The 72089-nt window shown below is 32.7% G+C and overlaps 7 protein-coding genes across 8 annotated transcripts; 1 reads left to right on the top strand and 6 right to left on the bottom strand.

Annotated features, from left to right (window-relative positions):
* Window positions 1-832: 832 nt before the first annotated feature.
* LOC108210011 (serine carboxypeptidase-like 20) lies at window positions 833-5797 on the bottom strand. 2 transcript variants are annotated; one of them, XM_017381243.2, is made up of 15 exons: window positions 5665-5797; window positions 5380-5553; window positions 5051-5196; window positions 3899-3969; window positions 3684-3806; window positions 3419-3521; window positions 3307-3344; window positions 3115-3216; window positions 2895-2975; window positions 2532-2780; window positions 2356-2421; window positions 2095-2210; window positions 1665-1778; window positions 1455-1500; window positions 833-1077 (listed from the first exon to the last, which is right to left on the bottom strand). In XM_017381243.2, exons 2-15 carry the CDS (start codon window positions 5517-5519, stop codon window positions 994-996), a joined length of 1479 nt encoding a protein of 492 aa, XP_017236732.1. In that variant the 5' UTR covers window positions 5520-5553; window positions 5665-5797; the 3' UTR covers window positions 833-993. The 2 variants fall into 2 exon arrangements, with proteins under 2 accessions (XP_017236732.1, XP_017236739.1); XM_017381250.2 differs by lacking the exon at window positions 5665-5797 and having other exon boundaries at window positions 5380-5658.
* Window positions 5798-14870: 9073 nt separating this feature from the next.
* On the bottom strand, window positions 14871-22987 carry LOC108201808 (aspartic proteinase 36). Its single transcript, XM_064079952.1, has 10 exons — window positions 22505-22987; window positions 21747-21876; window positions 21379-21626; window positions 20231-20455; window positions 19352-19514; window positions 19181-19254; window positions 18374-18464; window positions 16467-16539; window positions 15823-15894; window positions 14871-15120 (listed from the first exon to the last, which is right to left on the bottom strand). The coding sequence occupies exons 1-10, from the start codon at window positions 22720-22722 to the stop codon at window positions 14969-14971; spliced, it is 1446 nt and encodes a 481-aa protein (XP_063936022.1). The 5' UTR covers window positions 22723-22987; the 3' UTR covers window positions 14871-14968.
* A 2862-nt stretch (window positions 22988-25849) lies between these two features.
* LOC108201826 (protein TIC 20-II, chloroplastic) lies at window positions 25850-26670 on the top strand. Its single transcript, XM_017370136.2, has one exon. The coding sequence runs from the start codon at window positions 25898-25900 to the stop codon at window positions 26507-26509; it is 612 nt and encodes a 203-aa protein (XP_017225625.1). The 5' UTR covers window positions 25850-25897; the 3' UTR covers window positions 26510-26670.
* A 5116-nt stretch (window positions 26671-31786) lies between these two features.
* On the bottom strand, window positions 31787-34671 carry LOC108201818 (F-box/FBD/LRR-repeat protein At2g26030-like). Its single transcript, XM_017370127.2, has 3 exons — window positions 33633-34671; window positions 33353-33512; window positions 31787-32088 (listed from the first exon to the last, which is right to left on the bottom strand). Exons 1-3 carry the CDS (start codon window positions 34560-34562, stop codon window positions 32030-32032), a joined length of 1149 nt encoding a protein of 382 aa, XP_017225616.1. The 5' UTR covers window positions 34563-34671; the 3' UTR covers window positions 31787-32029.
* Window positions 34672-36563: 1892 nt separating this feature from the next.
* Window positions 36564-37268, bottom strand: LOC108221014 (protein TIC 20-II, chloroplastic). Its single transcript, XM_017394918.1, has one exon. The coding sequence runs from the start codon at window positions 37266-37268 to the stop codon at window positions 36564-36566; it is 705 nt and encodes a 234-aa protein (XP_017250407.1).
* Window positions 37269-37797: 529 nt separating this feature from the next.
* LOC108204673 (membrane-associated protein VIPP1, chloroplastic) lies at window positions 37798-43731 on the bottom strand. Its single transcript, XM_017374231.2, has 11 exons — window positions 43456-43731; window positions 41629-41753; window positions 41408-41518; window positions 41237-41301; window positions 41068-41149; window positions 40658-40732; window positions 40350-40420; window positions 40163-40245; window positions 39118-39182; window positions 38344-38418; window positions 37798-38211 (listed from the first exon to the last, which is right to left on the bottom strand). The coding sequence occupies exons 1-11, from the start codon at window positions 43586-43588 to the stop codon at window positions 38095-38097; spliced, it is 1002 nt and encodes a 333-aa protein (XP_017229720.1). The 5' UTR covers window positions 43589-43731; the 3' UTR covers window positions 37798-38094.
* A 1639-nt stretch (window positions 43732-45370) lies between these two features.
* LOC108204902 (calreticulin-3) lies at window positions 45371-51969 on the bottom strand. The gene is made up of 14 exons (XM_017374576.2): window positions 51808-51969; window positions 50978-51085; window positions 49945-50137; window positions 48819-49077; window positions 48572-48628; window positions 48442-48489; window positions 48212-48298; window positions 48060-48117; window positions 47898-47965; window positions 47704-47796; window positions 47557-47613; window positions 47355-47453; window positions 46150-46182; window positions 45371-45563 (listed from the first exon to the last, which is right to left on the bottom strand). Exons 1-14 carry the CDS (start codon window positions 51908-51910, stop codon window positions 45552-45554), a joined length of 1275 nt encoding a protein of 424 aa, XP_017230065.1. The 5' UTR covers window positions 51911-51969; the 3' UTR covers window positions 45371-45551.
* Between the last annotated feature and the right edge of the window lie 20120 nt (window positions 51970-72089).

The following is a 72089-nucleotide window of genomic DNA, read 5'->3' as shown; positions in this document are numbered from 1 at the left end:
GATGAGAGGGCCTTGGAAAAGCGGAAAAAATACAGGCAATTTCAATTTGCAAGATGATAAAAGATGAGGGGGCCTCGGAAAATTAAAGAGTTGTTAGACCATTTCAATTTTGTCTGATGAACTATAAATAATAGCGTGCAGAAAAGAAAAAATGGGAATCATAGCACAACAACGTATCGACAAACAGTAGCTAAATATGGTTTGACAACACTAGGATTTCGAACAAAAGAGTGGCAAGGCATCAAATAGAATGACAAGTTGTCACTTATCAAGAAAATTGGAGAGCAATAGTTAAGTGCACACCATCCAACTACCGGTCCTGACCACTGAGAATGAAGTGTACAGGACCACCTTGCATTCACTTCAGTCCACACTTTTACTTCATTTCATATTGCAGGATGATTCCCTAGAGAATGACTTTTCCGATCATCCAATTAATCTCTGATTAATTCTTGTTCCATTTCTTCGCTGATTAAGTCTGATTCCTGTTTTTTACGACACTGGCTGATAATGGAACAAATACTTACCAGAGCCTGGAAACCAGGCACTTTGTATACAGAGACACAGAGTCATTATTAGATGGTTGAAGATACTCGTAGAACATTTATCATTGTCTATCACACAATTGACCACTTGCAAAATTTAGTGGTGTAACTTCGACATTCCAGCACTGTCTCATAACTCACTACTAAAAGTTGCGAAAATATGCTTTAATTTCTGGAGAAACAGTTGTTCTATAATTGTAACTAGTTGATAATATGTATCATGTATGTGAACAGATTCGTATCTTGGATGTTAATAGATAACTGTCGAATTCTAAATTTGAAACTCATTGCATTAATAACATGGGATGATATTAGATATTGAAAATGATTCTTGATTCCATTATTGTTTCCTTTTCTCTTTTCCATTTTTTCTTTTTGGAATTTTCCAAGATTTTGGATTACATAAATTTGACAAGAATGAAGAATGTGATGTAACTGAGCACTATCGTTAGACTCGTTTACCCGCCAACCAACGGCTGTAGAAGTCCAAGGCCTCTTGTGGTTTATACTCCGGCACAGTGTGTCCTGACCCCTGCACAAGGTGATGAACAGAACACACATCAGATGGCGAAATGCATATGCAATTACATTAGGAGAAGGCTCTAAACAAGTAATTTTCTTGTCGGAATTCAAACATAAGGCTCTGCTTGAAACAAGTCTGGAAATCAGCTTTTTAGTTTTGAAAATCGCTTGTGTGTTCTTTATTAGGCGTGCAAGTGTGAAATTCATGTGTAAGATAGTGTAGCTTTTAGTTTCTTAAAGCTGAATTTTTATATTATAGTTTCAAGGATCACAGATCAGAAGGTTCAGGAAAATTTCTGATGAAAAAAATTGCAGATTTCTGTTCGCTGTAGCCTATATAGGATACCGTTGTTTTCTTTATAATAACAGGCCGAGAGTTCCATGTACCTTTACAGTTAGAAAAGTGAAATTGTTTGCGTATCCTTCTGTGTACCTGCAGAAACAAAACTTTTGTCAATCTTTAATTTCAAAACAGATTAATGAGTAATCGCAATGTAATTTGTTGCGTTCAAATTTTTTACTTCTGAAACAAAATGTTGCATACTGTCATGCCAAAATGATTCCAAATCTGTGCATTGTGAAAGATACATAACATACCCTGCGACTTGTCCTTTAGATATCCATGGCCTCCATCCATCTACAACCTTGTATCCAAGTGAACTGGTCCATGCTTTGCTGCCAGTAAATGGCACGCACATATCATGGTCTCCACTGGAATATGCATCGCCATTTGTCAGTATATACGTACATATTAGTTTGCATTGAAAACTTAACATTACACAATATCAGCGACAGACACTAGTATTTTGAAGAAAAAATTTGCACTTTACCAAAACTAAACAAATTTTCAATTGACAAGCAAGTTAAATAACACAGATTGTTGATGTTCTTCTACAATAACTTTAGCAGACTGAGAGTACTACATATATAGAATTCAAATTGAAGGCGGTCCAGGCGGATACCCTTTCCCCTCTGTTAAACCTGTTTAAACAGAGACAGACTGAATTTAAAGTGTTTATACGCGTACCTGTAGATGAGAGCACGATATCCCTGGCTCGTTAGGTTTTTATGGTAGGGAATCATGCTTCCAGCATCATGGTCGTAAAATATCTGACCAGTGCATAACTCCCATGGTCCAGCTTTCTACATTTATTTATTAGTAATCAATACGACTGGATCATGAAAACGTATACTCCTGAATTTGTGCATATCAAACTCTACTAGGGTGTCAATGTAATTAGTAAAAGTCTAATGCACAAAATAGAAGGCAAGCAAGTAGATAACATACTGGGCTGGCATGGATTGCTTTTCTAACTGCATCATTGTTGAGCCATGTAGTTGCCACCGCATCATTCTGCACAAGCAAATTTCAATTTTTCGACTCTGGTATACTTCATCTTTGTGTTTCTAACTATTGAAGTGAAATAAACTTTAATGTTGTTCTCAAGCTTAAGTATTACTAACAATGCATGGAACTCCAACTGCATTTGATTCCGCCATTATTTGGGGCCATAATGGAACAAGTCCATCCCTAACTGGTGCACGAAAAGGCCATGCTCGTCCATAAATTCTTTTCCTAACAGTTAATGGGCGACTTGTTTGCCCCAATTGTTGGAAGCTTACTGGGATGCTTGAATCTTTAGCTTTATCCATATTGGAGGGACTGTGGTAGCATGGCTCAAGGATGTCATAGATGTTTAAACCATCAATAGCCTACAAAACGCAAACAAAATAACATTAAACTAGCGCAGAAAAAAAAAATTACATGCCTGATAGAAGCCTGGTAAAAAAGTTCATAATTAAAGCTTGGAAGAAAGGAACACTGACAGCATCGATGTTCTGAATGGCTTTAGAGCAGTTTCTAGTGCTTGGATCGTAGAAATTATCTTTGCAGTAGGTCTTAGCTTGCTATGAGAAATGAAACAAGAATAAATCAAAAGGAGATGAAAAAATTGTTGCTTTTAATATATTAATTTGTACAGTTATCTATACATATCACGGACATTGAAATTTTACTTAGCATGGAATCCCAGGCATATGAACATACCTCGAACATATAGTCGGAGATGAGTCCCATTCCATGTGCAAATGGAACAAGAGCATTTCCATCAATTTGATGGTCTGTTACTCCATTTCCAACCATATAGCCCTGCATTTTTCAGGATGAATATAAATTGATAGCTTACTAATGCGGTTGATTACTGTCAGTATAATAAAACAAATAAAAGACGATACCTACCTGGAACTGAATCACAGGCTTTACACCTTTCTTAATTCCTGAAATATAACGCGATTAATTACTTCACTGTGAACACTCATGAATTCGAGGGAAGTATTACACAATGCCATACCTTGTACCACGTTTGAAGCAAGCGTTGGAACATAAACGCCAGCATATGACTCCCCAGCAATGTAAAATGGATTATTCACAAACTCCGGATATTGTTCAAACCACTGATTTGGACATATAATAACAGTATGACTCATTTAAGTTTCAAATCACTGATTTAGGAAGATGAATAACTCACTTCTTTCAAGACAGTTTTCTGTAGTCTAGCTAATACATTCTTGTTGCAATTACAGTCAAATAAAACGACATCAACATGTTGCACAAACCTTGAGTAAAAAATTATGAGTGTCTTCAGCAGTTTTTTTATCCCCTGTGACATAAGAAGACGTATCATTCGAGTAGGAGAAGCCAACGCCAACAGGTGAATCCAAATAGATGATATTAGAAACCTGTACATTTCGTCGACGTTTAGTGTGCAGTAAAATTATCATGTTGTTAAAATAAATTAAATAAAGTGATCATCAGATTAAAAGAGTGGTACCTTGGACCAGCTATATGGATTCAAGTGCAAAGTAGGCAGGCCTCCTTTTCCAGCCTCAAAATTGAAGGGACCTGCAAGTTGTAATGTAACATAATTAGCCACCTCCACATTCTTGAATTCAATAGCTTCTGTTATTGTCATACAGTACAAATAAGTTCTTCTCGATTCACGACTTCAGAAACGTATGATTAAACATATCAGAACCTTCTGTAAATTCTGCTCACGCGACAGTCTCGTGCATTATAAATTTCAGAGGACTAAATTTTAAAGTATATTCACAAAAACACAGAGTGTGTCAAGTTGTGTGTGCACTTGATCTTCCTTTTTGGCCAGCTTCCAGGGTGCAGCACATGACTAAATGACTTTTAATGGTGAAAACAACCATGTAGCGTAAAAGTGACATTTATTTATTACAAGGTCCTCTTTCCCCAAATGCTCTTCTCATAAATCATTTCCACTTATTTTTGCTTTTTTAGCATGTTAATATGAACATCAACAAGTCCCACCCCATGTGTACTTTACTCCCCTTGACTATCCCACCTCTTCTCCATTGACCACCACTCTCCAAGTTTCAAATTTTAGCAAAGTGGGATCAATGAAAGATACGAAACTGGTCCAGGGCTTTTGTTTTCTGTCTTACATTACATTCACCATTAATTCCAGTGGGGCGGAACCAAGATGGGCTAACCCGCCTTAAAGGCCTGACTAATCAACAAAAAGAAGGATCAGACCTTGGTTAAATTAACAATACATAATTTTAGGCACGGCTATTTCAGAATTCTAGTTCCGCCAAGACAGCGTGAGTGTAAGATCCCTAAATCAAGGGGAACTGTTCAACATGCTGTTATAACCGTCTACTTAGAAGTATCCTAAACAACCCAATTGGCCAAATGTACAATACTCCATGTTAAGACATCTTTTATTACTATTTCAACACATATCCTAATGTAAAAACTGGTTGGTTGACAGAATCTTCCCAGAGAATGTAAAGTAAAGAGTACAAAAGGGTAAGAAAACAAAACTGGAAAAATACAGAGAATCTGGAATAGAAACCCAGTATTCAAAGTTGATGATAAGGTTAGAATATACTCCCACAAATGCACATATTTAATTATAATTTTAAATACAGACATAAATATATAGATGCAGTACCATGTTCATAGACAAAGCCATCAAAGCTTGAGCAACCTGGTCCACCATTGAGCCACAGCACAACAGGATCCTTTGATGGATTCCCTTCTGAGGTAACAAAGTAATAGTAGAAATTCAACTCTGATTCCCCTTTCAGCGTCACATATCTGTTCATCATGATCCAACATACCAAAACAAGTTTTATTCAATACATAGATGAATATGTAACAATCTCATAATCACGAAAGTAACCGAGACGGTAGCCTAGACTGACCCCTCTTGTTCCTGTCAAACACGTCGTTGTTTACATGTATAACAATGTACATGGTTTGAATGATAATATAACATACCCTGCATAGTGATTTGATGGGAAGGAGCCGACGAAGCCGGGAAGACTTTTCACGAGCAAGGCTCTTGGAGCTGCTCTAACATGGTGAGAATCAAGAACTAAGAAAAGTGACAATACAGTAAAAAATATGAATTTCTTCATGGAAAAGCTCGACTGTACAAATCTTTTTTTCGTCCTGAAAATGAATATATGACCAGTATATATCACGAAAATTCAGCATGTAAATCGAGAAAATATCATACAAAATTGGAAAGAAATGTGCAAAATTTAATAAGAGAGTGAAAACCTTAGAAATGGAAAGAGGGAGAATATATCATCATATCATATCATATCTTGTTATATAGCAGTTTGGTATATAGTAGATGGGAAGGAAATAAATAGCGGGAAGACCAAAGAAAGTAGGGAATAATTAAGTTGCCAAAATATATTCAATTTGACAAAGATCTAAAAGACAATTCTAGCATCATATTGTAAATTTTTGTTAACTTTTTTTAGATAAATGTCTTAATTTTGATGCCGTGGGATACTATTTGAGATTTATGCGGTATATTCAATTGTGATTCTTTTTAAAAAAAGATTATTCAAAAAACCTGAGGATATTCAATTCGGATTTTAAAATTGAATCAGATTTTTGAGTATGTAATTAGGATTTTAAATTATACTACTAAATCTGCAGGTAGTATTCAATTAGAATTTTTAATTTTGTTTAAAAAATCGATGATATTCAATTGAGATTGTTTGAATTCCATTAAAATCTGATGTTATTTAAATTCTGATAGATTTTTTTGGATTTCATAAAATGATAGATTTTGTGAGATTGTTCAGTGTATTATAAATTTTTTGAAATATCATCAAAATCAATGAAATTCTAAAATATTATTCTTAAATCTTAAAAAAAAATTATCAACTCTACCGCATTTTATCAAAAATCTGTACAAAATCAATACTCCCAAATACAATCCCTTTGAATCTATAAATAGAAAACAATCTATTAAGTTATCAGTTGAACACATCCTCCAATTCTTTAGACTTATTATTCAATTATAGACTCAATATGATTATTATCGGTTCATTATAGAATTGAGTAAACAATTATAAATTTGAATCGGCGCTTACCTGGATATGAAATTGGATTAAGGACTAGTAGGCCGTAAACAAGAAAGTTTATAGTAATCATAGACAAGTATTAATTTGACTTGATACTGTCTTAGAGTGATATGTACGTATTATTGATGGGTTTAAATAGATAAGACATGACGTATCTTTCAAGAATATGAATTTGAATGTAATTTGGAAATTTAGGGAATCAAAGTGATTAATTATAAAGAAATTATTGGATGAGTCCACTCGTTCGGTCTACCGACCTACGGCTACTCATGATTAACTTTTTGTTTTTAAAGGAAGGAGAAACTCGACGATTGTTATGTTTTGGGGTCATTTTTTTTCCAATATCAGTGTAGGTAATTGAAAATTTTGAACACTAAGCTAATGTGAAGGTCGATTGTGATGCTATCATGTTCATAACAGATGTAGGTTGGATTGTTCGATATTTGATTGTAATTCTTTTTGTTTCAAAGAATTTAAATATTCTATTTGTTAAGCGATCTGAAAACAAAGCGGCTATATGTTTAGCTCGTTTTTTGTTTCTTAATCAGGTTGTAATTGACAGTTCGAGGGTTTGTCTCTGCTGGGTTTCAGTTATTTATTAAATTCTTCGCATTTCGTCAATAATAATAATAATAATAATAAATTAGGTTTTAAACATATTTTCGAGGAATGGATTCTAGGTATTTCGAATCTATGAGACATGTTTAAATTTTACAAGGTCATTTGGTTGCACTTAAAAACTCAGTTTCGATACTTTAAATCAGAACTAGTTTCTTCGTAGTATTCAATTTAAAATTTAATTTTTGACTTATAAGTCAAAATATGTGAAGTTAAGAATTCTAATTTTTTTAGTAATTTATTTTTATTTTTTTGAAATTTTATTTTACAAAAAAAAAATGCGAAGAAGCATTTTAAATGATAATTTATAATATATTATTATTATAATATAATTTTATACCCGATAAATCGTAAATACCAAAAAAAAAAATATCCAAACACATGAATTAAAAATTACTTCTCACTAATAAATTACATTTCACCTACAAATATTCCATCCGTCCCGGCAGGTTGTTTCTGTTTACACCCATTTTGAGGCGTTTATAAAGTATAGTTTCATAACGTTTTTTCAAACTTTTTTTAACAAAAGTTTAAACATCAAACCTTTATTCAGGGAAAAAAATTTAGAAACATATTATAAAATTATATTTTATAAAAGATTCAAAATACGTGTCAAAAAATGTCAAAAAATAACGTAAAAACCTACTTGGATAATAAATATTTGTGTTAAATTTATCTAAAAGACATTTACTTTTTTCATTCCTTTGATTCTCGGTACTTATAGCCTATAGGTGGTGTGTAGACTTAGAGTTAAAACCTTAATATTTTTTTTTAAATGATTTTTCTACGGTATCTCTGGGCACATGCTAAGTACAAAATTTAATGTATTTAACTCATTTTAATTAGCTATTATTTATTAATAATGGTGGAATCTCCTATATATACAAAAGCTTTACCAATCAAAATAAGTAAAATACATCAAATTCACTGCTTAGAATGTATCCATATGCACACACCACACATTAGCCAAATCCTTTTTTAAATTTTAGTAGAATCAAATAGCTAACATATTTTTTTTTGAAACAAATATAGCTAACATGTTAATTTCAAAAGAAAAATATTGATGAAAGATAATAATTTCTGTCAATGTGTCAAAAATACATATAACAAGAATGACGGACTCTCAATTTTTACTACCGCGCTATATAAGTCGAGTGATATAAGTGAAGATTAATCATTTTCTTTTATATGTATAAAAAAAATGTTATATTCTTTTCAGACCAAACAAGCGTGAAAATACAAAACTGACCCCATACAATACACAATAACAACAAAACAAAGGAAAAATGTGAAGGTAATTTCATCTTTTTATATTTTTCCGTTTTGGTTATAAAAATTTGTTATGAATATAATATTTTCCCGAAAAATAGTAAATCAGTTTCACATTAGCGCTGAAGTTGTTGCGGATCTGAGTATGTAAGAAATGTTATCCCACAAGACTAGGCATTTTATGTGGAGCACCTTTATTATGTCACGTTTATTATTGTGACTTTAACTTTGAGTTATTATTACTCGGGGAGTGTAGTTTGAGGCTTCCTATTTATTTCAAATATATATTGAAAAACGGTTTCTTATTTAAAACTTTTAATATATATATATATATATATATATATATATAATATCTTTATATTGTTTCATGTTTTTGTAAATACAAATTATTGAACAAATATTATGAAAAATACCTTCATAATATATTGTGTGTTCGAGAACTTCTGTTATTTTATTAAAGTATTAAATAATATAAAAAATTAATTTTATATAATATTAAGAAACTGAAGAATACATTCTACAGGAATTTTTTTTATACTTTTTATAGTTATATTTTAATTTTCTTCATATATAAATTTTAGTCAAATATAATTAACGAGAACAATAAAACAGATACTACATTTGTCCCTATTTTATGCCAGTTTGATTAGCACGAAGGTTAATATTTGATTTTAATTTAGACAACAGGAATTTCGGTTGTGGATATTAAAAAGGTATGCTATATAAAATGAAAGTTACATTTTAATATCGGTCTTTCTAATATGTGCCCAAGGGCACACAATAAACACTAAATTCTATAAAAATGGTCTATTTTGATTGGTGGAATAGATGTAAATGCAGGGAGACCATTATCATTTATTGTTCATCCACCAATCAAAAAGAGTTATTTTTATTGGAGTTACGGACTATTGTGTGCCTTTGAGCACACCATAGAAAATCCCATTTAATATCTACTACTATAAAAAAGGAGTTGCAAGTCAAGTCAATTTGGATAACACGGAAAGATGGTGAATGTTAAAGAAGTATACTAGTATACAAATAAAAATATATATGATTTGGGGTTTAATGTTTTTTCTTCAAAAAGATGTCGATTATGTATACCATTCACCATTGTGCAAATTTTGTAACTTTTGTTTCTTGTTCTGAAAAGTAGGTATGCCATGAAAAATGAAGTGATAAGGAGGCAAAGGGTTGGACTCAATCAAGATATGGGATTGGCAAATAGAAAGGTGTCGTTGATGCCAACTTGTGAGAATTTCTAACAATGCTTTGACGGAGGGCGTGATTGACGATGGAACTTGCGAGTTCTGAACGACCAGGGCCGTATTTTGGAGGGAAGGAGTGAGGGGATTATACAAGGTTGCCTTCACCTGTGTCTCGTGCTGCAGAAAATTCTGAAAATGAGCAATTAGTATAGAAATCGGAAAATCAAAATTAATAGATTATTTACCGATTTAGAGTTTATTGAATTTTTTTAATAAATTGAATATTTTTAGTCAAATCGGAATGTAACCGATTAATCGATTAAATATTTTTCAAAATCTAATCAGAGATCTATCAAGAAATTTTCAATAAATCAAAAATTTTAGAACACTCGTAAATTAACCTAACACAACTCTCTAAATTTTCAAGTCAACAAAAAACCAACCAATATGGCGAACAATTATCGGATTAAATGTTGATTATCAACATACTTATGGGACTTTAATATGTTTAACATTTTTATTTATGTTTATAAAAAACGTGACCAATATTTTAAAACATAAAAGTTTTGAACTGTTATAATGAATGACGAATTATCACTTCCTATTTTTCGTAAAAGATACCTTACTGATTTTCACAAAATTCATAATTTATAAAGAATATTATCTATTTTATGTTGTATAATCTTTTTTTTTCCGTCAGGATATATTGTATAATCTTCATTATAACCAAACAATAAAATTATCATGTTTGTATGTAATGCAATATGATGAGCAAAACAAATCAAAAGACAAGGAGACAAGAACAAGTATAAAAACTCAGAGTACACTGCGTGACTGTCTCTTTAAAGAGCTTACCGTAAGTGTAAAATGATAGCTTTCCAAGAGAAAACGGATTACGATGTGCAGAAAAACAATACCACCAAGAAGTTAGAAATCGAAATAATTAACCCTGACAATCTAGGAATATATATAGGTGAATAGAGATTTGTGCGCTACTTTTTTTTCATAATTAGATATTAATTGTTATGGAATCGGTGTGAAACTTGCAAGCTATTCTATTCCATATATAATCTGAAACGGAATCAAATTAATTTATGCTATAATTTTTTAGCTCAATCCTATAAAATAATAATTTTTATTTGGGAGTATCTTTTAATCATCGTATCTATCTCACATATCTTTTAGACATAATGATCAAAATATGACTTGTCAATATGAGACTAAAACCCATATTTTTCGACATTTTATTATATTTGAAAGATTTATTTTAAATAAACGTACTAAGTATTTCTAGTTTAAGAGTTTGGGCTAGACCAAGATCTACGCAGCCTTTCCCTCCTTCAATAAAATCAAGAGAATGTTTACGTCCCACTTAAAGGTGTATATGTGCAATTACGTAAAGTGAGAAAAGGGTATAGATCCCGAGCATATAAGTGCTGGGAGCCTTTATCCAACTTCCAATTTCTGCACCGTTGGATGCGTTCAAGGACAACTGGGATCTAAAAATTTTCTCGCATATATAGCGTACCCGCATATCGTACAACGCTTAAAAAGCATTGTAATTAAGCATAGAACAAGTATAGCCACATTCCAAGCCTCTTTTCCTCCAAACCAAATTCCACAAGAAGATAATCATAGCCAGCCACGAAAACCGCCACAACCATCACCAAAATCAAAGCTCTCTTCACAACAACCATCAAGAATACCCCACAACTAATCCCATCAACACCATCACCGAGAACACCCACATTGCCACCTTCAACACCTCAAAACCAAACTTCCCTTCTTCCGTCAAGCTAGTCACCGACGGTCCATACATCACCTTACCCGACTGCCTAGTCGGGTCGTGTTGACCCGGCCTCCAACCCATACTCGACCCAAACCTAACAATAAGTATACCAAATATCTTCCCCAGTTCGCGTCGTCCCCACCGATGTAAGGATCGGCACGAGACAACATAGTCGATGCGTGGTTTTTTAGTAGGCTGTTCGGGTCGACCCGAAACATTGAGGCCGTTGTTGAGCTGGTGAGATGAGAATCTAGTACCCATTAATGGAGTAACAATCAATAGGAAAAGAATGAGAAATAATGTAGATAGTAGAGAGAGAGGGGAGGTGCGTGTATGTGCGAGTGACAGTATAGAGAGAACGAGTGAAATGAAGAGACGGGTTTTAACTGAAAATCATGTTTTTACATTTGTTCTGTGCTTACAACGCTTTTTAAGTGTTGTATTATGTATAGTAGGCATATAGCGTTTTTTAACCGTTGTACAAGTTTTTTCTTAGCCGTCCGTGAATGTATCCAGCAACGCCGAAATTGGGAGTTTGATAAGAATTAAAGACTCCCCAGCACTTACATGCTAGAAACCTAGATCCATGAGAAAATTATAGTACAGACAAAACATATATTAAATACATGTATAAATATATATATATATATATATATATATATATATATATATATATATATATATATATATATATTTGATCATATAATTTATAAATTAATCACGATATCACTTGACCATGACTCTCTTCACATACAGGACTCATATGCAGTTTAAATTGAATAATCACTTGGTCTTTTTCATTTTTTTTTATTGCTGAAAGTGTTGCTCTTCATTCATATTTTGAAGTACTTCACTGTCTCTAATTTCATTTTTCTAATACCGAAAGAATCATCGAATAGCCAAAAGTAGTATACTGAAAATTGAGATAGCTAGTAAAAAGGTTTTTTGCAAGTCAATGTTTTATGAGGATGAATGGAAATGAAGCAAAGAAGCAAACAGTAGAGAAAACAAAAGGAATAAATTTGTGAATATTGTGGGGGTAATTTGAATCCTGAGAAAGACAAGTTGGAAATGAATCTTTTTATGGTGGAGAAGTTGATGTCAAACCGGACAACCACCCTTAGTGGTCCAACCAACAAGGGAAAAAAAGTAATTCTCCTAATACTAACCATCTTACAATGTTTAACTACATATTTAATCATTATAATTAGATTAATACGAGGCTTGGTGACATTTTCAAGAGCTCAAATACTAAGCATACAGGATAATCCGGCCACAATAGAGACCTGCCATCTGTTCATCTCATTGTTCTATAAGTCGATTAATCATCGATTAACTCACGTTTTCGATCATCCGATTTCTGATTAATTTTTGTTCTTAAATCCGATTCACGTTTTTTATAACACCGTTCCATCTTTTATATTCTTTAAATTTTCTGAAAATAATATCTTATTAGTTTCCAGTTTTCAGTAATGAAAACATATAATCTATCTATCATATCGTATAAATGTAATTACATATGAATTATGATGAGGCATAAAGTATTTTAACACTATAAGTAATTAAACTGCTTTAAGTAATGTAGTTGCCTACGTTTATATATATAAAAAACTTAGAATCTATAGTTCTATACCTCCAAACAGAAAAAGAAATAGCAGAATACATTTGCATCATGCCCGCGACCCTTTTATTTGATCTTATCTTTGTATTTCAAACTTACTAGAAAATGGTTGAATTGTGTAATCTATATTGGACTGCTTGAATTTATTTATTTTTGACAGGGACTACTTGAATTGGATTTTGACTTGTTGCTAACTTAATGATTATTTTGCATTAATGATTTGATTTGAGTCTCAAGGACCATCAATTAAAATCTTGATAGTATTGTTTTCTTATTTAAAAATATTGTAATACAAATAAATAGATAATAAATACAAATATTTTAATCATGTAACTTCACAACTTTCTTCGCAACTTCTTACCCGCTCCCTCCGTCCCTTTGATTTCTATACACTTTCTTTTTCGAGATGTCTCATTCAATTCTATATATTTCAAAACTTTCTCAAAATAGTAAATTTTTATAATATAAAAATCTCAACCACCCGCTAACTTCATCTACTTTTCCAAATCTATTTCATCTACTTTTCCAAATCTATCACTTAAATATTAATGAGTCCCACCACTTTACCTACTTTTTTTTCTCTTTCTCATTACTTTACATTATTTTATACACTATTCTTAGTCTCCGTGCCAATACAAATGTATATCTCAACAGGACGGAGGGGATATATTCTTTTTAGTAGGGGTGTGCATGGTGCGGTTTGGTGCGGTTCCGGACATTAACCGTTACCAAACCGATGAATGCGGTTCGGTTCGGTTAATCATCATTAACCGAATAACCGTAACCGCACCAATTAAAACGGTTTTTCGGTTGCGGTTAACCATTAGTCGGTTGCGGTTTTTTTTCGGTTTTTCCACTATTATTTGCTACTCTTGTGCATAATGAATTTTTTTTTAAAAATATAAAATTTTCATGAACATGTACAATATGTTCGGTTACTATTTACTATTGTTTCTATATAAGGATATAGGAAACATTACATACTTTCATCTAAAAAAACCTTAATACACAATAAAAACTAAAACATACGTATTTTGACAAGAAATTAGATGATGTCAAGTCAATAAAATTACCCAAAATCAACTAATCATGAAATTCAAATAAAAAAATGTTCAAAAAGTACATAAATAAAAAAAAGTAGAATAAGTTTCATAATAAAATTTGATCAGCAGATTAACAACAAAAATATTTCTACTTTGTGGCAAATCACAATAGCCCTAGTTTTCGATCAAGCGCTCCTCCAAATATTTGGATGCCCGGTTATTTAAGTGACTCAGCAAGTATGCAAGTACGAAGAAGAACCTCCATATAAAATTAGATGTGAAATTTTAAAATGACTAAAATGCTTTATTACTATTTATATATATATATATATATATATATATATATATATATATATATATATATCGGTTCGGTTAATTTCGGTGCGGTTTTAGTATAAAACCGAAAATAAAACCGCACCACTAATTTCGGTTTTTTATCTCGGTTATTTTCGGTTTTATTTGCGGTTTGGTTTTTTTCGGTGTGGTTTTTCGGTTTTTTTAGGGTTTTTTTGCGGTTTCGGTTTTTCCTGCTCACCCCTACTTTTTAGTATTATTTGAACAGATCCAGTATAGTCCTGAGAGAGAATAGAATGCAATAGAAATTATACTTATGCATGAGTTTCATCAACAAGGGTTAATTCATAAATGTATACAAAAAATTGTTCAAAAACGTAAAATGATATATTCATCCACTTTCTACACTCGAAAAGGTTAACAAGGTTAACATATCAACCAACACAAAGTTTCTCTCAAATGAAGTAAAATCAAACCTCTGACACTTTATAAACCATCTTTTGGGCTTCCAGATGTAAACTATACTTGTGTAAGTAAAGCAGAAACTGTTCAAAGAATCATGTAAACTCGATTATCATTAGATATTATAGTACAACAACAAATACAATCATGTTGATGAGATTCTGCTTTATCCGAATATGTCATCACATCAAGTTGCACAAGATGGCCATAAACAACAAGAGAGTCAAAATCTTTGACGTGACGAAACTGTTTATTGAAGCAGCAGATATATTATGGGCGCCAACAGAAAACACCTTTCCAGACTGTTCGTCCTTCACTTTGATGCTGGAAGAGCCTGATATCACCATGAAATATAGTTTTGGAATTTACTAATAATTCGTGGATATTGTTCATAGGATATCTTAGGATTCAGATATTATGAGGGTAGTCTAGCTGTAAACTTCTTACAATATTTGATAGGTTCAGTAATTTAACGTAGCTTGTTGAACAAAAGGGATAGGAGGCCTTACCCTCTATGGGCAAAAAAATATGAATTACTTGTAGAAATAATTATTACAGAAAAGTTGTACAACTCCCCTCATTAATTGTAAATATCTATTCTGGTTGACGACATAAAAAAGAAATTTAGCAACCGATGTTATTGACGTGGCCAAGAACTTCGGGATGACACAATAAGATATGCAACCAATATAATTGACCAAGGGAGTTAAACGATTGGTTCCACTCTCAAGGCACTTTAATAACAAATTAAAGCATAATTAGCAACTGGTACTGTTTACTTATTGATGTCGCCAAGAACTTAGGATGACGCAATAAGAAATGAAGCCAATATAGTTGACCAAGGGAGTTGAACGACTGGTTCCACTCTCAAGGAACTTTAATAATAAATCAAAGCATAAAAAACGGAACCATGAAAGACATTTTCTTCAGAAGAAGGTAAACAATCGCAGTAACTAAGCATTACCAAGGTCTAAATACATCCTACACCATTTAAACAAAAGATCAAGAGCAAAGGATAACAGCATATTGTACTTACAGTTGTAGTCGGTCCATCCAATGGACTGGTTTTCAAGGTCATACACAACAAGCCTATTTGATAGTGCAACATCTGCAATTAAAATATAATGTGAAATACTGCCCAAAAATTATTAGCTAGCATTGTAGGAGATGGGAAGGTAAAAAAAAATATATATAAAATTGGAAGATACAGCTTGTATTTCTATACCCCTAACTATACTCCTCATGCATAAAAGCACTTTGGTGTTATGAGTATCAACCTCTCTTTTCCAGAATTTCATATTGATTACTTTCAATCTATGTTTTGCTACAATATATTTCTGAAATTCGGTATTCAAAAAAAAAAACAAGGTTACATGCGATAGAGTGCGCATAAAGTTTGAGGTAACCCATAAAAACATGGTTTGGAGATAAATTACGACTAGAATGCAGATCAATTACATGGCTACAATCTGAAGTTCAACATAAATCCTTTTTAAATGAGCAAGTCACCTGTTCACTTTTTGGCCCTGCTTGAAAAAAGTGCAGGTAATACTCAATTTATTCAAACCTACATATCTTATTTTAAATAACCAGAAAGACTCATTTTAATCAACTAGAAACATATGCAGAACTAAGGTAAAAATAACTCAATGGAAACAAAACAAGTATATACAAGGTTACCTCCCAAGAGAGTTAATTCCTTGCCATCCTTTGTCTGCAGGCCACTGTTCATCCAACCAAAACATTGATCATCCTGCAAAATTCATATCTCATATGATTAATTATTGGATAAAAAAGATCTTAATATGTGCCATCAAAGATAGATAGAAATAGAACAATTACAACAATGATCCATAAGTGTGTGAGAACATGAAGCTAAGGTCGATAACGACTACCTGAGTGTAAAAACACTAAAAACATAATAGGAAAGTTCTAAACAACTAAACCTCTTATAGACACTAGAGAACAAAATGTAAACCTTCTTAAACATACATACACACATACATACATACATACATATATATATATATATATATATATATATATATATATAGGGTCTACTTCAATATAAACCACTAAAATACAAACCAATGCAATTAAGTAGAATGAGAAGGATTTTATGGCTGGGGATGGACACCCAGATAGGCCTATATGGGGCCTGGTAGGGTCGGAGTGGGGCCTAGCGGGACTGTGGTGGGGCCAAGTTTTGGCTCTTAGGGCTGTTTGGAGCCTTGGCAAGGCTCTAGGGGTCCCGGGGTAAAATGAGTAGAGGCGGGGGTGGGCCCTAGATGGGTGAAGTCATATAGGAGGTGGGTGATGCCATATAGAGGATGGGTGATGTCATTTAGGGGTGATTTCTCTTGGTTCATTTGAGCAATTGCCTACACACACATATAGGCTAGTGATCAAATACAAACCAAGAGAAACTATGACATCACCCACCCCTAGATGACATCACCCACCCGAGGACCCACCTCTGACAGGAGGGGCTCTAGACAAACTCAAGAGCCAACACTTGACCCCACCCCCGCCCACTAGACCCCACCTAGGCCTTGCCAAGGCCCAACTTGGGGTCCGTTCTTCAGGCCCAAAACCTCCCAATTCTCCTGAAAGCATGGGGCTGTATTTAGTTTCCATTTAGTAGTTTGTCCTAGAGTAAGACTATATATATAATATTTGTAGCCATGTTCATCATGTGCTCAATCAAGCTCTAAATATTATGTGCTTCATTCTCTTTCATAAGTCTGCTTTAAAATTGATAGGATATTTGCTTTGGACCCAGTACAGTAAAGTAATATATGAATATGAAAGAGCTAACTCTTCTATACTTGATTCACTTAAGCATGAAGATATTTTAGGCTATCTCATGGTATCAGCTTAAACTGATAGACCATTTCAGAATCAAGAATCACTTTAGAAGAAATTTTTCCACAACAAAGGTTTATGGCACTCATGGATCGGCATAAACTAGTATTGCCTCGATCATTTCAGAATCAAGGATCACCTTAGAACAATTATTTTCGCAACAAAGGTTTATGGCACTAGCTCAAAGTGTTCATGATCTGGTTTATCTATTAATAACCAGACAAGAAATCTCAAAGAACCACAGACATTGAAAACAAGTGAGGAGCTTGTTCTCAAAACCACATACTTGGAACAGCAACCTTGATGTAACTCGAAAAAAACATCTTATAATAGGAGCCTTTGTTCTTTAAGATGTGAGAAGAAATAGAAAATCAATCGAATAACCAACCAATAATATGTCTGAACACAACAAAAGAAGATTGTCACTCTGCATAATCATTATTAGGAAAGTGTCTTCATACATCTAAACTATTTCATTACTCCACTTGTCACAATTACTAACACAACTAAAGTAATCATTTTCTTTATTCCACTTCTCCCCATTACCCCGCTTGGGGGCATGATACCAATGTTATTACTATATCTGATTTATATAAATTCGTGGAACAACTCCAGATATCACATGCTTAAATATACAAAGATTAAATGATTGAAAAACATAATGATCTTTTTGTATCAAGACACTGTACACAAATGTCGTATGCTCATGACAAAATACTTACATCAACAGCAAAAAGGTAATCATGGGGATAAACTGACAAAGAAAGTGAATCTTCAAAATGAAAGGTGACAACTGGAAAACCATCATCAACGCTGCAAAAAATCATTAATGGAGAAGAAAATACAGGCAATGTTATCGAAGGCGAGAAGAAAACAATTAACAGTGAAAAATAAACAAGACTACAATGTACTCAACATATATTATTAGAAATATGGTGCTCTACTTAATACATTTATCACCCAAACAACCCTTAGCTCATGTTTTCTCTTTCTTCATCTTCATTTTGTATATCACAAAGCATAGCAAGAAAATCAGTGGCTAACTGCAATTAACAGCAAAACTATTTTTCTGCTTTTGATGTAACCTAAACTGCTAGTGTTAAGATCATTGAGGGAACACCACTTCTCAACTTAATAACATTACCCTCTAAAGAAACTTTATTGCATGTCAAGTGTCACTCCTTCCTTCAGTATCAACAGACAATGTAGTATATATATAAGAACACACACACGCGCGCGTATTTAACAAAAAGCAAGAACAAGGACTTTTGGAGAGTACAAGGTATTATTCATCAGATGATTACTAAGCAAGCAAACACCCATCCCCAGCCCTCAATTTTTACTCACATCCCAAGAAACATAAACTATACTGCTCCTGCTAAGCTTCTTGTAATAAAAGCATATGAAAAGTTATGAATACACAAATTATTTTATTATGATACAAAAATAAAATCCAACATCTGATTCATATGTCATTAACTCTTAGGTCGCATATGAGGTAAAAGAAAGCCTTCAGTAAGATGTCTTACTTTCCTTTGTACGGAAAGCACGTGAACTGCTCCTCCAGTGTGTGAAGTTTCACATCAGGTTGCCGTGCCATTATCTATTTTGAGAAGGCAGCAAAATTGATATGCAGAATAAATTAACGGCATGCAAATATCTTGAGAAAAACTAGAAAAAAACTAAAACATATTGGAAACCTTTTTCATCATTGGCCTCAAAACTTCATCAGGAAGATAGGCCAGTGTTGTACCACTATCAATTATAGTGCCTCTGTTATCACCAGCATCAAATATATCTGTTGGAAGTTCTAGAACATCACCACCCACCTCAACTGCCTTCATAATAACATTATAATGTGGCCTAAGATAGTGATAAAACTATAATTAAAACCAGGTTCTAAGCCATACTGAGGAATGCCATCATAACTTAAATTCAATAAAATATACATAAATACAGCTAGCAGGAAATGGTAAATGAAGATTCTTGAAATAGGAAACCTATAAAGATAGTAAAAAGAAGATGAACAGTTGATGACCAAATGTCAGATTAGCTCATCAGTTCAATTTCATGAAAATTAAAAGATTCAGACAGGAACTCTCAGACAGGCGAGAAAAGAAACTCCCATTTTACAACTTTTGCAGGCCTAACATACTCTGCTTCTGGAGTACATCCCCCACACAAAAAAACAAAACCAATTTTGCCTATCAATTCCTTTTTTAACCATGTCATTAAATTTTCTTAATATTCTTAAGGACTAGGATTAGTTCAGATCACTCCATAACTTGAGCATTACTAGCTAGTGCTGCCTTCTTTCTACACAGAAAAGCAAAAGTATTAGAGAGCACTCACAAGGAAATTCATTTGTACCACTTATTATGACACTGGCCTCACCCTAAGTGTCACAAACATAAGTCACCCTATATATACAACTCAGGACGAAGTTGGAGTCAGAATTTACATTTAACCATAAAGCCTACACCATATGAAATATAGTTTTATCTCTACATAATTATAAGAAAATTAAAAAGATATGATACTTATAATAGATTAATAAAAATATAGTGTATATGACATACATATCTGGGACCAGAGGTGTCGAAGCATATTTTGGCTGTACTACTTCTCCAATAGCAAAAATACCCCCGCCATTTTTCCCATCCAAGCAATGAGAAAACACCTTTTTCACCTTCTTAGCTGAAGCGAGCTGTGATATTAGGGACGAGTTATTTTGTCCAAATCCAATTATTCCATCAACTGACTCATCAGACGAACCTAGCTCCCCAGACTGTTTAGCTCCACACCTACACGGGTCAAATAATTATTAACATGTCATAAGCATTACTGAATGAATTACACCATGGAGATAAATTGATACATCATTCAAACTCGGCACCATTGCACCTAAATAACTGATATATGCATACACACCACAAACACTGACATGAAATGAATAAAACCCATATAATGACAAGCAAACTGATGTCGGACATGTGAACTGTATTTATGTTATTATTAGTACTATCCCTTAACCCATGCGAAGCACGGGCAACTATATAGTTCAAAATTTATTATTTAAAATTTAATTTTCAAGATTATTTTATTATTTGTTTGATACTGTTGGATGTCATAATTTTTTTAATGGGCAATGATAATGAATTGAAATTTGATTAGATCATACCAGCCGTTTGATTGTATTTACTCTTACAAATTTAGTTTTTACAATATTTTTTTATATTGTAAATCGGTATTATAAACAATATATATTTTTATTATCTACCTACAAATGTTTTTCTAATATAAATATGCGATAACGTGTTTTTTGATTAATTTTAAATCATATATATCATATTTCATATTTCTTCTTTTGTGAGGAAAATTATATTAGTTCCTTGTATAGAAATCATGTTTGTCTTGAAATACATAACATTAGAGTTAAAAATAGTTACATGATTTGTGTTTGTATTGAAGTAAAATACATTAGAATTAAGAAGAGTTACGTGATGATTTGTTTTAATAAGTAGAATACGTTATAACTAAGTAAGATACTGTTTATATAATTACTTATCATTATTTATTTATTTAAATAGAGAAAAGGGTCATTTGGGAATGACCAAACCAAACCAAATTTTAGTAGTACAAATTATACCCATGTTGGCTTATTATAGTATAACATAAATAGTATAAATTAACCTGTCAAAACTAGAGAGCAAGAGTGAAAACTCACCCAAAAGTCACACTCCCATTCAGGACTGTAGATTGAAAATCTCCGGATGCACGATTAAAATGTACACTATCTTTGACAAAGAAGCCTGCGGTAGAGCTTCCATCTCCGTAAGTGATAGAATACTCACAAAGCCTTCCAACCGAGCAATCAGAATATGAGGCCTTTAATACATCAGTGCAAAATTCCTGATCGCAGGTGACGGGTGTTCCAGTCGAAGAACCCTTTGGATCATAAGTAGCCAACTTAATCTGTTGAAGAATAGCATCATGAAATTATATAATATTCCTCTGACTTACAAACCAGTACAACAATGTTTCAAAAATTAAAAAATATCCATAAATTTTGATTAAGCTTAGGAAGATGCATACACCAAGCTTGGTATCCTTAGGACAATTGTTGCAGCCAGCACAATTCACCCAAAGAATGTCACTTCCTGTGTCAACCTGGAGGTGATAGTCTTTTGAAGGAGTTCCAATGCCAATTTTTGTGTAGAAGAGCCTACACAGAAAACAAAACAGTTAGATGCTACAACAAATATCCATTGTGTAAAATATGCATCGACATCTATCAAGCTCTCCGAGAAATGAGGCTGGAAAAAGTGACCGCTTGTGCTTGTGTGTCCCATGGCACATAAAATGTACTGAAAGGGCATTAAAACTTTACAAATTATATATCTTTAACATTTTACAACCTATACCTCCAGCCTATTCTACAAAAAAAAAAAAAATTAAAAAAAAAAACATAACCATTTATGAGTTGTCAGAAGACAAAAAGTAATAAATACTCCCAAACAAGTACACCAGTACATATAAGACCCTGTCAGTACCAAAAGAATCACATACAAGCAAATTTACAACACCATTTAAGTAACTCACGAATCTTTACAGTACTGAGTACACAACCACAACAATTACACAAGAACACAAAGAATTACTCTAGGCGAACAAAAATTTCACAAATTATACAGTTATTTAAAAACAAGGGAAAATACATTTTACAGAGATAGAGAGGGGAGGGAGAGAGAGGGAGAGAGGGAGAGGGAGAGGGAGAGAGGGGGGGGGAGGGAGGGAGAGAGGGGGGAGAGAGAGGGGGGGGGAGGGGGGCAGAGAGAGAGTTAGGAACAAACGATGAATCACCAGCACGGCCTTTGCCACCAAGAGGAAGATCTATAGCAGCAAGCATTCTAGCATGTCTTCTATGATCATGAGCTCTCAAAGCACTCAAAGATCTTTCCCCACGCGCACCAAACTTATGCTTCACCTCAAACACCACATTCCCCTTAGCCCACCCCAACTCACACACCACCAACACTAATACGAATATCACCTTCTTTCCCAGATCCATCTCTAATTCTTCAATCAATTCTATACATACACATATATCATATCATATAAATGGGTCTGTATGTATAGAATCAACGATTGATGAATTGAGAAAGAAGGTTTTTGAATTTTTGGTGAGATGGGGTTGCTTAGGTCGTATCGGTGGAAGATGGGTCAAAGTCGGGGAGATGAAAACAGAGTGAAAAGAAAAAGAACGATGAATTTAACGGCAAGAAGACAGGTGCTTGTTAACAAACCAAAGTGTACTATGTTTATTTTTAGTATATACTGTGTCACGCGTTAACAATTTCATTATTATCATTCGAGTTAATTGCAATTGGCACCCTTTTGGTTTCGGCTTATTGCACAGTGCACCTAATAGTTTTGTAAAATACACTTTGTATCCCCAGACTTTTAACCCGTAGACACTTTGCACCCTTTCCGTTAAATTCTGCCGTTACCGTTAACTTTTGCAGGGGCATTTTGGGAAATTTAATTATATTTAATTAAAATCAGACCTTTATTTAAATTTTTTGACCATCTAAACGATATTTTTTGGAAAAACTTGAAGAACGAAAGTTGTAGAGAATAAAAAGATCTTCTTAGAACTATAAGGTTCAAAATTTTCGTAATTCTAATATTTAATTGTAAAGATATTTAATTGTTTCATAATTTTTAAGTTCTAATATTTTTATTTTTGAATAAGTTGTTATATATTTTGGTCGGAAATTATGTCATAATTGGGTTTAGTTCACCCACACATTTTCTTTTTATTTAATTTATCATTCTTATGTTTCTCTTTGCTTGCTTTGATTTTCAGGAGCTTGGAAAGAGATTTTACGGGTTTTCTTTTCAGACTTTAAAGTCTTATAATCTAAACGTCCGGATATATCTTTGCGTATCTTTCGGTTAGATGATAAACTTTATTGAATGAAAGTAATCCCTGATGCGGCTTATTGTATCTATGATACAACTCATCTACGAGTATGTAGATCCTGACAAAAAAAAAAAAATTGAAAACGCTCTTGTAAATATCAATTTATTTAAATTCGAATTAAAAACCGTCTTGTAAATTTCCGATACTCAAGTCTCTAGCACTTGGTGCATTGTCCTTAAGGCTAGGGCTGTTCACGAACCGAGCCGAGCCGAGTTTTGATCGAACCGAGCCGAGTTTTAATTTTTTTTCTGACGAGTCGAGCCGAGCCGAGCTTTTTTATCGAACAAAAATTGTGTTCAAGCTCGGCTCGTTAACTAACGAGCCGAACACGAGCTTGTTCGCGAACAAATACAAGCCGAGTCGAGTCGAGTCGAGTCGAGTCGAGCCGAGCCAGAAAAAATTAAAGACAAACCGCTAGTTGACTCTTAAAATAGCTAACCAAATAATTTTAATTTTTTTGAAACTTTGTTTATATCACTAAAATGTATATATGTTAACATCCATACGGTTGGATCGGTAAGAAATATTTTTTAAAATATTGAAACACTATATTAGGATTAAACACTAGTTAGCGGTACTAGTTAACCTTTTACTTGACTGTTAAAATAGCAAACCATATAAAATTATTATTTTCCGAAATTTTGGTTACATCACTAAAATATATATATATATATATATATATATATATATATATATATATTAATTATATGTTGAATTTTGAGTTCAATAACATATATAAATTATAAAAAAAAACCCAAAAATTTTGCATTTTTTCGAGCTTTAACGAGCCGAGCTCGAGCCGAGCGAGCTCGAGTCGAGCTCGAGCCGAGCTCGAGTCGAGCTCGAGCCGAGCTCGAGTCGAGCTCGAGCCGAGCTCGAGCCGAACATACTAAAAGCTCGGCTCGAGCTCGTTTACTTAACGAACAATTTTTTGTGTTCGAGCTCGAGCTCGTTAACTTAACGAGCCGAGCCGAACGAGCTCTTAACGAGCCGAGCTCGAGCTTGTTCGCGAACAGCTCGGTTCGTTAAACAGCCCTACTTAAGGCGCATTATATGATTTATAAACATAAATGATTAAAGAATATCAATCACTTTGATTAAAACTATAAGCTAAAGATAATTATCATTATAAAATCTAAAACTGAAAACTAAAAATATTAATCATTATAAAATCTAAATTCGAAAATATGGACATTTACATGTTTATAAGTGAGAAAAAAGTTTTAGTTTATGTATTTTGATTTTTTTTATCTTTATAATATATTATTTATAAATTTTTTAACATAATAAGATATTATAAATCATTTTTGAAATATAATATTTTGTAGAATAAAATATTAAAAATAAAAATAAGTCAAACTCAGGCATATAACATTATAACTTCTTTACATAAAAAATACAAATAAGTGGAATAAGTTAAAATCTGAATCTATGTTAGAAAAAAGATATAGATAATTTAAATGAAAAGAATAGTCCGCAAGGTTGATTCAGCTGGTTAAAAGAGAGGACTTGTATCTTCTTGGTCGACTCCCGAAAGGTGAAGAACCTGTCGCTTAAGTGCGGTTTATCTTGGTTCATGTGGTTTGCAAGCTATTACGTGAGCTCGTGGGTTTACTTAGTGCGCATCCAAAAAGTAGCGGCTGCGGGTTTCAACATTAAAATAATAATAATAATAATCGGGGTTTAAGATTTGAAATGATGTCATGGCTTCTATATCACTTAAAGCGGTAGATTATATTATATTTTTTTGCGTAATTATCTTTAAAATATCATTTAAAATTAAAGTCGTATTTATTGCAAAACACCTTTCAATATTATGTATTCATTTAATTTTGGCAAGACACTTAATTTTTTGTTTGACATTTGAACACCAATATTTAAACACCACTAATTATATTGTACCATACTCTCTCTGTTTTTTATTATTTGACGTTTTGACTTTTTACACACACTTTTAAGTCCTTTAATCGGGTAGTTAAAAATATTATTTTTTAAATTTTCATTTTTCGAATAAAAATATATAATCAAACTTTCATACACAAAAAAAATCAATCAAAAATATTTTTAACTACTCGGTCAAAACACTTAAAAATTTAGGGAATACTATTTACCTTTTTTTCTAATTTGTCTCTATTTATTATAAAAAATAGTGCCGACCCCGATTTCCCGAATGGAATTAAACCGGGTCGGATCTAAAAACATACTCCCAGCTTGACAAACCCCTCACCACCTCTCTCACACAAACACACAGTTGTTGAAAATGGCATCCCTCTCTCTCCTCCGCATCGCCAACCCGACCCGAATCCCCACTCTCCCCCACCCCCTCCGCTCCACCCTCCCCACCCCAACTCTCCGCCGCTTCACTCCCCACCTCAAACCCCTCAAAATCTCCGCCTCCGCCTCCTCCACCCCCGTCCCCGACCGCCTCATCTCCGCCGCCGCCTACTTCTTCCCCCTCTTCAACGGCCTCCAGTACGGCTCCTTCCTCTTCCAACAATACCCACGAATCCTGGGCCCCATTCTGGGCCCCATCCTCCCCTTCTTCAACGCCTATCGCTCCATTCCCTACGCCAGCTACGTCGCGTTTCTTGCGCTCTACGTGGGTGTTGTGAGAAATGAGGGGTTTAGTAGGTATGTGAGGTTCAATGCGATGCAGGCTGTGGTTCTTGATGTCTTGTTGGTTGTGCCCTTGTTGATTCAGAGGATTTTTAGTCCCGGCCGGAGTGGAATTGGGTTTAATTTGACGGTTATTGGGTATAATTTCTTGTTTTGCTTTGTGGTGACTTGTTTTGTTTATAGTTTGGTGCATTCTGTTTTGGGGAAGACGCCGTATTTGCCCTTTGTTGCTGATGCTGCTGGACGACAATTTTGAGGGTTCGGATGGTATGTGGTGTTTCTAATGAGGATAGTTTAATCGCGAAAGTATTTGTTTCTTACTCAGTGTGTAATTGAATTATGATGGTTAATTTTAGTGGTATTCTATATTGACAATGCGAGATAGATAACTGTAAATGCTCATGTCGTATTTGTTCACGGTGCTGTGTTATAATGTTTCGTTATAATTAATGAGTTAGTCTTGAGGGAAACATCTCTCTTCTTCCTTTAGAGTAGATGTAGATTTTGAAGTCTAAATTTTTGGCTTCGAAGAGGCATTGTTTTAGGGATGCTTTATCTCAATATCTGTAGGATGTAGCCTGGATTGTTTTCTCATTGAGAACTGAATTCTTGCCTTCTTAGAGATCATGACTTATTTGCTTATATTGTCGTGTGATCACCATCTTCCATTAACAGTGCAATTTTTTTGGGTATGGAATAACTTTCAAGTACCTATATCATTAAGACGTACTTTTAATTTCATGAACCTAGCTTACGGGACTGCCATGTCGATTTTTCTAGAGGAACATGATTTTCAAGGTTTACATCTGATTATATGCAATTTGTTTTTATAGTTTTCTAGAGGAAAGGTTATACCTTTCTGCTGTTTCTTACGTTAATTGATCCGTCTTCTAGTTACCGAGGAGTGATAGCAGGTGATTGAAACCTTTTTTGCTGCTTAGTAGCTACTTTTTACGGACTAATGCTAAGTTGGCTAGTAATGATTTTAGTATCTGTACCTGGCTAATGGGATATCTGGTATTTCTTATCTTGTTCTCTTATGTGGAAGTAAATGTACATGTGAGGTCCCATGACGTGGTAAGACATATAAAAGGGGTTACCTTGTCGTATATTCGGTGTTTATTCTTCTGGAAAAGTAAATGTAGATTGATGGAAAGTAGAAAGGAAGGTTTGAACCCGTAACCTTGTTCATTAGCAATAAGGGGGAAGGAACCTAGATGTTTCAGTTTGAATATGTTTGGGCATTCTCGAGTTACAAGTTCTAGTGTAATTCAAGAGAGCGGCCACAACTAAGGTGGTTCTGCTCATGACCGCTTCCATGCGTGGTGCCTATTTTGGTGAACGAAGGTATGTAAAAGACATCTTTCTTATTTTTGAATACTTCCACTCTCTTTTCCTCTTTTTTTCTATATAATTATTTTTATTTTTCTGCCAGAAGTCCTTTAATTTCCTGGAAATGTCATGACCGTAGACCAGGCTAACAAGAACAAATTTAAACATTGAAGCTAATTTTGGACAAATATGCTGATAGAAAAGTAACTAAACTTGTGAGCTCTTTTTTATTATCTGGGACAGTTGCACATATCTGGAACTATAAAGAATATATATTAAATTATCAAATTAAAATATTGTCATATCTTAATCAACTAAAAAACTGTAAGCAAATGCATTAATTCTAAGAGATCATCATAATGCAAAAATATACTAAATTAGAGCTGACTAATATGTTTTGATGTAATTAGTTTAAATTATGATTTCACCAATATAAATAGTAGATGACACATATCACTGCTGGTTAAAATAATATGTATCTTTTAAGCAAGCTAGGTTAATAGTTTAATAGATGAATCATACATTTATGACCTTGCTAACGAGATCATTCGGTTCCTGTTCAGCCCTTCAAGCCAAGTTCTTTTTACATGACTAAATAAAATAAATATGTACATAGTCTCCGTGTACTTGATAATTGATATGATTGATAGTGGATATTAATTTAGTTTTGCAAATTATAGTCATCTTTGTGATATTGATTGCCAAATTATTTATTCAATACAATTTTTTCTTCTTTTTGACAGGAAATACAATACAAATGAGTTAGCAAAATAAAAAACACTATAAAATTTAGGGTATTAGAGGATTCTAAATATATGGGAAGAAAACTCCACTTTCAGCTGGTGTATTAAATTGTCCGTGTATCAAATGAAAATTATATTATATTCCTATGTTACATGTAATTACAAAATTATCAAAATATAGTTCATTTATTATATTTGACATCAGTAATGGTGTCTGATTAGCATCAGTAATAGCTACCATGATCCCCTTTTTTTTTTTTAACAACGTCAAGCAAAAGATTAGCATCCAATTCAAACAACATTTACTAGCTTGCCACTCTTTAACCCATGATAGTGTCTTTTTAAGACCGAGAGCTTCTGCTCATCGAGGTTGAAATCGACCATGCACAATATTACTTCTTGCTCGAATAAAATGTCGAGACATCACGAGCGGCTGTTTCACCAGAATTACACGTAGGGGTGAGCATTCGGTCGGTCCGGTCCAAAACCGGACCGAACCGAATAGACCGAGGACCGAAGTTTTAATTTTTTTCGGACCGAACTGGACCGAAGTTTTATAATGGACCGGACCGGACCGAACCAAAATAATTCGGTTCGGTCCGGTCCGGACCGAAAGAACCGAAATTATTTTTAAAATAAAAAATTATATTATAAATAAAACTAAAATTCATCTTTTATTTTAAAATTTTCATATTAATTAATCACCCCCAATTCATTAAACATAGATATAATTAAATTTACAAATTAGATATTATAATTATAACATATAAGATATATAATATAAATATTAATTAAAATCATATATATTTCGGTCTATTCGGTCCGGACCGAAATATTTTTTTACGGACCGGACCGGACCGAACTTTATTTCGGTCTATTCGGTCCGGACCGAATGGACCGAATTTTCAGAAAATTAGGACCGAACCGAACCGAATTTACACGGTTCGGTTCGGTTTTTCGGTTCCGGTTCGGTTTTGCTCACCCCTAAATTTACACGCAGCATCAACATTTATTTTTAGGGCAATGCTAGAGACCCCAAATTTTTTCCCCAAAATTTGTTACCAAATGACGTGGCTAACAAGTGGCGAAATTTGATTGGGTGATTGATGAATCTGCAGGGGGGCCTCATTATTATGGGAATGAATGCAACCAATGAGATTTTGCCACGTCATTTGGGAAAAATTTTTGGGATAAATATTTGGGGTCCCTAGCATTTTCCTTATTTTTATCCAACCAGATGCGAGCCTGCTGCTGCCCTGTAACTCTAGTAACCTCCGTAGCACGATTCCAATTTGTTACTCCCTCCGTCCCTATGAATTGTATACAGTTTCCTTTTTGGGACGTCCCATCAATTGTATACATTCCAAAAGTAGTAAATTTTTATAATATAAAATATCATTACACCAAATACTTTCCTCCACTATCTCTATTCTATAATAATATAAACACTATTACACCCACTACTTTCCTCCACTATCTCAAATCTATTATTAAATATTAATGGGTCCCACCACTCTACCCACTTTTCATCCAACTTTACTCATTTCTTACACAATTTATTGGTCTCTGTGTCCCAGCCATTTGTATACAAATGACTGGGACGGAGGGAGTAGCATTTTGAAAGTCTGCCTTTAAGACCATCTCCAGCAGTTGTGATCCAAAAATCCAAATTTGGATCACCAACTGATCCAAATTCTGATCCAAATTTCTGATCGATTCCAGCAGCGTGATCCAAATTCTGATCCAAATTACTTTTTGTATATTATATTACATAAATTTTATATTAAACTATATAATCTTAAATTTAATTATTAATCATTATTAACTACTTATATATATTATATTTAATTAATTTAATTATTATTTTAACATCGATCAAAGTATCTCAAAATCAAGGAAATGAAGATAAAGCTCAAGGATCCCAAAATGATATGAATTGCTACGGACAATATTTCGATTATCTCGGTGAAACAAAAATAATCAGTTCGACTAAATCAAAATTTGTATATATCGTAATGTTTTCTAGTCATTTCCCGGCATTGTAGTTATAATTTATGCATTTAATGTACTTTTTTTTATTCAATTTCAATGAAATTTGCTTTTCTATTATTTTAAGTTTTTACTCAAACATTGATTTTATTAATGATTAATTATAAACTATTATTAATTAAATATTAATAATCACAAATTAATTTTAAGTCCGATAAAAAAAAGATAAAGAAATAACAAAATCATTATATTATAATAAAGTAGGTGATCCAAATTTGGATCAGTGAACAGTGGTGATCCAAATTTGGATCACTACTATTCTGATCCAAATTTGGATAACTTTTTGGATCACTGCTGTAGGAGAATTTGGGATAATCTGCCCCAAATTTGGATCTTTGGATCACTGCTGGGTTTGCCCTAACCCAAAGACAGACATATTAACCTTGTTCCAAAGCCACTTATAACACCAGCAACATAAAGTACTTGCATTAACCTATTCACTAACCTATTTACATTATAATTATGTTCGATGATTAGACCTCCAGTATCTACACATAATCCTCTTAAATTTGTAAATTATGTGTATAATATGTTGTCTTAATGGGCAATACAAATGAATTCCTGATTAATTAGATTTTTTTTCATATTCTCTCTATTTTTTTAATTTTCATCAATTAGTAATCTCCCTTTTTCTATTTTCTATTGTTTTATTAGCCTTTATAGCTATTAATTTATTATGATATGGCTATTATCATTAATATTCTATTATTAAGATGGTTATTATAAAAAAGTTTCAGGAATAAAGTGTAATCCCTCCTTCTGTCGCATGTGATTGTTTATGTTTACTGTTTGCACGCATTTTGATGCTTCTATAAAATAGAGTTCTATAATCTTTTTTTTTTTTAATTTTTGAATAAAAGTTTAAACGTCAAATTTTTATTTAGAAAAAAAATTAAAAAAAAATATTACGGAATTATACTTTATAAAAGTCTCAAAATACGTGCTAAATGTAATGAAAAGAATATAGAGGGGGTATATCTCTTGATTAAATGATAAGGTGTCTGATCAAAATATTATCCTCAAAAGTTGCATAGAGGACAAATTTTATTTGATGTATTTTGATACAAAGTTTGAATATCTTGAAAAAGGTGTTAAATCTATTGTATCTTTAAAATCTTGTTTGATTTTATATAACACCCAAATGTCCGTTCAATTTAGTATTTTTTTTGTTGAAAATAATACACCCTGCATATCAAGATGTCCGTTTTATTAAGTATCTGGTACCTTACTTTACACATGACATGTAGTAGATGATACGGACCGTTTAACACTGTAACTTCGCGACAATATTATGGTCTGATTGATTGTATTAGTTGCTTGAACATTAGAATGATAAATGTATTTTGGCTTGATAACAAGCCTGACACTTGATACTTGAAGAAAATGTTAAAGTAAATGCAAACAAAAAATCGTGCGAAGGAGATGTATGCTCTGTGGATCACACTTAAACAATAAAACATCTAGTAATTCGTTTTGATTGACAACCTGTAATAGAAAAGAACAAAACAAAGCCTTCTGAGATATCCATAAAAAGGTTCTTAGAGATAAAAGATATACAATCAGCCAGATAGTTCTGCACTTCTGGTAATTCATTGGTGCTAGCATTTTTCATGGCAATGGCATATCACTGAGACGTGATAAGGCGACCATCCTTACAAGTCTGTGATATAGTGATCAATCCTCACAAATTTCTGATTCCGTCCAAGATTACCTTCAATAATTTGTGCAAATAAAGTTATAGATTATAATACATAAAAAGCTAAATTCTGCACTGGAGCAAGAAATTGATCCCAGAGAAGAAAATAAATGCATGAGCTAAGATTTTGGCATTCCACATTTTCTTGCATAGGTCTATCAAATATCAATGCTGCCTAATATACATGCACTTTATACAACTTGCGGGATGTAACATTGTGTGGCGCACAGTTGTTTAGGGTGGAGATTGGTGGACAATTTGTTCACTGTGAATTGTCGTCATTGAAATGCAGTCGGATCTTCTAATCAGACATCACATATAGATCCATACAACTGCACAAAACTTTACATTATCTTCACGAACTATTTAAGTGAAACTTAAATAGTTTATTAATTCATTACTTTCACTCTTAATCTTTCTGCATTCAGCCAAATTTCAATATAAAATCCACTGTGATATTGGACCCTAATCACATATTACAATCTAGTTCTTTCTGCTAAATATCAATATTATATGTTTGCGTAGACTAGTAATATCAATAGTAATGTTGGTTGACTTGGTCACCTATATAACCGGCGGGCTAACGAGTAAGAGGTTTAGTTTCTAGAGCACATACATTAAGCATTTGCTCTCTGCAATAAGTAATAAAATACCAACAATCAACATGCATGATGTAAACTTCGACCATGACTATTGTTTCTTGTTAAATGCAATCAAATTTAAACAGTACCCAAATCACAACGACTCCCAAGTCCCAAGTCAACGATCATACTTTTCTAGCATCCGATGAACAATGCCACTACGTACATAGATGAAACTTCTTTGGGTCAAGTTAAAAAACTGCTACCCACTTGAATCTATAATTAGCATTTTAGCTAACCCGAACAACCACATTACAGATCTGACTGAATATAAAATACTTGCTAAAGGATGTGTATTCTTCTGAAGAACCATACCAATCAAAATGGTCAATCCCTACCAAAAATTGCTTTAAAACATTTCATCTGATCAGGATAGAATAGCCAAAATTGATTGTAGATAAAACGCCTTCAGTATGAAGTAACAAACTGTTTGATACAGATATCTAATGGATGGGGTGGTCACGTTTTGAAAACGTTGGTTGACATTTTCTTTGACTCATCCATTTAACATACTTCTTAAATGCCAGATATAATGTACACTAAAGGATCCAAAACATCTGGTTGCTATATATTAGTGTCACATATGACTTTAGGCCTTAAATAGTTAACTGAAACAATAGCATGGGTTCTTTATTTACCTTTGAGAATCTCAGCATGAGGGGAATTACTGAGCAAGTAGTTAATGACATAATCAGTGGACCTGGAGGGAATTTCATCAAGGCCTTGCAGGTAGAGAAACTTGAGGTTGCATAATGGAGACGGCTGATATTCTGAAAGATCTGGAACCCTGCGAAGAAACTAAGAAGGCAAGCAACGAAATGAGTTAAATCATTAGTAGCACTATGAATCTTCCATAAAATACATTCACAAAATCTAGTAAACTGCTCAGTGAACTGACTGAAAAAGAAAGAAAGATGCCTGAATTGTTTCACTTGAAAGTTTGAGAACCGGAGTTTCCCTGACTGCATCTAACATAGAAATAAAATTTGGCATAGCAGACGCCATCCTGTACTCATCGTCTTCTGATAAACCCCCGAAATCATCATTCCTAAGTTCAATATCAATATCCACTTCTTTTATACAAGGGAATCCATCCCCCGCAGAGAACTGTGGTACATGACCAGAACGAAATTCAAAGTACGATAGCTTTGGCGCAAAAACAGCCATATCACAATGTGAGATATCAGGGCCCAAGGCAAGCCGTTCGAGATTTACACAGTTTATAGTAAAATCCCCCTCAAAATTCCACCAACATTCAGAGCATCCCGACAGAGTTAATTCCTTCAAGTTCTCAAACCCCGAAACGTGATCCCCAAACCAAACATGCCGAAGATACAAGGAATTCAAAGAGGGCAACACCCAATCATCAATTGGCTGAAATTTCCCACACCAAGTAAGATGCAATGTTTTAAGGGAATCAGACTCAAGACAAATGGCATCCCTGAATTTTCCGCCGCACAAGCGTAAATTCTCAACATTGTTCGCAAGTGCATAGTCTAAACACAATGCTGAAATGCATTCATCATTGCTTTTAATGCAATGGACCTTAATAGTGGAAAGAACAGTATCTTGGTTTCGAGAATTGAGAAAATTAGTGATAAATTTGCAACCGAGATCATAGTTATCGGAATTAAAATATTGGGTGTTGGTTTTGAATAAGAGAGAGGGGAGAGTAGTCCATAGATTTACCCATCGTTTTGAAAGGACGGAGGTCTGTACAGCGGCATCAGAATCGAGGTAGGAGAGGATGTGAGAGAGCAGTTCATCAGGCAATCTGCTGATTCTATCTTCTTCTTCTTCTTCTTGGATGACTTGGCCCATGTTTCGGTGAATAATCTGGGTGCTCATATTCTTGGGAAAACCTAGGCTTAAACAGAAGGGATAGTTTGAATTTGAAGTGTGAATCGTAAACAGAGGTGTTTCTCTCGAAAAGCGAATTATTTTGAGAATCTCATGAAGTATACAGTTCCGTGACTTTTTTTAATTAAAAATTTAAGTGTGAAATTTTATTCTGTTCAAAAAAAAAAGTGTGAAATTTTATTAAAAAAGAAACTAAAAAATATTATGAAATTATAAGAGTCATAAATTACGTGATAAAAAATAACGTAAAGAAACTGATAAGGATTCATTGAATATTCAAACCCAAATTGCAGCCTCAGTAGTAAAAAATCTGGTACGGTGCGGTTTGATTTGTCCGGTCTATACATTTAGGAAAAAAAATTGCACAAATTATAAATAAGAAAAAAAATGAGATGAGTGCAGAATTATTATGATAAGATTTGAGAAGAAATTGAATATACGAGAATCCCTGTACAGTTGAATATAATGTAAGTACATGGTAGTTGTAGATAGAAGAGATACAATTAGCAAGTAGTCTGCACTTCATATTCTTCATTGCTTGTTTCATTTTTCTTGGCAATGGCATATCACCGAGATGTGATAAGGTGACAAAATCTTACAAATCTGCGATACAGTAATTAAACTCCACAAGTTAAATTTCAAGTAGTGGGTTGCTATATGAGAGCCTAAGGGATATTTCTACCCAGATTAAAAGTTGAAGGCCATATTGCAAAAGTGACTAAAGAAATGAGTACAAAATGCTATCTTTTTTCTTTTGATATAGCTTATAAAGCTGATAAGGACCTAGGATCGACAGCGATGAGGCCTCAGCCACTACCATCACACTCCTGTAAAGTCTGTAACTTTTTTCTGCATTGCCAAAGTGATGATGAGGTGCTAAACTGCTAATAATTGAGTATGTGCTGCATATTTTATGAACTTTTATTTTTACATAGAAAGTTACAGAGTTTACTAGTTTGGCAAAGCTCTAGTCCTGATGGAAGAATACGAACGAGGCATGAGACGGATTGAACATGTTCTCTACAATATTTGTTAATGCATTTTTTTTCCTGAACAATTTTTTGATTAAAAGCATAGAAACATGACGAGGTGCTCTGGAACGGTTCTTTATATCCAAAATGCACAGATCAGATAAATAGTATTTGAGCAGAGTGCTTAATAATTGTATCTTCTTCAGTATATTCTGAAAATACGTTCCACTTTCCACTAGGAGAATGATTTCCTCATGGGAGCTAGACCAAGTAGGTAGCTGGATCATAGAACCTTGGAAATTCAGAGTTGTGTCGGGATGTGCACCGTGCAAAGGAAGTAGAGCTGTACAGGTTCTGAAAGTTCTCTAGTGAGGACTGATGGAGAGGGCCAATGTAATCTAAGTGTGCTGAGATGAGAGAGGTGAGTTTTTGTGGTAGAAGTTTTCAGTGAAAACCTATCCAGGAGGCTGAAAACCAGAGGCACGTCGAATAGCAGGTCTGACATCGAGAAATCTGTCTTATTGGTGATCATATTCAGATCATGTTTGATATGACAAACACAGATATTTGAAAAAAATAGCTACACTAATAGTATAACAAATAAAGGACTGAACTAATACATTCGACATGTTTTCTAAAATCATAACTATAATGATAATCCAGACTCCACAGTAAAACAAATGCAAAGATTCACCAAATTCAAACACCTGTTTTTGCATTCAATTGTAACTGAATACAATAATCAGATTTAGCTATATATCAAATAGGCCAAGTGACTTCTCTTCTGTTCTTCAAAACAATTAAATTTCTGCAGTAATTTAAACCAAAATTCCCAATTCCGCCTTTTAAATTAGGTTCCCTAATTATAGATAAAACATGTCAAATGAACACTTCCACAATTCAAATTTCACAAAAAAAAAAAAAAGAGTATATTCACCATTGAAGTGTCCTGGTCCTCTGGCATTAACGTGTCATTGACACCGCGGTGGAACCAGGCTGAGGCTGTCTATCTGCAAATCTACATTCCTCGGAGATGTATCCCAGCAGTGTCAGTAAGCAGAGGAAATTCAGGCGTCTTTCCCAAAATAGTATTCACCATAATATAAATAATCCCAAACACAACCCCTATGAACACGAAATCGAGACCAATTCTCATCCCAGCAGGCCAAACCGGGAGAACAAGCGCCTGCAGGATGCCAACAGGCATCTGCAAAATAATATCAAGAAGTATAGTTTGCAATGCATTGATCCGAACGTACTTGCTCAACTTAGGGTTTCGAACAACAAACTGCAGAACAACAAAAAAGGAAACAAAACGTATGAGAAAATTAGAGTTATACTGATAGTAGATTTGAGGGTACAGAGTTGGAGGAATGCGGTGGTTTCCATATCGAATGCCGCTTAAGAAAGTTAAGGAATAAAGTGCAGCGCTGATCAGACGGTCCGGGACCGGGGCCGAGCTGTGGCCAGAACATGCAGTGATTTTTCTGAGCCTGTCAATGTGAGTGACTCTGAGGGGAGTCTGTGTGAAGCGAGCACGAGACGATAAGTGGACCGTGGATCGGATTGGATGATCGAGAAGAGCTTTTCGGGTTGCAACAGGGCTAGGGCGGTGACGGTGGAGGCAGAGATGAGAGAAGGAGGTTACTTGGGAGGCAAGGAAGAGGGAGAGGGATAGAGGGGATGTTATTGCCCTGCACTCTGTTTGGTCCAGGGTAAACATTGTTAAGGCTAATGTTTTTTGTTGTTCTATGTGTTTGTGTTATATGTGATCTTTGTTGAATCAAAATTTACAAGTTTGTGTCAACAGCTTCTTATCATCAGCAGCAGCGCAAAAAACAGAAACTATCAGAAATTCAGCCACGAAAGCAGAATCGTTCAAAAATTCGAGATCTAATTATTATTTTATAGTATTATTTTAACCGAGAAAGTTAGGATTATATATATTATTTTGATCAAGAAAGTTAGGATTATTGAATATACGACCGAGAAAGTTAGGATTATATATATTATTTTAATCAAGAAAGTTAGGATTATTGAATATACGACGCTAATTATCATTTCATATTATTTTAACTGACACTAATTATTATTTTATATAATTTTAACTGAGAATCTTAGGATTATTGAATATACAGGGCTAATTATTATTTTATGTTATTTTAACCGAGAAAGTTATAATTACTTTAACCAACCAATTCTAGTAGCTAATCCAGATAAATTAAATTAAATGAATGGTTGTCAAACGCACGGAGATCAAATACTTATATTCATTTATCGTTTATCTTTTATGGATTCAGATTTGGTTCTTTTCATTATTGAATGAAATGATTTCACATTCCAACAAAGCCTGTTGCTAATGAGTAAATTAGAGATTTACAACACAACCGAATCAACACATTTTGCTTGCTATAGTTGCATTATATATTTTCCTCCACATGAACTAATGTGCCTCTTCACAGATAGGATTTCAAGGATTTCACAAATCAACCGCAAAATACATTCGTATATGTAGGGTGCAGTCCTAGTGAGCATATGCAGAGTTGTATTCAATAATCAGCTGCTTTTCTCCTAAGTTCATTTAGCTCATTCTCGATTTCAGTTTCTCGGAATGGAAAGCCCGAGTTTGAGGCGGCTGTAGTTCTCCCTGGTGGTAGCTGTCCTTTCTGTTCAGCCAAATATGCAATTCCAACTACTACTTCAGAATTGAATTCAGTACAAAGCAGATAATAAATAAATCATGGCATGAGTTGTACTTGAAACAAAAGAAAAGGGAAACAAATGTGGTATACGCTTACCTTTGTACTTCCAGACAATTCTTCCTTCAAACTTGCAAGATCGTCATCGACTGATGAAGTCTCCAGCAATGCAAACTGCAAATAGATGTATAAAGTCAGACCAGTCGACGCAGAAGATTCGTCAATAATAAACTTAATTCTTAATAAGAGACACTGACCATGATGCTGAAAAGTGAAATGGTTTTAAAAGAACAGCCAATATACATCTGTTACAATTTCATATCAACATAACTATGCATGAAACTAGCATTTACCTTGATAAACTCACGAACATCACGTCTATTGCTAGACAAGGACTCTAGATAGAAAAGGAGATTATTAGGAAAAAGTCTTATGATTATTAGCATATACTCGATTCACCCCCTCCAATTTTCAATACAGATTATCAATTTTAACTCTGAGTCAGGTTTACTCATTTTCACTTACAATAGTAGTAAGTAGTAAGCATTTGAAATTTGGATTCCTCGAAGCTCTAATTTAACAGGTATGAGAACTCTAATAAGTCTCCCAACGACTTCTATGATTTTAAAAAAGTACAAAAAAGTCCATACGCCATATAAATATCCTTTTGCTTGCCTTTGATCAAGCCACTATAAAAAATTAAAGACTGTACCAACTTCAGACAAGACTTCAACGAATACCAGATACAGATAAGATGATGCCTCTTTTTTATCTTGCTGGACAAGGACAATAGGATAAATGGAACTTCTGAAAAGATATAGAATGGTGGTTGAGAAAATGAGACAGATTTTGGTTGACAAAAGGAACTTTTACCTTCCCTTCAAGGTCATCAGTAGTTAGCTGATTAAGTGCATCTGCCTGAGATTCCATAGCCATGACTGCATAAAATGTAGCCTATATTATGCTTTGCAGATACTTAAGTACTAAAACAATTATAATGATACAACTATGAAGCCAAAACTACTCCAAGCAAAGGCTTCGATCATCAATTGAACCTTAGCAAGATCAAAAGCAAAACTAAAAAAAAAAATACATCAAATCTATCGCTATATCACAAACAATCTTATAACCCACGCAAGGCAAGGAAATGTTTAACATTTTTAATTTAGCACTTGAATAAGTACCTCTATACTATAATTGTAAATTAAAATGTATGTAATTAATACAAGTATCAAACTCTTAACCTGCATTATCATATGTAGTAACTTTTAATATCAATTTGGCTAACACATATGTAGCTGCCACGTATTGAAGCCTTGACCTTTCATTATGGAATGACATTCTTTCATATCTGTAGTTGCCAAGTGTCAAACTCAAGATATATAGAAGTGGCTAACCAATTTGATGGACAAGATCTTCTTAACAATTATTACAAATAGGATATGATATATTTTCTTGCAAAATTACACAATTTTGGAGCAAAATAAAGTATTGATTATCAAATAACAAGGCACAGAATTTGAGATTTCTAATTTATTAATACATGTAAATCCAACCTCCATTGGAGTCTTTAATGTATTCTAAAGTATATGAAACTGAGGGGTTTGAATGCTTGACTCTCAGTTTTGGTAAAGGTAACCTGTGGCTTAATTATTTCCCTGTTGTAAAGGTAGAGCACCGAGTCATCTTTTGGAGAAGATGGCGTCAGACGGTCAGAAGCTTTTTTTTCTTTACTCGGTAATTACTAATGACCCTGATTCAATTTTAAGGTTTAGCTCAATTGAGACATTTAATGAACACTGTCAGGGCCTTAATATTATTGGCACGCTGATATAAACTTAACTTAAAGTATCTCTTGTGAAGAAGTGGGTGTACAGATAAAAGCAGATAGCAAATAAGGATATAAAGGACAAGAAACCTTTTTCTTCCATCTTTTCGAAAGCTGAAAGGGCAGAGCTTGTATTGACATTACCCAGCATATCATTGAGTTTAGTTGCAGTCCTACAAAGAAGTGGCAACTCAGTACTCAACATTATAGTGAACAAGCATACTACTTTGCAAGGTGGAATTTATATATTTCGTAAAAGCAGAAGATCGGAACCAACTTTGCAGACTGGGCTCGTGCTTTAAGGGTATCCTTCTTAGACTTTGCCTCCTGTATTTTGCTCTCTAACAGCTGCGCATACCAAAAAACATACAGTCAAACACCAGTTCCACACATTTACTTCTTCCTTATCAATAAGTTATAAGTTATCAAAAAGTGCAAATTTTCAAAATGAAGTAAAATTTTTAGTAGTCACAAAAAAAATAGGTTTCTTATTTCGCGCCAACAAATATACTCCACAATGTACAACGACACAAGATATTATCATTTATAACCAAATGAAAGAGAAAAAGAAAACTGCAAACTTGCCCGAGTATTAGAGACGAGGTTATCAACAACACCCTTTTGCTGATCGAGTTGTGTCTTCATAGCAGTTGCATTATCCTACCGAAAGAATGAATAATGTGTTAAGCAACACAAACGATTAAATAACACACAACAGCAGAAGGCATCTGAGACCCTTTAGATTTTAGTTTTTCAAGTATATATTACTTAAGGGGAAAAGTATGACAGCATAAGCACTACATAAATACATAGTAAATTGTTGTCAATTTGTTTTGACATCACCTTCAGAGTTTTGCACATTTCTAAAATTACAACTGATTTTTCTACATTTAAACATGAATTGTATAATTATTTATTTGTTACGGGTGCAGGGGAAGGGAAATTGGGAAATGAAGAGGATGAACGGAGATGTGAAGCAGTTACAAAGTACATACAGCCAATGTCTTGCGCCTTTTAAGAGCCTCACGAGCAAGATCCTCATTTCCCTTCTCAAGAGCAAGTTGTGCTCGTCTGTACCTATAAACAAGATGTGATGAATGGGAAGCAAAAAACAGAAATATTGTAACACTTTTGGAGGGCCTTGTAAATATTCATTGTCATTACCAATCCTCAGAAGCCTGTTGTGCTGTTTTATATTTGTTTTCCAGTTGCTTCTGTGATGCCAGGGTCTTTAAAAGAAAAGAGATTAAAAAAACATGAGTGTCTTTGTTTCCTTTCACAAATATATATCCTAAAAACTGCTGAATACAACGAAATAGATAATGACAAACATACTTGAGCTGTAGCTTGACGCATCTTTATTAAATCATCATTCATTTCTGTAACAGCTTGCTCTAAGATCTTCTCCGGGTCTTCAAAAGCGCTTACAATTGCATTTGCATAGGACTATGTTCAAGAGATAAAGAGATGGAAAGAGGATTTTAATACAAAAGACATGACAAAATTGGAGTGAATACAAGCACCTCACAACAGGAAAATAATTATGAAATTCAGACCTTGATAACCCTGGCAAAGCGCTCAAAAAGGTTCATACGAGTACCAAGAGCATTAGCACTAAAACCACTAGATTGCCATCGACTGGACTTGACTAAGCGTATCCCAGAAAACTTTTGTGCTCCCACTGTACAAAAACATGAAGTTTTAAGATTTGGCTTTATATGGTCTACTACTGGAATGTGTACGAGTATGCATACTCCGCATATTGTCCTTTTGAAATCACCAAGCAAACAAATCATTATAATGAAACACAACAGTTCTTCCATGGTGAAACTGAAATGTGGCAGGTTAGGCCCCTGTGACTTCATAAGCAAATATAAAAATTGTAAAATGTGCTCGTGAACAAGTTTTGAGGTTTCAAAGATTTGCATCAGAGTGAAATATAATATTACTATTAGACCAATTACGCATCGACCACAAGAATCAAACAAAAGAGCTTATCATCAAACAAAAAAAAAAATACTAGGAAGCAAGTAAAACGGCTATAAATCACTTTGTTCACCATCAAAACGTCTGGGAACAAAGCATCTGGTGTCTGTGTACTTGAACATTAGTATTATTTAGCCGAAATTTCTGTTCAAGCAAATACAGTTTGTGAAAAATATATTCCCTATGCAATACTAATTAAGACAAACCCAATTTACCCAAAAATAAACTATAGCACCCAAGAGTACATCTTCAAGTCTTAACTCTGCAATTAGTACTGCAGAATTTCCCAACACTCCCTATATATCACTCCTCGCGCTCTATATATTTATCACTTCATCAGTCTCTTAACATATCCATTTGTCTATTAATTTCTAAACACTATCTTAAAACCTAATTGTATATAACTCATCAAATCACTTCCACCTATACAAAGTTCAGCTCAACACCACATTTTAAACATCAAAATTCTCCTTCTTCTGCACAGTGTACAGCTCAATTAAGGCTTCAAGTCATCTTGGTATATCACTACAGATGACAGGTGTTGACAAAGTGTATTAATAAGGCATTCTCAATGTCAGAACACTGAGAATGTGTAGTTTACACCCTATTTTTATATAATTGAACAATGATATTATTGGCCTTTAAAGTAAAAACTGCAGTCGATGCAGAGGTTCATATATACCAACCAGCAACTTAAAAAGAGATGGAGGAAAAAAATTAAATTGAGTCAAGTGAGTGTACCCTCAAAGTATATGTTGTTATCCATATATCTAAAGTAATTTAAGTGACATATTGCAGGGAAGAGAAGAAACTCACTCTAGGTCCATTTCCCACAATAACAGTTAGCAGCTAAAGATAAATCATATCCTCTTGTACTACACTAAACGGTATTTTTTTGCTAGGAAAAATAATTGCCATCTTGCTCGAGGTTTACTACATTTGACCCTTAAATCAGAAAAGCCAGAACCAAAATAGGAGTTGTGTCACCAAACAGGCAAACAGACCAACCCCATTAGTCCAAACAAAGGGACGAGTACTATTAAAAGAACTAACCAGCATAAATACACAAAAACACGATCAGTACACAACTAACACGAGTCACAATCTCATCATCACATGCACTCCACAATAATCCATATAAATTCCAACCCAAATAAACCCACAAGAAATTGCTCACAATCTCAAAAGGGCAAGATCTAATTAGCATAAAATCATCTGGGCCCTAATAATATCAACTAACAAGCCCTAAAATCTACACAAAGGTACAATATCACTGATCCCACACAGCACAAACATCTTTCAAAAAATCAAAAACAAACCCACCATAAAAACATACATATACATAAAGTGCAAGATTAAAAGTGAAGTTAAGAGCATAAAAAATGTAAAAGTGGAACCTGAAGTGCCAAAAAAGGCCGAGTTAGATGGGGGTTGAGCTTTAACAATGAAGAATCTACTAGTGTGAGTATTGGGTGTGTTAAATGAAGTTGAGGGCAAGTGTAACCCTGTATTGGGTGCTCTAATTGCCATTTTTGAATGCACCAAATCAACCCCACTCAGAATCACTGTGTGTTTTTGTGAGTGTGAATAGAGAAATGAGGGAGCGAGTCAGAGTAATCACGAGGTATAAGAATAGGCTATATTAATGTTTGGGTGTCCAAGTTTACTCCGATGTGTAAATGAACCACTAAAGTTTAAATATGTTCGTTTCGGCCAGTTAAGTTTACCGAATCAGACAATATGGACCTCGAATCAGAAAAAACAAACCGTGAACGGATTTCTTATTTTGCTTTTAAGAATAAAGTATTTACTTCACTTATCTCCCCGGATTTCTCATTTTGCTTTTAAAAATAAAATATTTACTTCACTTGTCCCCGTCTCGGTATTTTCTACTCTTTTAATACTCTTTCATTTCAATAGCTTTTAATATAATAATAATAGATAAACTAAATAAAAGAATTATTAGATTTTCACTTGATATAATTTGATAAACTGTTCTAATTAGTTGTTAAAATTTCCATTCAATATAAAATTCTAAATTTTATTAAAATTAATTTCATTTGTTATATATTTAAAAAGTTAAAATATTCATTCCGGTTTAGATGTCCATTTTATACTTCCAAGATATTTCATTTACCAAAATACTTAAGGGCTTTTTTTTTATTCCTAACCAAATTTTCAATCTTATTTTCAAAAATACAACCTTCTCCAATCTTATTTTCAAAAATACTACCTCCTCTAAAATATTTTCCAAAAATACGGTGGTTGCATACACAACCACCGTATTTTTGGAAAATATTTTCAAAAAAATAGTATATTTGAAAGATTTTAGATAAGGTAGTATTTTTGAAAATAAGATTGAAGAAGGTAGTATTTTTGAAAACAAGATTGAAAAAACTGTATACAAGGTAATTCCCCAATATTTTACTCAAAATATTTGTTCATTAATTGATTTGTGATACGGGGCTTTTTCAAGAATAGGCTTTATACATCACAATTTTTTCAAATAATATCTAAAATACCAAAATCATGAAAAATAGTTTTAAAAATCAATTATTAACTTCAAATAATCCAGTATTTTGATTTTTAGAAAAAAAACTTTAAGTGGTGTTTTTTTTAGGTCTAATAATCACCGGAAACTGTATCACCATTTGGCATTTTAGAGTCAAACATTACATGAAATAGCGTATCACCATTTGGCATTTTAGAGTCAAACATTACATGAAATAGCGTTTAGAGATTTAAAATCCTACACGATCTCACTTTAAAGAGTAAAAGAGAGATGAACGCTACAAAACACAATATAGTATTTCGGATTATTAAAAGATATTTCGGGCTATTATTAGCGATAACAATGTATAAAACCTTAATAAAATGATAGATTGGACCTAACACCCACTTCTTCTTCACGGAAAACATATATATTATTCGGCAAAGAAGGTAAACGCATAAATTAAACAGAGGTTGAATGCAGAACTGCAATTATACTCCTGTATTTAGCAAAACTCCAAACTATCCACCTAAGTAGATTGGTTTTCCAAATAAAGCTTTTACACTATTACATAACATACATGTATTCTACGCTTCACCAAGTTCAAACAATCCCATCTCTCCTGATTATCACGAATCCCTGTACTTAGAACTTGTTTCCTCTACTTGTCTGGTGCATAGACAGGACTCCGGTGGAAAACGTATCGAACATACACCAAGAAAACACATAATAGAGCTAACCCAGATATTTGACATTCTCAGTGCAATTCTTCCATTCTTTGTGCTATGAAACGAGGACTGATAAGAATTTATTTTGGGAAGGACTAAAAAATAAAATTACGATATCACAAGAGACATTCTCAAATTACAAGTTTTTTATCGATGGACATATATTTTATGCCAGTATGGATACAAATGAAGGCTGACAATAACTAGTACAACAACACTTAACCATGGACAGATGATGTTCATTCGACTGATTCTTGCATAGAGTTGTAAGCTATCAAAGTTCATCCTGCAAAGTACAAATAAATATTTATTAAATTATAAAAATTCATTTCTTCACAGATATGACAGAAGCATGACAATGGACTTGAAGAATCTATGCTATAGTTACGATGCATTTTGCATAACATAATGACGTTTAGTACTTATAAGTTATAAGTTCCCGTGCTTCTTCAACCTCTTCTTTCATTCATTGTTTAGGTATGTTTATCCATCTAGCCAAACTTGTGACCTAAGTGCTTAGCTAAATACTAAAACCCATGTCAAATGCCTGCCACTTGCCAATGAAGCACCAAGTAATTACACATTCTACTCAACATAACATCTTAATCTAGCTTATTCTTATGTACCAAGTATACCTTTTTAAATATCTGACAGCTTTATTCAATTTTTGCTAACTATACTCTAAGTCGCCGTTATGGCAATTTCTTAATGCTCAAATGAGATAGGCGATAACATTAAAATACTAGCTTTTGAATTTTTATGTGCAAAACTATAAGGCTTTATAGCTTAAAGCCTTAGAGGTAACAATAATGAGATGCAGCAGGTGAAAAAGAGAGAAATATTAATCAATATATAACTATTATCAGGCTTACATGATAATCATCCATGTAGTCATGACGATCACGCTGCAAAAGTAAATGACAAAAACAGCTATCAGAATCTCCCGTATTTATATAAAAATAATCTTAATAAACTAGAGCCACCAACTCTTTGACCTATCCAGGAAATTGACATGTATGCATCACTGGATTGTAATTTATCAAAATTTGAATGTCAAAAAATATCAAAGTGACCAATTGTTTTAACTTTACTAGTTTACTACTCCCTCCATCTCATATTATTTGTCCTCGTTTGACTATTAGATGGTCAATTTGACCAAACTTTGACCATTAATTAAAGATAATTTATTAATTATTTTAAAAATCTGTGAAATGGATTTTGAAGGGAATTAGATATATTTTCTAATAAAGTAAGTTTTTAACCTTTTTAAGCCGGATAATATGTAATTTGCGGTCAAAATCTAGTCAATATGACTCTTCAATAGTCAAAACAAGACACATAATATGAGATGGAGGGAGTATGTTGCAAGAGATAAATGACGTATGTGAACTACAGGATCAATCTTCCTCTAGCCATTAATAGGATATCTCCGGATTTATCTTCCTCTAGAAATAATATATGGGTGCCAAGGGGGTTTTCAACTCACGTTTAAATCACAAAAGCATCAAATTAGGGAAAGTAAGATAAGGTGTTGAGAAAGGAAGGAGTTATTTTATTGCTAGAATACAACCTTGGCTCAACTAGTATGTTGCTTCCTGAATTAAAGATGGAAAATTTCATGATTGTGGAATGTCAAAGTACAGCATGGAGATTTAGTCTTGGATTTAAACTTTTGAATTAGCAAAAGCATTGTTAATGAGGATTTAGTTATCTACCTTAAATAGTTGAGACAATTCTCTTTGGGTCCAAACAACACAAAAAAAAAACAAGTGACTACAAGCTAGAGAGACGACATATGTTGTTTTGTATCTAGTAAAATATGGATAGATGTGCCCTTACTAGACAATCTACTTCTAAAGAAGTGATTGACGGAATGAAAAAATAATTTAATGCAGGATTAAGACATAAACGATGTTTTAGTGCGACGTAGTGCAAGACAAAAGGGACTCTTGCTCTAGGGGTATCTGCCTTTCTCTATTTAATGAGGTTGACGGTTTAAGTCTTGTAAAAAAAAGTGGGTGCGAGTGTGTTCAATCATCAAAAACGAAAAAATTAGTGCAAGCATCGTCATACTAACCCTTCTATATCTATCTCTATGTCTATCTCTGTGATTTCGCCGGTCATAGCCCCTATCCCTCTTCCTCCTTTCACCTTCCTCTCTTGCTCTTTGAGCTTCCTGCATGCATCAATCATGAAAAAAACTTATAAAAGCCTTCAGATAAACCAGAATACACCAGTAGCAGAATCTCAGGATATAAGCACTGCTTCATGACACCCACCTCTTCTTCTCTTGCTTTTCTCACTTTCTCTGCTTCCTCAAAGGCCTCTTTCTCAATCTAAAAATTGAAAAGGGGCACATTAATACAAACAGTAAAACACTATGTTCGCTAGTATCTGCACGGGTAAATCAAAGAGCTAGACTGTACCTCTCTGTTAGCAAAAACTTCTTGCACAACTTGCTTTGCATATTCTGGCTCATCACAAATTAGAACATTGTCGAAGACTGCACCAGCTTTCACCTGCAGTAATAACATCACAGATTTTAGTTAATTCTATAAATGATCAAATCATATAAAGCTTGATACAGAAAATAACCAGAACAAATGCATTGATATCCTACCTGCCATACTTCTATGCCCACATATTTAATTGGCTTCATAACATAAAGGTCAGGATCGTCTTCAAATTCTATACACAATGAGTAGGAATGAGAGATCTATGTAATATCGTAACTAGACAGTATATATGTAAGCACCTTATGTAATATACATAGATGGAGTACCTGGATTGTCAATGTAAGGAATTTTCCACTTCCCTTTGTAGTTAGGGTTCTTTATTTTCTGTTGAAAATAAAATCCATCAAAAATGAGAAAAGAACATTCTCCAGTAGACATTATGTGGCTTCTATTAGCTCTTATAGAAAGGTAAATGTACCTTGGCCTTCCATGGTCCTTTATATGCGGGATTAGGGACTCTGGGAGGTTTCCATACACCATCCTCATCTTCGTCCCATGTATCAGGCTAGTTCAGAAAAAAATAAAAAATTAGATGCATATAATTTTGTTTCACAATTTCATTTTATACATGACATGGTCATCTACTTAATCTTCCACAATAGAGATTTCTATACATATATCATACTATCGAGTTAATTATTAACTAACCTGTGTAGCTTTTGGGTCAGGAATTGTTCGTGGTATTGAGTCATATCCCTGCTTGTCATAGTGCTAAATGTTAGTAGATAGTCACGGGGCAAGAGTTACATGATAAAAACACAACTTCACAGCTGGCTACCTCAGGCTTAACATGATTTGGATCATCAATGTACTCTCTATCCTCCCAATCCGCAGGCTAAAGAAGATGAATAGTTACTCAAATTAGGATCTTAAAGATACAAATGACCACAATTAGAGGATGATAACAATCGGAAGTTGAAATCAGTTTCAAACCCAAGATAGCTTGACATAATTCAAAAATCTTTTAAGAAACCAAACTCAGATTAAATGTCTCTGTTTAATGGAGCTTGTAAGCTCTAGCTAACCTTTTTGGCATTAACAGCTCTGATTTTGCGTGGAGGAAGGATATCCCAGTCAGTGTACATGCTTCCAGAATCTCTCTCTCTGCCATCAATGAGAATACTATATGACGCATCTGGCCTAAGAATAAATGTGTAAAAATGGGTTAGCTTGTCTGTCTCGCACTCCAGTTCCTTCTTGATGGGATAATTCTGTCCCTGATAGGATAGTATAACATGAAGCTTCTTCTTCTGTGTGCCACATATATCTGGTCCAAACATCAAACTGCAGAAATAATAACCATGAGTGATAGCTTTTAAAACAGGAAAGGGAGTTAAAGTAGAAAAATGTACATTATTCTGCGGAGATGGTTCTACTGATGATAGGGACAACTGAACATTTTAAGGATTAAACTAAAGCTCATTACAGACTTAGCAAAAATAAAATTTGTGCGAGAAAGAAATTGCCATTGATGAAAAATTGAAAATTAATAGAAAACAGAATGAATATGAAACAAAAAAACACCTGCGACAAAGCTAATTATTGTTGTTCCACCCATTGAACAGGTCACAAAATGTTTGACCACTACCTAACTTAAAAATGCAATATTATAGTGCCCTTCATATTAGTGTAACTTATACTCCCTCCGTCCCTCCAGATTCTTTACAGTTTCCTTTTTGGGATGTCCCATCCAATTCTTTACATTTCAAAACTTACCCACCACTTCCCAACTTTTCCTTCCTTTTCACACTACTTTTACACCATTTTCACACTACTTTTACTCCACTATCTTTCTTTTATACATTAAAAATTGATGGGTCCCGCCACTTCACCCACTTTTCTTTCTCTTTTCCACTACTTTATACATATTTCTTAACCTCCGTGCCCAAACCAAACGTAAAGAATTGGCTGGGACGGAGGGAGTAATAGAGAGTAAAGAGAAGGTAATAAATATGCCTTCTTCCTTTTTTTATGTGTAGTATCTTTAGGAATGGTAGCCGGGAATGGGATTCCGCAACAAAGAAAATGAGAACCAAAAAGGTGTCAAGTGCAAGAGAATTATTTAAAATTAATCAAAACAACCATCAAAAAACCTTTCTATCTGTTAATTTAGTATTGTGATCTTATCAGAGAACCGTAGTGTTGACATACCTGTAAGGAGTGTCCCCGCCAAATTTCTTTTGATTAACAAATCCCGACAGAAGCTTTATGTAGCCGCCACCACATTCAATGTCCTGCTCTAACTTGATGGAATATTGCAAAACCAGTGTCCTGTCCTTGTTGTTAAATTCTGGTATTTTGGCGGATATTGCGGAATGCTTGGCATCACTAGCTGTCTGAATACCTATACATTTTGAAAATTATCAGAACCCTACAAGCTTGGTTTATTAGCACTAACTTATAACTAAGTGAAGTTGTAATTGCATCGAACTTCCAAGAAAACAAATTACTACATTTGAAGCTACATAAATTCACTTTTGCACAAATACTAATCTGATGGACAATAACACACACATCCACACTGCCCACAATTTGTGTGAATATATTCAGGTAGCTTATAGCTTCCTTTCAATACCAACTCACCCTTTCATTTAATAAGTTTTAACATATTTTGTAACTAGTAGGACTTCTAAAGGCTAAGTGTAACTTAGAGTAACTAATTAAATAGGGTAATCTTCAATGAAGAAATGAAAAGAGTCCCAATAACCAACATAATTATAGTTATTTATAGACCAGAACATGTTCAGATAAATATCAAGAAAAACAGCAGACAAAACATTTATATAATTCAATACAAAACAATGAAGGAAAAGCAGTATAGAAGAACAAAGAAACAGCTTCTCAATGTACAAGAAATGCAATCCTGAAAGATTTAACCTATTTCTTTTGCCTAAATAAGAGATTAAGCCCTTATTAGCATTACGACAAATTTATAGCCTAGTAGTGCCATGCTTAGCTAAACAGTAAACATTAAGAATAATTACTAACAAAAAATTATTTAATCCAACACACCATCTTAAGGCAACGTCAACCTAGAAGAACAGAATAGGAAATGTAAACCTAAAAGATTTAAACTTTTTCTTTTTCTAAATGATATATTAAGCCTTTAATAGCATTATTACAGAGTTATAGCTTGATAGCACCATTCAACTCGAAATAATCAACGAAAGCAATGAGGATGCACCTTTATCATCAGGATCCCCAGACCATTTTCCAGCCGTGTGCTTAAAAGAACCAGCTTTACCTTCACTTCTCTTCCAATCAGACTTTACCCATCTTTTATGCCACCCATCTTGCCAAAATGAAACCACAGATATAAGTTCACGAAATCAAAATGACAAAATATCAGAATAAATACGATAAACACTTTGAAAATACAAACTTCACATTGTAGCCGCTGCCGTATTACTTAAGCTAGCATTAGCTATATCAAACCTAAACAAAAATCCTGAAAACACCTATCAAATTTCAATTATGTCCGCTATAAATGAACAAGTATCCTTACATCAACTTTCATCTAAATTTGCTAATAAGTATCCTGTGTCTGATACCCGAAAAAATGCAAGACCATAATTAAAAAATTAATAAGTTTTTCATCTATCATCTATTCTTAGTCAGGAAACTTTCCAACTTGATTACTCCAAAATGTACCAAAGTCAACACCTAAATCCTAGTACAACCCTTTTATGTAGTAAAAAATAACCACCAATTCCCAATATATCCTCATATTTAACAAATAAGTATCTTTCAACTAAGTTTCCCCAAATGTGCTAACCATGTACACACAATTTGTGTCTCTCTCTTCAACTATTCACTCAAAAGGGAAAAACCCAAAGAAAAAAAAGTTGCTTAAATTTTCAGCTACAACAAGACAAGTCACATAAAAACTCAAACCAAAACACTCCCACATTAAGTCACATATAAATACATTCATACATATAGACAGTAACTAACAATAGATTATCAAGAACTGAAAAGGGAAAGATCTTAAAAGAAGAAAGAACAAAGGGGTACCTTCAAAACGCTCTTCAAATATAATCTCAGAAATTGCAGGTGCAATGAGTGAAACAACCAAAAGGGCAGCTACAAAAATCTTAAACATAGATTTTGAGTTCATTTTGGAGGATCATGTGAAGCTCAGTTCTTGTTTGGTCTACTTATAGAATATTTGTGTAATGAAAAGCATTGCTTTGTTGTGTAAATTACATTATTGCCACTGATGATCACAACCTTGACTCTTGACTTCAATAAAAAATTGTGGTTTAATTATATGGACCAATTAGATTGCAGCATGAACGTTGCATCCTCCAATAGGGTCGTGTCTTTTGGTTTGTGCACCAATATTTATATTAAAATACTTTGCTCTTTGAATTGTTGGTGCAGTGCTTTTGCCACTTTCATATCACCGTGCTTCATGGGGTACAATATTTGGAAAAAGGTTTCGGAATAAATTATGAAACACCTAAATGCTGCAAATGTCATTTTTCAGAAATTTAAGTTGTATTTACTTTTATAAATGCAACTGTTTATGTTATGTGAGATTAAATAATTTTGGAGTGATGGCCATATTTGCATGTAAAATTATAGTATATGATTTTCCACTGTCTCTTTTTTATCTGAATGTCATGAATAGGAAAATAACAGCTTTGTCATTAACTCGTAATATAATAAAGAAAATAATGATGTCTACAAGTTTTTTTTTTCTTTTTGCTAAATTTCTACAAGCTTTTTTAATCCATAAAACTAAATATCAAAGGAATTTTCAAAGAATTTCAATATCTTTGTTGTTCTTAGATTTATCCGCACAAATATAATAAAATGAAATAGTTAGGACCATCAACGTAAATTAAAGACTAAAATAATGATTTTTATATATTTAACATATTTTATATTTAAATTAATAATTTATTTTAGTATGCTGTTGACAAATTCAGACCTCAAACCTTTAATAGTATAAATGTATAAATTATTCTAACATTTTAAACAATTGAACATTTATAATATACTCCCTCTGTTTTTTATTACCTTTTCTGTTTGTTTTTATCATTTGCCAACACACACTTTTGATCGTTAATATCTTTAATTTTGTATTAGTATTAATTATAAAAACTTCACCATAATATTTGTGAATACGAATCCAACAAAATTATTCACGATTATATTTAATCTTATAAATTAGACTTAAATTAGTAACAGTCCCGCCATATCAAATCGGAAAGGAAAAAAGAAGCGGAGGAATATCTTACTGCACTGTAAACCAATAATTTGAATGTTTAATTTTAATAATATAATATAGACATATGGTATATTATCCCGGAAAAATTACATAAACCCAACCATCCAATTCAAATTATGCAAAATCGAAATTGAATACAATCGAAATCGAATACGATAATCAAAAGTGAAAAAATGGGCTAATTATCAGAATTATAATCTCCAATTTTTCATGAGCGTTTTGAATGTGCAGTCATTTAATTAATTCGATGAACCCGGAATTTAAGTACGATTTCAACAATATTTTCTTCCGATTGTTTTGAATCACAACTGAGACAAACTGAAATTCATACTTCTATGCATCTCTGGCTTTTCCCCGGAGTAGTTTCCATGCACCTCCGTTTGAAAGTTTGGGTAGGTTGACTGTTCCAAGGGCAGAGTGGCAACTTGTGCAAATAAAGAGAAAAAGAAGGGGTATTATAAGAAGACTTGAGGTCTTTTCCACTTTGCGTTGACCTATAAATTTGCCAAGTCTTCGGCTTGAGGTCTTAAATAGAGCTGACCAGTTCACTCTTTTAACATCGGACCACATTGCTACCTAGATTTGCCGGTCCAAAAACATTCCTGCACAGTTACTTATTCAAGTATAAAATTTATTTGCGTGCTTCAGAATATTGGAACCCGTGTTCGCATGTTGCCAGTTCTGTTCATTTCGAATGGACTTGTTTATTAAATCGAATTTTCTATAGTGTGCCCAAGGGCACAATAGTCACTAACATTCATGAGAATATTAGTTTTTATTGGTGGATGGATAATAAATGTAAATGACCCCCTGCATTCACATCAATTCCACCAATCAAAACAAGCCATTTTCATGAAAGTTGGTGATTATTGTGTGCCCTTGGGCACACATTAGAAAGACGGTTATTAAATCTCTCTGTCCCAACATGTTTTTACGATTATTTTTTGACACGTATTTTGTGATTTCTATAAAATATAATTTTGTGTATTGTTATTAAGCAAATGTTTGGGACAATGAAATCAAGGTGAAAGTGGGGTGGGGGGGGGGTTGGATTGTTGGGATTCTAAAACATTTTTTTTAATTCATGAAATTTGAGGGTATTCGATTGAGATTATTTGAAATCCATTAAAATTCTGAGGTATTCAATTGGAATTTTAAATTATGCTACAAAATCTGGTGGAATTCAATTAGGATTTTAAATCATGCTTTAAAATCCGATGATATTCAATTGAGATTGTTTAAAATCTATTAAAATCTGATAGTAATCAAATGAGGATGGATTTTTAGGATTTCATAAAATGATGGATTTTGTGGCATTCTTCAGTGTATTTTAAGTTTTTTGAAATCTCACCAAAATCCATGAGAGTTTGAAGCATTGTACTTAAATCCTATCAACTCTGCGACATTTTATCAAGAATCCACCCAAAATCAAAATCACATACAATTCATTAAAATCCATAGATTAAAAACAATCTATTAAAATCCCAATCAAATACACGTATGTTAGTAAATTAGAAGAAAAATGAGATTTATTCAAAATTTTAAACTACTCAAAGGGACATTGTGCTAGTTGATTATGAGAAGATTAGGGTTATTTAGGTTATGGACAAGTATAATGCATGCTTTATAAATTAAATTCCTATCAAGCTCAATGGTTGAAATGAATTGCTTCAAACTTTGATTACTCTAATTCGAACTCTAGGAGGTCATATTATGGACACAGTGTTGATAATAATTGAGTTTCCGTTCAAATTATTAGTTCACATGGAAGTCTTAGATCTATGCTAAACAAGATCTTTAATACTCATCGCTAGAAGGAATTCTTTCACACTTATGGCATTCACAATAATGAAGTACTTGATAAGGTATTGGCTCAAGCTAGACAAATTAAAGAGAAAGATACTCAAATGGATATTATTCAAACCAATGCATCAATATTCACTCATAGTTTTGATAATGGAAAGGCATCACTTAATTACTTAAGAGTTGAGGGTGCTCGAATGGACTCATCTATTTCTTAAGTTTAGGATCAACTCAAACATGTAGCTAACTACCTCAAAGGTAACAAGATTAAAACCAATGTTACTATTTATAATATTTTTGATTCCCAAGATTTTTAAGTCCTCGTTTGAACCCGTGGAGGAGGTAAAGACACTAAAGAAATAATAAATAAATATTTAAGATCACCAATCTACTATGATGGACATTCATAATCGGTTCATTCTGTATAAAAGGGGGAGTATAAAGTTAAAAAATAATTTAATAATAAGGAAGAGACGAGATAAAAATTAATACATGCGGAGTGATAATGGTGAAAAGAACAAGGAGATGATGATGGTGATCGAGTGATTTGATCTAATTTTCAGAACCGGGAGTCATTAAAAGTGTAATATGCACAATTTAGGCAATAAATAGTAAAAAACTTCTTTTGAAAATGAAAAAAAATATAATACACTAATATTCAAGAGCATTGAACAATATTTTTGAGATGTGGAGTTGTTGAGGAAGAAAGAGTACGTGTTAACTGTAAAGTGGATGGATCTTCATACATATGATTGTTAAATTTATGTGAAATTAGCTAGTTTTGTACTAGGACAATGATGATCTTCCATTAGGAGTCGGACGACTTTATTTTCTAATCTCATTTCATATTTTTGAAGGTCTACCTATTTAGTAATAATAATGGTCAAGCTTCAAGTGAAAAATAATATTAACGGATCACCCTTATATTTTATTAACATGTTGTTTTCATATTTGTTTCTTCTACTCTTGGTTTCTTACCATATTAATCTTGCATTGTTCATTTTTATTTCTTATTTAAATTCAAATTTGCTCCATATAAAATATTATGGATATTAGGTCACTGTTGGATAATAAGAACGGTGAAGTTTTTATTAAAAAACATGGTAATGAATTTTCATATATTTATGCAAAAATTTATTGCGGGCATGATCAATTATTATTCTTTGTGTGAAATTAATAATAATATTGTTTGTAGTTATGAATTGTCGAATACGTAAAAAAATAATAAAAAAAGTATCTCATCTTAAGTTGTCCAACATTGGCATTGTATTTCTTGATTGTGGAGTAATAATTTGCAAAGTGGACCCATAATTATAAATGTAAGTAGATGCTTTGTGAGTTTTGTGGTTGTTAAGTAACAAACTTATTGAAAACTTTAGATCGGGACATCTTAATAATATTTTTAAAAGATAAAACTTAACATGTACATAATTTAAAGCCCATTTAATGGTTGAAATACAAGAAATTATATTTTTCCATTCTTACATTATCCTAGCCAATTCCCAGGGAGCGCTTTCCTCTCTAGTGAGCCGGTACCATTTTGTGCCAAAGCCTCAGCAAAGAAATGTGTGACCTTATCAAGAGTAAATGAGTGTTCGAGTAAGTGACTTGCCTAATTTTAGCCTTCTTATGGGGAGATCAAGCTATGTGAAGGTTTTCACGGAGATCCCACAGTATTCTTCGACTCTAGTTGAGTCTTTTGAAAATCTCCTACAAAAAGAAGATGATGAACTATCATAAATATGATTAAAAAATTACATTAATGTGTTTATCATTCTTGAAAATTGAATATATTAATATTCTCGTAACAAGAAATAAATAAAGTTAAACAATTATAAAGGGTAATCATAATTTTAATTTGCGAAGGTTTAGTAAAAGTAAATTAATACTCCTCTATGCTTACCACTAACTTTGAAGCATTTTCTTCATTGTTTAGTAAGTTACTTCAATAGCATCAGAATGACTGCAAAAGATTACCATGACTTAAAATTTGCTAGACGAAAAAGTGATACACTATATACATTATAAATTCAAAACTAAAAACTAAATCAATTACACAAATTCAAATCTATTCATTTAATTTGCTATTAACAATAAAATTTAAAGAAACAAATTACTGCACATATAATATAAATCAACATCAATACATATGATTAAAGAGGAAAAATAAGAAATTCACCAATTTGAAACCATTATAAATTCTTATCAACAAGATTATTCAAAACAAATATCCCATATTTTAATCCTATGAATAAGATATTAGATGTGTAATACCTTTACCTCTGAATGGATGTTCTTCTCCCATCATCTTTAACATTTGAAACAAATTACTCAATTTAGTTATTAAAAAAACTAATGAAATTCTTATTGGTGTGTGATGTGGTTCACATTGTGTGTATATATACACATGAGAATTCTTCCACACAATACTGAATACTTCTATGTGATGTGGTTCACATTATACACACACATCCGCGCTAGACTATTCTAGAGTGCTAGACTATTCCAGATACTTTCTGTGATGTACTCATTAAATATAATAGACTATTCTAGAGTGCTAGACTATTCCAGAGACTTCCTGTAGTGCACTCATTAAATAATAGACTATTCCAGAGACTTCCTGTAATACACTCATTAAAATATAAGAAGATTATGTGAATTTTATGATCCTTAATTGAAACTTCAATATTTATGCATAACATGCTATTTTTTATTTTTATAACAAGTGTGAGTATATATTTTATATTTTAAATAATATTTGATAAGAAGTTTTCTGTAAAAGAAGACTAAAAGTATACATTTCCAACCTTACAATCTTTAAAAATAATAAATAAAGATAAAAGTTTTATTCAGTTTATTGAGACAAAACCCGAAAGTGAACCGAAAATAACCCGATTGACCCGAAATAGACCCAAAATGACCCGAAATTAGAATTTCATTTCTAATAATTTCAATTTTCAGTTTTATTCGGTTCTAAGTGATTTTTAACTTTACCCAAAATCGACCCGATTACTGACACGAACACTACCCGTTACCCGAAATTGTCACCCTTCGTGACACTAACATCAAAAATTCAAAAAAATAATAATCTGAATTACAATTATTAATATATTACTTAATTTTGGGTACATGAAACACTATGTAATTTTATTACGTGGAAATAAATTTTTTATTTTACATATATAATACATTTAAAATTTAATATAATTTGTAAAATCATTGAAATTATAAATCTATTAAAATTATTATCAATTTTTTGTGAATATAAACCTAATCCATAATTCTTTTTATATTTAGATGATTAAAAATTCAATTCTGCATGCCTTAAAGTGATAATATTGAACAAATATTATAAAGATAATATTTCGTGTAAACTTGAAAATTTTATGATACACATATTGATTTATTATTAATTTACGATCATAGTTATAGATGTGATATCCTATATTCAACTAATATATTCGGTTTGCATTTTAAAATAAGTCGTAATAGTTATATAGTTATTTCTTGAAAAAATATAGTTAAAGTAGTTTTTTGGGCCTTTTTTATACATAACCAAGTTTGAAAGAATTTTTGCGAAATTACTATCACTTTTTAAAACAAATTGCAAAATACTATATTACTTCAAAAATACAGTGGTTGCATATGCTAGCACATCTCCAATCGCTGGCAACCACCTGCAACCAGAAATGCAATTTTGAAAAAAAAATTAAAATTATATTTGTTTGCATAATAAGTTGCAAACGGTTGCAAAAGGGAGAAAAACACCGGGCCAATTCTAATATGCAACCTAAAAAACAATTAAAACAACAATTACAAATCAACTCAAAATCAACCTTCATAATCCCCTCCCTTTATAAAAACAACTAACCCTAACTATCACCGTCGGATCCAATAAAAGTACTGAACCCGTCCACCCGACCCAACTTGAATTCACCCTCAAAAGTCGCGAAAAGGAGTGATTGTCTGCAACGTAAGCGAGCTAGAATGAAGAGAGAGCCAATCCACCTTTAATACCAGCTCCAATAGTGAATCCTTTAATGTAGTACTTTACTCGAACTGAATCGAAGCTGAGTAACGAAGGGGCAGATGAAGATGTACTGAGGATTGGAGAGAGAGGGGGGGTTGAGCTGAGAGAGGAGGGGATATAAATAATAAAGAGATGAGAAGGTGAATTAGTGGAGGTAGTATTTTTGAAAATAAGATATTTGAAAGATTTTAGAGAGGGTAGTATATTTGTAAATAAGAGTATACATGGCAAATTCCCTGGTTTGTTTACTACGTATCTGTATTATTAATATTGTTTAGGTTTAAATTCCAGACGACGGCCATGGAAGATAATTTAATATTGTAGTAGATTGTATCACTTTGATTGGTTTATAAATATCATAATATTATAACAGCAAAAGTTATTGATTTGAAGAGATTTGAAGAGATCAACTAAAAGTTGCAATAAATTAAATACCCTAATAAAATGGAGTTCACCTTGGTTGGGCCTGAAAAAAATAAATGTTTGAGTCTCATATATTTATTTTTAATCAAGCCTCCGATGCCAACAAAACATTGTCCCTCACAACTTATATTAAATGATCCATCTGCAATTGGAGCAAGCAACCACATGCGCAATGAATAATCCACAGTGCTGAAGTAGGGCTTAAATTGATACATGCAGATATATGGCCCTTTTACTCCCACCAATTTCAGCACATAAAAAGTTTTCTTATTATTAGCAGATGACCGTAGCCGTTATTTGTGGGTTTACTTGTTTGAAAACTAAAGATTAAGCATTTGAGGCATTCAAAAAATTCCGAAGGTTGGTTGAGAGAGAATATAAACATGAGATAAAGTTTTAAGAACTGATGGGGTGAATTTTATTCCAACAAGTTCAAGAATTATTGTGAAGAGTCTGGCATTCAAAGACACTACATTGCACCATATTCACCACAGTAGAATGGAGTGGTAGAACGTCCAAACATAAAAGTTGTGGCAATGGTACGTAGAAATCTTTCTAAAAGGAATGAAAATGCAAGTTAACTTCGGGGGAGGCTGTGAGACATTGAGTGTATGTTTTGAACATGTTGCCGGTATGAGAAATTGCGGGAAAAAGTAAAAACACCTTATGAAGCCTGGAAAGGCAAAAAGCCCCACCTGCAATATATCAAGATGTTTGGTTGCACTGCTCATCTCCAAGGTGCCAGTGGTCCAAACAAAGAAGTTGGACGACATTAGCCGGGAAATTATATTGGAAGCAGGTTTTTAATTAGTATCAAAATTATTAGAAGAAAGTTTGAAATTATAGTTTTAATTTTAAAAAGAGTAAATCACACACACTTTGCACCACTATCTTTAGGTCGTTTTCTTCTAATAATTTTGATACTATAATTTATTCTTACATATCTCTATATTCAAAATAAAATAAATATTAAAATATATTTTATAAAATTCTTAAAATTCTTTGCAGTGATTAATAATATTTATTTGTTATTTTGTAAAATATATTTTAATATTTATTTTATTTTTCGTTAAAACAATTTTTTTTTTTCCGTTAAACCTGCTTTTAATTAAACCCCATGCAGATTTTTCCCAAATTACCCCTCCCTTCCGTTAAACTTAACGGTGGTTTGGATGAAAAGTGTTAAGTGGGTGCAAAGTGTTACAAATTAAAAACTTATGAGAGCAACCTGCAAAATTTTAAACAATGAGACCAAATCGCAAAATGACCCAAAGATAGTGGAGCAAAGTGTGATTTACTCTTTTAAAAACATCAAAAATAAAAATTACCTTTTCTAGTTTCACATATATTGGAAGAAATTTCAAAACTACCTTTTTTAATATATCAAAAATAAAAACTACCTATCTTCATAAATATCAAATCAGAATTTAATTTTTTTTCCAATTATTTTGATACCGAAAAAGACTTACTTTTTTTTCAAGACTATTACCATATTTTTGGAAAGGGTGTATATAAAAAACATTAGTAGATGACCTTACAAATCGTATAATTTATATAATGATTAATTTTTTGGAAAAGGGTAACTAAAGGTGAATTTTTGGAAAGGGTAAAAAGTTTTTCTTATTATTAGTAGATGACCGTAGCCATTACATGTGGGTTTACCTGTTGAAAACTAAAGATGAAGCATGTGAGGCATTCAAAAAATTCCTAAGGTTGGTTGAGAAAGAATATAAACATGAGAAAAAAGTTTTAAGAACTGATAGGGGTAAATTTTGTTCCAACAATTTCAAAAATTATTTTGAAGAGTCTGGCATTCAAAGACACTACACTGCACCATATTCACCACAGTAGAATGGAGTGGTAGAACGTCCAAACAGAAAAGTTGTGGCAATGGTATGTAGGAATCTTTCTAAAAAGAATGAAAATGCATGTAAACTTCGGGGGAGGCTGTGAGACATTCAGTGTATGTTTTGAACATGCTGCCCATATGAGCAATTGGGGGGAAAAGTAAAGACACCTTATGAAGCCTGGAAAGGCAAAAAGGCCCACCTGCAACATACAAGGTGTTTGGTTGCACTCCTCATCTCAAGGTGCCAGTGGTCCAAACAAAGAAATTGGACGACTGTAGCAGGGCTGTGATTTATTTGGGTAGTGAACCGGGAACAAAAGCACATACCATCAGTATGACCCAAAAGATTAAGCAATTTACGTCAGCCGATACGTAGGATCAACACATGTATTGTTGACACTTGTGCACCACGGTGGTGGTGTTAGCTCTAGTTTCTCTATGAGAATTCTTCATCGAGTGAAAGAAACACTCAGTCACCTTTACTGGTAGACCGAGAACATGAGACTGCTTCAGTGACGTATACAACGAGGCTCTAGAAGTCGACTTGTTCAATGATGAACTCATGATGGTGATAATTGATGGACCAAGTATGTACAAGCAAGCTGTCAAAGAAGTCGAGTGGAGGGATGCAACGAGGACAGAAATTGAGATGCTATTGAATGAGAACAGGAATACAAAGTTTATAAATTGATAAAAGCTTTTTACGGCTAGATGATCAGGTACCCAGGGCTTGATATGCTCGTTTGATCAAGTGTTTGGAAGAGCTAGGATGTGTGAAATGCGCTTATGAACATGCATGCTGCGTATACCAGAAGTGAGGGGATGAAAGGCTCATTGTTGTAGTCTATGTTAACGACCTTTTAATTAATTACTGGATCCAGCCTCACAAATATATATAAGCAAGTTGAGAAAGAAAATGAGCAACTTTTTTTACATGAGTGACTTGGAAAGATCGTCGTACTTTCATGGCATGGATGTATATCAGAAAGATGGTTATATTGATCTTTATAAACAATCCATGTAATAAAAATGGTCAAGTTTTTATTAGAAAGCATGGTAATTAATGATTTTTCTTATATTTATGTACAAAATTATTGCGGGCATGTTTGTTTTTTTAATTTGTTGTTTGTGTGAAATTAATAATGATATTGTTTTTATTTTAAATAATAATAATTATATTGTTTTTAGATATAAATTTTCGAATACTTAAAAAAATAACAAAAAAAGTATCTCATCTGAAGTTGTCCAATATTGGCATTATATTTTCTGAGAAATGCAGTAATAGTTTGCAAAATGGACCCACAATTATAACGGTAAGTGGATGCATTGTGGTTGTTAAGTACTACTCCATACTTTCGATTTTAAAAGTCCACTTTGCTCAAATCACATATATCATGAAAATTGTATAGGCGCTAATAAATGTTAAAACTTGTATGGGAAGGAGGGAGTAACAAACTTATTGAAAAGTTTAGGTTGGTACACCTTAAATAATTTCTTCAAAAATAAAATGACTTGCGACTAAACAAACTCTAAAGTATAAATTATAATTGAAATAAAAACTCGAAGCAAAATTCAAAATCAATGCAAATTTTAAAATCGATAATAAAAATCTAATAACTCAAATAACTAAAGGTAGAATATCTTCACAGTTGAGTGTGCTAAATGAATATAAAATCAAATATATGGATAAACAGCCCGCCTTGGAAATGTTGCTGTCTTCAAAATGCCACATTAACTATTTAAATCTTAAGGCTTACAAAATTCAAAGCCCATTTAATTGTAAAAACACAAGAAACTATATTATTCTATCCTTGCATTTTCCTAGTCAATTCCCAGGGAGCCTTTTCCTCTCTAGTGAGCCCATACCATTTTCTGCCAAAGCCTCCACGAAGAAGGGCGTGACCTTATCGAGAGTAAAAATGAGTTTTCTTTGATTTGAACACCCGTCGAGTACGACGACTTGCCAAATTTTAGCATTCTTACCGGGAGATTAAGTATCTGAAGGTTCTCAGGGAGATTTCTCACCGAGATCCCACGGTATATTTCAACTCTAGTTGAGTCTTCTGAAAATCTCCTACAAAAAGAAGATGATGAACTATCATAAATATATAAATAAATAATTCTCGTAACAAAGAAATAAATAAAGTTAAACAATTAAATACTCTTTTGTGCTTACCGCTAGCTTTGGAGCATTTTCTTCATTATTTAGTAGTTTCTTCAATATCAGCATAATTACTGCAAAAGATTACCATGACTTCAAATTTGCTAGAAGAAAAAATGATACACTAAATACATTTAAAATTCAAAACTCAAAACTAAATCAATTACACAAATTCAAATACATCCATCTAATTTGTTAATAACAATAAAATTAAAAAGAAGCAAATTACTACACATCTAATCTAAATCAACATCTCAATACACATGATTAAAGAGGAAAAATAAGAAATATCACTAATTTGAAATAATCATCTTACATTACAACAATATACCCAAATTTTTATCAACAAGATTATTCAAAAAAAAAATTTCCTATATTTCAAGAAGAAATAAGCTATTAGATTTGTAGTACCCGTAAATGGATGCTCTCCTGACATCTTTAACATTTGAAAAACAATTACTCAATTTAGTTTGAGAATTGAGCACAAACATTTTGATTAAAAAAACTAATGAAAATTTGATTGGTGTGTGATGTGGTTCACATTGTGTGTGTGTATATATACACATGAGGATTCCACACTATTCTGGATACTTCGGTGAATTTGGTTCACATTATATACACACACATTAGTGCTAGACTATTCTAGACTATTTCATAATGCTAGACTATTCCATAGTGCTAGACTATTCCAGAGACTTCCCCAAGTGCACATTAAATATAATGAGATTGCATGAATTTTATGATTTTTCAATAAAAATTTCAAAATTTATGCATAACATGGTATTTTTTATTTTTATATCAATTGTGAGTATTATATATTCTATATTCAAAAAAATTTGATAAGATGTTTTATTTAAAAAAGGAGTAAAAATAAAACATTTTCAACTTGACAACCTTTACAAAATAATAATAAATAAAAATAAAAGTTTAAACTAATGAATATACTTGTATAAAGAGAGCCGTGTAGGTGGCCCTCTCATGTATAGCTCCTTTCTATTTTTCTAATTTTTTGAAATTTTTGGATGAAAAATATCAAAAATAACCTTTTTAGTTTTAAATATATTGGAAGCAAGTTTCGAAACTACTTTGATAAATATCATATCAGAATTTGGAATTTCTTTTCAATTAATTTGATATCAAAAAAGACTTACTTTTCTTCCAAGACTGTTACCATATTTGTGGAAAAGTTGTATATAATAAAACTCTATATATTGAAGTAGATATCATAAAATTTGACATAAAGAATTTTTGTGCCTATTTATTTTCTCCATGTAATACAACAATAATTACACTATGCTGGGTTATGGGAGTGCACAAATCCAAACCCAGGAGGAGAATATAGTTTTTGATAGAGGAAAAGGTCAATAAATTAATTGTAATTGTTAGTGATATATGTTCGTTGGTTATTTTTTTATAATTATACTATTTTTTCAAGTAGTCCATAATGTTTATCTTTATTAAAAATAAGGATGTTTGTTGGTTATTCTTTTATAATTATAATATTTTCCAGTAGAACATAATGTTTATGGTATGGTTTCAGAGTATCAATATTTTTTAGACTTTTACACATCCGAACTTATTGTATTATTATTGTCTGTATTATTGGCTGATCGATGTATATGGGTAGATGTCAAGGTTGGTGTATATGTGTAAATTAAGTAGTATTTGCAAAAGTTAACGATAATGTTAGTGAAAACATGATTCACTTTTAAAAAAAACATGATTAAAATTAGGATTTTTGTGTTTTAAATCGTTAATTACATGTATAAATTTATATTCACTTTTTCAATCATAAATTATAGTCCAATTTTGTAATTTTCAATATTAATATTGGTATTGCAGTGAGATGCTTACAGTATAAAATTTATTTTATTCTAAAAATATTAATTTTGAATCATTAATATAGGTTTTATTGACCGCCGCAAATCATTAATATATTTTTTATAATTTTTATAAATTATAATTATTAACATATTACTTAGTTTTTGGTACATGAAACACTATATAATTTTATTACATTGAAATAACTTTCTTATTTTACATATATAATACATATGTATATATGTAGAATTATTTAAAATTTATTTATCATTTGATTGAATAATTATAATTATTAATTTATTAAAATTATCTTGAGTTTTATTTGAATATATACCTAATCTATAATTCATTTTATATTTAGATAATTAAAAATTCAATTTTGCATCCCTTAAAGTGATAATATTGCACAAATGTTATAAGGATATTTCGTGTAAACTTGAAATTTTATAATATACATATTAAATTGTTATTATTTTATAGTCATATTTATAGAACAAATAACCTATATTCAACTAATATATACTATTTGCATTTTATAAAAATAGTAATAGTTATATAATTAATTATTTTTTTGTTACATTAGGTTTTTTTACTACTTTATCTATATTACTAATATTATTTAGGTTTAAAATTGAGATGGTTATGGATGATAATTTAATATTGTAGTAGATTGTAACACTTTGATTGGTTTAAAAAAATCATAATATTATAACACCAAAAGTTGTTGATTTCAAGAGATCAACTAAAGGTGTAAAGAATTAAGTTACCCTAATAAAGTGGAGTTCACCTTGGTTGAGCTTGCCAAAATAAATGTTTGAGTCTCATTTATTTATTCTTAATTATGCTTCCAATACTAACAAAATATTGTCTTTCACAATTCATATTAAATGATCCATCTGCAAATGGAGCAAGCAACCACATGCCGCGGCAATGAAAAAAAAAGTAAGCGATTTGGATGAGAGTGCAACAGGTTGGAGATGGCTCTTACGTACAGTGATAATCAAGGGGAAAGTATCCATCCAGTTGAATTGCAAGAACATTGAAAAACGATTATTACCTGAGGTATATTACATTCCCTCTCTTTGCAATAATATTATCAGTTTAGGACAATTCCATTCTCAAGCAAATGTCAGTGCTGAAGTAGTGCTTGAATTGATACGTGCTGATATATGTGGTCCTTTCACCCCACCAATTTTAGCAAGTAATAAATTAATTTTTTTTTATTATTAGTAGATGACTGTAGTGGTACATGTGGGTTTACTTGTTGAAAACTAAAGATGAAGCATTTGTGGCATTCAAAAAATTCCAAAGGTTGGTTGAGAAAGTATCAAAACAAGAGACAAAAGTGTTAGAACGTCATTTGATGTTTCTGATTTCACAGACTCAACTGCGAATTCTGGGGGAGGATCAGCAAATGTATTGTTGACACTTGTGCACCACAGTGGTGGTGTTAGCTCTGGTTTCTCTTCTGATGATTATTCGTCGAGTGAAAGAAACACTCAGTCACCTGTTAGTAGACCAAGAACAATGAGACTCCTCAGTGACGTATAGAATGAGGCTCCAGAAGTCGACTTGTTCAATGGTGAACTAAAAATTCATGGGAAGTTTATCATCTCGACCTCAAATTTGCCTTCTTGAATTGGGAAGTACAAGAGTAGGTTTATGTAGTGTAGATAGAAGGATTTGTAAATAAAGGACAGGAATACAAATTTTATGAATTGATAAAAGCTTTCTATGGCTACATAGGTACCCTGGTGCACATAATTGTGTACATAATGACATGTGGTAGGTTTTAATTGGAATGGACCCTCTGTATTGATAGTGCTCTATATTGATAATAAATCTGTAATAGATTTGGCCAAGAATCCGGGGTTCCATTTTATACATGAATGTATGGAACAAGGTTATCAGATACTTTTCAAGCACATTAATACCAATGAACAGCGAGGTACTGTGTTAACTATAAAACACTGTGCACAACCAAGTTTGAAGAAGAAATGCGTGAGCTCTTGGGCATGAATAATCTGCAACCGAGTTTAGATTAGGGGGAGCTTGTTGGTGATTAAATCTAAACTCCTTTTATTTATTTATTATCTTTGTTTATTTTTATTCAAACAACTTGATGTGATTAATCTTGTGTTTAAGATCGTGTCCTAAGAAAGCAACGTACACATTGACAGGGTATAGCCTGATGAGATTCCCATGCTCATAGAGGTCTAGACAACCACTAAGAATAAAATATTTAATGATTGATTATTTGAAACCACTAAGAAGGTGACATAAATTCCAATTAATATATTTGAGTTCATGAAGATTTACGAAAAAAGTAGAATCAATAATAAAATTCAAAGCTAGAGCACTAGTAGAAGTTATTATAACAAAGACCGGTGGATGTACTTAATAGGAAAGCTGCAAAAATAAGAGTTTTCTAACTAAAAATTACATGGTGAATCCTTTTATTCCATTACTCGAGCGAGGACTCTAAGTGAGCAGATGCAACACCTACTGAGAAAGCATAAAATTTATATGGCGTAACAACTCGTGAGCTGAAACAAGTCGAGAGTGTAGTAATATCATGTTTTTTAATCCCATCTATAGTGTGTGTGATTTTTGTTTCTTTAACTACTTAAAATTCGTATGGCGTAACTACTCGTGAGCTGGAACAAGTCTTAGAAAGAGAGTTTAGTACTATCATGTTATTAATCTCATCTATAGTAACATGGAGTTTTTTTTTCTTTGACTACTATTCTCTATTTATACTATTCAAGGTATGGTAGTTTCCTCTGGTTATTTCCAAGAAGCATATTTTACTTTTTTGATCAATAATAGAGTTGTACAAAACATGAAGCTACTCAAAAGGACATTGTGCTAGTTGATTATGAGAAGATTAGGGTTATTCAGGTTATGGACAAGTATAATTCTTTATATATTAAATTCCTATGCAACCTCAATGTTTGAAATGAGATTGCTTCAAATTCTGACTAATCTACTTCAAACTCTTCATGGTCATATTATGGACATTGTGTTGATAATAATTGAGTTCCCTCGAACTATTATTTCACATGGAAGTCTTAAATCTCAAGCTAAACAAGATTTTCATCTTCATCACTAGTACGAATTCTTTCACACTCATGGTATTCACAATAATGAAGTACTTGATAAGGTACGGGATCACGCTAGACAAATTAAAGAGAAAGATGCTCAAATGAATATTATGCAAGCCAATGCATCAATATTCAATCATAGTTTAGATAATGCAAAGCCATCTCTTAAATTCAAGAGTTGAGGGTGGTGGAATGGACTCATTTATTTCTCCAGCTTAGGATCAACTCAAGCATGTAATCGACTATCTCAAAGGTAAAAAGATTACAACCAATGTTGCTATTTATAATATTTATAATTCCCAAGAGTTTTAAGTCCTAGTTTGAACCTGTGTGGTAGAGACTTTAGAAAAATGACAATTAATACGTGGGATCACGAATCTACTATTATGAACATTCATAGCTTCAATCTATTCAAAAGGGGAAGTATAAAGTTGAGAAAAAAATTTAGTTATAACGAAGAGACGCGACACAACTAATACATGCCGAGTGATATTGGTAAAAAATAAATAAGGAGATGATGATGGTCAACCAGTGAATTAACCTAATTTTCGAATGTGGAGTCATTAAAAGTGTAATATGCACAATTTAGGCAATAACTCATAAAAGATTTAGATATTGTTGTTGACATAGATTCAAAAAAGCTTTGTCTCACTATGAATTAATGAGGTGATTAAATTACAAGAGTCTTTATCTACTTCTTTGATCTCATGTGGTTGAGCAACTTCTACTGCCCATAGGTGAGTTGAAACTCCGGTAGACACACTTCTTTTGAAAATGAAAAAGAATTGTAACACACTAATAGTGGAGAGTATCAAACAATATTTTTGAGATGTGGAGTTGTTGAGGAAGAAAGAGTGTCAACTATAAAGTGGATGAATCTTCACACATATGATTGTTAAATTTTTATGTAAGAAATTAGTTTTGTATTAGTGCAATGATGATCTTGATTGAGGAGTCCCATTACATTATTTCTTATCTCATTACATATTTTTGAAGGTCTGCATGTTTAGTAATCATAATGGTCAAGTTTCAATTGTAAATGATCTCAATGAATCACCTTTATACTTTCACATCATGTTATTTCTTATCTCATTGCATATTTTTGAAGGTCCTCATATTTAGTAATCATAATGGTCAAGCTTCAATTGTAAATGATGTTAGTGAATCACCTTTATACTTTCACATCATGTTTTCAGATTGTTTTTTGTACTCTTGCTCTCTTACAATATTAATCTTGTTGTGTTCATTATTTTTTCTTAGTTAAATTCAAAATTGCTACATAAAAAAAAATTATGAATATTTCAAGGTTTTAATTAAAAAGCATGGTAATGAGTTTTCTTATATTTATGTACAAATTTGTTGTGCGCATGATTGTTTTATTGTTTGTTCTTTGTCCGAAAAATGATAATGATATTGTTTAAGTTATGAATTGTAAAATATTTAAAAAAAACTAACACAAATAATATTCCGTCTCAAGTTGTCCAACATTGGTATTATATATTTTGAGGAAAGAAGTAATAATTTGTAAAGTGAAGCCACAAATATAAATGCAAGGGTATGCTTTGTGGGCTTTGTGATTGTTAAGTAATAAACTTATAGAAAACTTTAGGTTCGGAGACCTTAAACAATTTCTTAAAAGATAAAACTTGACCTACACATAATTGATTAAACAAACTCTAAATTAGTATAAATTATAATCGAAATCAAAAACCAAAGAAAAATTCAAAATCAATGCAAATTTTAAATAAATTGTATAAATATAATAACTCAACTACATAAAGGTACGATATCTTTATAATTGAGTGTGCTAAATGAATATTAAATCAAATGTATAGATAAAGGTACGATATCTTTATAATTGAGTGTGCTAAATGAATATTAAATCAAATGTATAGATAAACACTGAGCCTTGGAATTGTGGCATTGAAAAGTGGCCGTCTTCAAAATGTCACATCAACTATTTAAATTTTAATATTTTATGCAATATTAATACTCTTTCCAAATTCAAAGCCTACTTAATGGTTAAAACACAAGAAATTATATTTTTCCATTCTTACATTATCCTAGCCAATTCATACGGAGTTGTTTCCTCTGCACCGAGCGGATTCAATTTTCTCCAAAAGCCTCCACAGAGAACTTGTGTCCTTATCAAGAGTAAATGAGTGTGCTTTAATTTGAACACCCATTGAGTATATAGAAACTTGGCTGATTTTAGCCTAGGAGATGAAGTATATTAAGGTTTTCTTGGAGATCCCACAGTATACTTCAACTCTAGTTGAGTCTTCCCGGGAGGAAAATCTGCTACAAAGAGAAGATGATGAACTATCATATAGGTGACTAAAAAAATGCGTTAATGTGTTTTTTCATTCTTGAAAGTGAACATATCAAATTAATGTAAACCTGAATTTGATAAATCTTTGAGCTTCCAACAATATTCTGCTAATAAAAAATAAACAAAGTTACACGATTATAAAGCCTATTGATAATTTAAATTCATGAAGATTGTGTAAAATTGAATACTCTTCCGTGCTTACCACTAGCTTTGGAGCATTTTCTTCATTATTTAGTAAGTGCCCTTCAATAGCATGAGTTAAAATTTGCTAGAAGAGAAATAGATACCGTAAATACATTTAAAATTCAAAACTCAAAACTAAATAAATTACACAAATTCAAATCTATCCATTTGATTTGTAAATAACAAAATTCAAAAGAAACAAACACATCTAATCCAAATCTGATACTCTCAAGGTTTTGATGATGACACTAACAGCAAGCTAATAACATGAAACTGATATGTATTAGCATGCTATCAAAGGTTGTTTATGCGGACTAACAGCATTTCAGGATGTTAGCATGATTATAGCTGTCAGCAAGCTTACAGGATGATTTACAAGCTATCAGCAGGCTAACAGCGTGAACAGAGAATCAATCGGATAAAGATCAAAGTCTATTTTCAAGGAGATTTAATAGGAAACGACTTTGTAAGGATTCTAATATTTATATATATCTGATATAAATATTAGAGCTCAGTTTTATAAAGAGTTTTGTTCAAAAACGTTTTCCTAACAAATAGGAGATTTTATTTCAAATCGATCTTATCTTTAACAAACTCCTATTTTGTTTCAAACGGGTTTTATTTTTTAAATACTTTACTGAGATGATTTCAAACGTGACTTATCTTTTACTCAGTAATCTTACTTCATTCAAACGTTCATCATTCAATTCAAATTTAAACGTGAGGTTGTTACCAAGATCGTTGGGAAATTTGTTGGATTATGACCGTTGGTATGATGTATATAAAGTTGTGTGTGCTTTCATTTTCGGCAGAGAACAAGGAGAACACACCAAGCTTTCTGAAATACAACTCTTTACATTGCTAAATCTTTTGTTGAGCTCTAGTACTTATATTTGCATATATATCTATATTGAGAGTTCATAGTTTCGGTTGTATTACACTTATTCATTGTATTGTTCAAGGTGTAATGTTTTGTTGCTGTGTATCGAGCTTGTGAAACAAGGGAACAAGGGGACTAGTTAGCTTGGAGAATATACTTGGGAAGTATAGGTCTTGGTAGGCTTTCGGTTCGTGGTTCAGGGGTTTCAGCAGGCTGATAACAGGAACAAGGGAGAAAGGGAGTTATATTATTGAATCTTGTAATCGTTGATATTACTGATTAATAATATAATCTCTTACCAGTTGGTAGGGGACCAGGACGTAGACCATTAGGGTTAGGGGTCGAACCTGGCTAAAATTCTTGGTGTTGCTAGCATACTGCTTTACTTTATCTGCATTGCATTTATCTTATTAGCAGGCTAACAGTTTACTCTGAAACTTAACAGCAGGCTGTCATTGACAGATTAATTATTCG

The sequence above is a fragment of the Daucus carota genome, chromosome 1 (assembly GCF_001625215.2).
Source record: "Daucus carota subsp. sativus chromosome 1, DH1 v3.0, whole genome shotgun sequence".
NCBI classification, from domain to species: Eukaryota; Viridiplantae; Streptophyta; class Magnoliopsida; order Apiales; family Apiaceae; genus Daucus; species Daucus carota.
The sequence above is the reverse complement of the archived record's forward strand: the minus strand, read 5'-3'. Positions and strand labels throughout refer to the sequence as shown.

What these genes read in the sequence shown, in the direction of transcription:
- LOC108210011 (XM_017381243.2), bottom strand. Translation starts at nt 5,519, where the DNA reads ATGAAGAAATTCATATTTTTTACTGTATTGTCACTTTTCTTAGTTCTT. An exon ending in CCATCAAATCACTATGCAGG is followed by an intron (nt 5,197 to 5,379) that starts GTATGTTATATT and finishes CATGATGAACAG; the next exon opens with ATATGTGACGCTGAAAGGGG. An exon ending in CAGTTGGAGTTCCATGCATT is followed by an intron (nt 2,422 to 2,531) that starts GTTAGTAATACT and finishes TTGCTTGTGCAG; the next exon opens with AATGATGCGGTGGCAACTAC.
- LOC108201808 (XM_064079952.1), bottom strand. Translation starts at nt 22,722, where the DNA reads ATGGATCTGGGAAAGAAGGTGATATTCGTATTAGTGTTGGTGGTGTGT. An exon ending in ACACCTCTGGTCCCAGATAT is followed by an intron (nt 19,515 to 20,230) that starts GTATGTCATATA and finishes TCACTATCTTAG; the next exon opens with GCCACATTATAATGTTATTA. An exon ending in TGGATGGACCGACTACAACT is followed by an intron (nt 15,121 to 15,822) that starts GTAAGTACAATA and finishes TGGTGATATCAG; the next exon opens with GCTCTTCCAGCATCAAAGTG.
- LOC108201826 (XM_017370136.2), top strand. Translation starts at nt 25,898, where the DNA reads ATGGCATCCCTCTCTCTCCTCCGCATCGCCAACCCGACCCGAATCCCC.
- LOC108201818 (XM_017370127.2), bottom strand. Translation starts at nt 34,562, where the DNA reads ATGAGCACCCAGATTATTCACCGAAACATGGGCCAAGTCATCCAAGAA. An exon ending in TTTCAAGTGAAACAATTCAG is followed by an intron (nt 33,513 to 33,632) that starts GCATCTTTCTTT and finishes TTGCCTTCTTAG; the next exon opens with TTTCTTCGCAGGGTTCCAGA. An exon ending in TCATGCTGAGATTCTCAAAG is followed by an intron (nt 32,089 to 33,352) that starts GTAAATAAAGAA and finishes AAATTATTGAAG; the next exon opens with GTAATCTTGGACGGAATCAG.
- LOC108221014 (XM_017394918.1), bottom strand. Translation starts at nt 37,268, where the DNA reads ATGTTTACCCTGGACCAAACAGAGTGCAGGGCAATAACATCCCCTCTA.
- LOC108204673 (XM_017374231.2), bottom strand. Translation starts at nt 43,588, where the DNA reads ATGGCAATTAGAGCACCCAATACAGGGTTACACTTGCCCTCAACTTCA. An exon ending in GGCCTTTTTTGGCACTTCAG is followed by an intron (nt 41,754 to 43,455) that starts GTTCCACTTTTA and finishes GTTTTTGTACAG; the next exon opens with TGGGAGCACAAAAGTTTTCT. An exon ending in CGAAAAGATGGAAGAAAAAG is followed by an intron (nt 39,183 to 40,162) that starts GTTTCTTGTCCT and finishes CATTTTATGCAG; the next exon opens with TCATGGCTATGGAATCTCAG.
- LOC108204902 (XM_017374576.2), bottom strand. Translation starts at nt 51,910, where the DNA reads ATGAACTCAAAATCTATGTTTAAGATTTTTGTAGCTGCCCTTTTGGTT. An exon ending in GAGCTGTTAATGCCAAAAAG is followed by an intron (nt 48,629 to 48,818) that starts GTTAGCTAGAGC and finishes CATCTTCTTTAG; the next exon opens with CCTGCGGATTGGGAGGATAG. An exon ending in AAGGACCATGGAAGGCCAAG is followed by an intron (nt 48,118 to 48,211) that starts GTACATTTACCT and finishes TATTTTCAACAG; the next exon opens with AAAATAAAGAACCCTAACTA.